The 72089-nt window shown below is 35.6% G+C and overlaps 1 protein-coding gene and 2 pseudogenes across 1 annotated transcript; 1 reads left to right on the top strand and 2 right to left on the bottom strand.

Moving 5' to 3' along the window:
• Positions 1–52711: 52711 nt before the first annotated feature.
• Positions 52712–58484, bottom strand: LOC149159312 (aspartyl protease APCB1-like; annotated as a pseudogene).
• Positions 58485–59783: 1299 nt separating this feature from the next.
• LOC149159311 (ribonuclease 1-like) lies at positions 59784–60967 on the bottom strand. The gene is made up of 5 exons (XM_089434260.1): positions 60885–60967; positions 60697–60781; positions 60455–60610; positions 60160–60355; positions 59784–60079 (listed from the first exon to the last, which is right to left on the bottom strand). The coding sequence occupies exons 1-5, from the start codon at positions 60965–60967 to the stop codon at positions 59784–59786; spliced, it is 816 nt and encodes a 271-aa protein (XP_089290386.1).
• An 832-nt stretch (positions 60968–61799) lies between these two features.
• On the top strand, positions 61800–71087 carry LOC149159310 (jasmonate-induced oxygenase 1-like; annotated as a pseudogene).
• The last annotated feature ends 1002 nt before the right edge of the window (positions 71088–72089 follow it).

Here is a 72089-nt window from a genome sequence, read left to right as displayed (position 1 = left end):
TTGGCATCGTGGATTGGTTACCACTTTGTACCTCCATTGGTAGATTAAACAATGTTTAGCATGAGTATTGAGATGTACCAAAAATATATAAGTGAAAATGGAGAATAATTTTGTTTTTTCAATTATGGAAATTAAAAATTCAATTTATATTTATAATAAAATGAAAATTTGAAATAAATTTATTATTTTGTATTTATATTAAAATACTAAGTTTTGCTACTCCACAATAATAAGATTCGTTGAGGCTCTAAAGTTGTCATGATGAGAAGATTACATAGTTAACATGGTAGGACTAAGCAATAAATTTCAATGTTAAAGTGTGAATGTCATTTGATCATCTTGACTTTCTACGTCGTATGAATTAATTGGGTTGGTGATTCATGACCTCCCACCTAAGGTACCACTTAGCAGCGTATCATTTATGTCCATATCTTCTCCAGTGTTGGACATCGCAGTTAGAGAACAGATTGCAGACCACTCACACAGTTTGAAATTCTAGCCATTTTAGAGATCGCAATTTGAGAGATCGCAGTTTGAGAACAGAGTGCAGACCACTGGCACAATTTGAGAATTGGTAGTTCTTAATTTTCTTGCCAATAGATTTCACCATAGGTAGGTGGTTTCTGTGCTTGGTTCTTTGGTGTTTTTTTTGAGTTTTTAGTATATAATGCAATATTGAAATAGTGGCTCCAATGAATATATTTACAGTGTTGATCAAGATTCAAAAGTGATTTTAATATATGAATAGAGTTTGTATTTCATATATTTGTAGTTTAGTCATGAGATCTTGCAAAATACTCTTCCTTTCACTGTTTTTTGAATTTCTTCGGCTTGTTCTTGCCAGAATTTTTCTTTGTTATTCACATGGATTTAGTAAGACTCAATTCTCCTCTCTCCTCTCGGTTCTTTATGGACTTCTGAGGTCTTGGTTCTATCAGTCTCTCTTTTCTCCCCCTTGTCTCATCATCCTAGTTTCTACTCCGAGAAAACCTAATTTGACTACCAATCCACATAACTCAAATGGCCATCTTACCAGTATATTTCCAAAGTGCGGTAAGATCACCACCCAAACCCATAAGGGAAAGGCTAAGGCAAGGTGAAAATCCATATTGGTCCCCCAAACGAATTGAGAATGCTTGATCCCCAAACCACAAATTTATAATCACTTTTCACTACCACGACGTGCTCTAGTTCCACGGCCTCACCCTCCCTTTAGATTAGGAAGGAAGGACGATTTCAATGCGAAAAGAAATGGTGATGGCTAACACATTGCATCAACACCTGTATTCTCAAATATGGCATTTCCCTTACGTTTATCTAGATCTGTTTTTGTTGTTAGTAATGCACCCAAGCCAGACTCAGAATGATCTTCAATTTATATCATTTTTAAAAATGGCGTTTTTTCATCGTTTTAAACTTCTTCTTTTAAAATAAATCTATGAAACACTATATTTTTATATATTATATATCTTAAATTCTTTGTTAATTAAAATTAAAGAAAAATGAGTAATATAAAACATAGAATAATTAGACTAAGTTATATATATATATTACGCTGGAGAGTGCTATAAAGGATTTGGGTTGGGCAATAATTAAGCATAGAACCAATGCCAATAGTCACTGTTGCTTATTTCAGTGAATACTTATATCACATAACTAATGTTTTTTTGTCTAATTTTAGTTGCAACAATATTTACATTTACTATTTTCATATGAGAGTAATTATGAATATATATTTTTTTCATTTTATAATATATATTTTTGTTATTTTTTAGAAATAAAAAAATTACAGATATGTAAATACATATTTTCCATCTATTTTCACTATTTCCATCTTAAAAAAACAAATTGAATATTTCAACAACATGGAAAAATCACAGAAAAGTTTCATCAACACGGCTCAAATGAAAGTGTAGCAATGGCATTTAAGTTGATTGGTACAACAAAGCATGGAAATTTTGTAACAATTATAAATGCAATTTACAAAAATTAGATGAAACATGTACAAATAAATATTAAAAGTCACGTAATGGGCAATTTAAAAGTAAAACTGTCATTAAAAAATTCTCGGATAAGGGAACTCGTCAAATTTAACCCCTAACGGCACCCCATTAAAGAATAGATTAAAAACTTTTAACTGAAATGCTTTTTAACTATAAATTCTTTCTATTAACTTTAACTTATTTATATATATATATATAATTTTAAAAATTATATTTTTATAAAATTGATGAGTATTAATAATTTATAAATATTTTTTTAAACATAAAAAAAATATAAAATTAAATAATAAAATACTTTTATTTATTTCCATATTCCAATAATTTAATTTAATTATTTTATATATTAGATATAGATAAGGGATGTGTATAGAATTGATGAATAATAATTTCTACGCAATCATTTTTAATAATGGAGATATGTTGATTTTTAATTTATCGTTCTTTTATGATTATGAATTTTTTTTAATAATGCACCTAAAAACAACATTTTTTTTTCGAGAATGTACCTATGGAATGATATTTAATTAATTAATTTTATTTTTATTTTAACATATATAATTAAAAAATTAAAATCTTTAAAAACTCCACTCAAATATTATATAAATGTAGTATTCTTGTTTTAAATATTACATGTTAATTGAATATAAAATGAATTACACAACATAGATTCACGTTAAAATATTTGATTCTTTCATATTTGAAAGTAAGATAGATTTATATTAATTTGAGGTAATACACTAACAAAATTATACATACATACATACATATATATCATTTATGATCATATTCTACATATTAAAATATTAGTACATGCCCCAAACATATTTGGAAGTAGAAAAATATATTCATAAGACTCTATTTCTATATAAAATTACTTTTGTTATAAATATAAAACTACACATTAAAATCTTAATACATACTTATTTCATATTTGGAAGTAGAAAACATCTCTCTATATTTATATATACATGCTTCATATGAAAAAAAGGATAAATTATAAATCTAAAAAAATAAAATAATGGAATAAGAATTCTCTATCCATATTAAACTTTTTCAACTAATAAAATGTTAGTTTTATATATATATATATATGAAAATGAAATTGAAATATATGATTTATGATTCACATTTTACATATTAAAATGTTAATAATGTTAATATATGTTCCAATTATATTTAAAAAACTCCATATTAATAAAATACAATTTTTTAATGAAATAAGAAATCTTTCTCTCTCTACAAAATTAAACTTATATAATTTTTTATATATAACACATTTTTTGGTTAAAAAGGTTTAATATGTATTTTGATAGTGAAATATTTTATTTATGAATAAAAATAAGTTTTTTTTAATAGTATAATTTCATTTTAAAAATTATATGGCATAGAATGAATTACATCTCATGTAATATTAGTTATATTATTTTTACATGGCATATGTCAACTTGATAATAAGCAGTGAAGATATCTCTTTAATATTAAGAAAAAAAATATGTAATTCAATTATTTCATCTATGTAAAATGAATATAAAAATAAGATAAAAATTGAAGTATCTTACTTATGTCGGACAATGATTTTTATTTTATTTTATTTTCAATTATTTTATCTCTATATAAAATGGATGTAAATTTAAAGTGTAAGTTGAAGTATTTTATTTATGACTAATTTTATTTTTGTTATTACTAGCTTTTAAATTTGTTATTATAAGTATTATTTTATTATTTTTAAACTTAACCTTAGCTGAGAACATTTCTTTCATACTTGGGTTGTAAATAACTTCTAAACTAAAAAAATGTTAATGCATGTCTTGATCATATTTAGAAGTAGAAAATATATATCAACATAACTCTCTCACTAAGTAATATTATTTTTGTTATTAATATATAAAATGTTACATGTGAGCTCCATATTAAAAAAAATAAAAAATTACAAATCAATGGAATAACCTATTAATGAAATATTTATTGCTTAAAAATGTTTAATATGGATTTTGTATATGTATAATTGAAATTGAAATATTTAATTTATGGCTAATACTAAATATTATTTGTTTGTTATTAGACTATTTTTATTTTAACTATTACATGTTAACTAAGCAAAGAATGATTTCATATCAGCATAGATCTATCTTAAGTATGGATCTTACATCAGCCTAGAGGTATTGAATTTCTTCACATGCAAACTTTTTTAGAGAGCAAAATAAAATTTGTTAATTTTCATTGTTTAAATTGTATTTTTAAATGCTAAATATAGTATATATAGGAATATATAAACCTTTAGCCATATCAATTATATTATTTTTACATGGCATATGTCAACCCCATATTAAGGAGTGAAGGAATTACACATCTCTTTATTATTTAATTTCTTTTTTCTTTTCAATTAATTTATCTAGGTGGAATGTAATGACCCTGGTAATTCGTAAATCTGAATATTACTGTAGTAAAAACTGTGAAGTGGTTACTCATTGTTTGAATGACATTATTAATGAAAAGTTGATTATTGAATTATGACATCTGTATGTTCTTGAAATGCTGGCAATTTCCTGAAGGAGGATTTCTATTTTTAGTGAATCAGTTTTAAAACTGATGCAACTGCTTCTCACCCAAGGAAAAAGTCCTGGGAAGGAAAAAGTCTCTGGGTTGTTGAGGAACAGGCAGAGAGAGAGGAATTCCTGGAGAAAGCAGAGAAAGAAATGAGGTTAAGTCTGGTAATGACCAGATAACCTGGATAGGAAAAGAAAAGGTTAAGTCTGGTAAGGACTAGATAACCTAGCACAGCGGTGCAAGAGTCTTGTCGAAGGCTGTAGGCCTGCAAGACGGCTCGGGGGAGAATCCAACGAAGTGGATCTCAAGGTTGGGAGGTTAAGAGCAAAATCGTTGCAGGTGAACTCTTGGAATAGGAGCGATAGTAGCAGACTACCAGGTATGTATCCTTAAATAGTTTAAATTGAGGCACAGGTAATGATGGCATACAGTTATATATACATATGCAGTGGTCTGTGTTTCTTTATTAAACTAAGGGAATACAGTTATATATATACATATGCAGTGGTCTGTGTTTCTTTATTAAACTAAGAGAATATAGATATGTATATATATTTGCAGTTGCCTGTATTTTCCTTTAATGAGATAATGAAATACAGTTGTATATACGGTTGCCTGTATGTTTCTTTAATGAGTGAATAAAACTACAGTTTTATATAAATATATTCGGCTGTGAATCTTTTATGGAGTTAATGAGAAATACAGATATAAATGAAGTCATTCATTAGGCAGAAAACGGGGAGTAACCGTAACTGTAATCAAGAATTAAACACAAAACCTCGTCTGCAGGGTAGAACTCAGTGATTAAATTCACTATGTACAGACTCAATCAATACTAACATGCAAACCAATATCCGTGTATGTGAGGAGGGTTTGACTTGCCTCCATTATGTCGAAAGCAAGTCGTAAAGCCTGAGACCGCAACAGTATAACATAAACTGTGTAATATTTGCGAATATTGAAATAATTTAACTATAGTTCCATAAAGACTGGAGAAACCATGCAATATACAGGAGTCGACAAACATGTCAAACAGATCAAAATGTATTCATTACTGTAGTAAGCCCCGTAGGGTAAAATTCCATAAAGATAACAATGTTAAACAGTAGTAACAGTCATGTTGGGTATGCTCCGTAGAATGTATCTGCATGTGAATGGAAACAGAACATTGAACTGTAATATTGATAACGGAGCTTGTTTACATAGCCGACGGGTAATAGTATAAACAAACATTAAACCCTCAATGGCCTGTAGCCGTAAACAAGAAACTATCTAACCCTCAGAGCTTCATGTATACAGGCTCGGTATGAGAAGGCCGCCCCTGAGACACATGAATAACCATACATGAGTCTCGTTCTGGCCATGGAAGACTTCCATTCCTTCCATAATAGTTATCCTACAGGGCAATGCATAACAGCATCGAGGACTCACCTGGATAAAACGCAGATTTGCAGAACCTCCTTCCTGACAGTGGAAGCCGTGGAGTCCAAACCCTCCTGCACAGAACAGTCACCATTATCAACTGTATCGGTGGTAAATCGAAGAATCAAAGAACTAATTAATACTCTGTCAAGCGCAAGACTGTAAACCTTTTAAATTGCCATGGGCGAAATGCTCTCATACCTGTGCGAATGGCGGATCTGGTATGGTGGAGGGAGATGTCGGATGAGCCGAGGTTTGCCCGTGACGCAAATGGATCGAGACCGAAGAACCCGGCAGATAATATAATGTCAACCAAACCCTCAAAACAATCTGAGCCATCCGATTTGGAGGAGCGATCAGCATCGTTCGTTTGAGCGGGAGCATGGGCACGCAAACCCTAAAGTACAACCCTCTGCGTAATCACATGGCCGCACATGGTTCTCAGCCACCTGGCCACGGAACGGGTGAGTTGGATTAACACCCGCTCACCATGTGGCACCGTGTTTAATGAACCAGTACCCAACTCAATTAAGACTGTGCATAATGTTAGCGTGGGTTGGTGGAATGTATTATCAACGCATGACTATTAACGTGCGAGGGGTAAAACATAAACCATATATTATAATGTTTGAAACATAATATCTGCACTTATATTATAGCAAAGTACCATGATGACCTGTAAGGGGTTGGTAACAAATAAAAAAAAAAAAATTGTTGGTATAAGTTAGATTTGGATCGTGACAATGTGGTATCAGAGCAGAGGTTTCAAAACTGTGGCCTCTGGAACAGCAAGATCATTTTATAATGTATATATATAAACAATGCAACTAATTGCCTTTCTTGTGTACCACCAGGAGAACCATACAGAGACAGCTACCTGCTAGCAGCTAATAGTAAGATGGAGGAAATGCCGGGAGCTGGCGGCATCCCTCAAGAAAATGCTGAACTGTGGGTACAGCTTGGTGCTGAGACACGCAGTACCAATCTGGCGATACTGCAAACTGTTCAGGAGCTGAAAGGTGAAATGGCGCGTCTACGAGAGGACAATGCGTGATTAACAATGGAACAAGAAAGAATACTGAAAAGCTTGTCAGATAAACAAAATCCACCCTTAGCCAGCCCTAGTGCAGAACAGCAAAGGGGCACTGAGGAACGGGATTACGCACCTGAGCTTTCAGAAGAACAGGAAGACCATTCTGATAATGTGCAAGAGCAGCGAACCTCCAAGCGACAGAAAGTGGAATTACAGGGAGAATTTCGAAAAATCAAACCTCCACTTTTCGATGGAGAGCAGGAAGAAGCAGCAGAAGCCTGGTTGATTAATATTAATAAATATTTTCAACTTTATGAATATGACCAAAATCTGAAGGCGCGGCTGGCTATTTTCCAGTTGCAGGGCAAAGCCACCTTGTGGTGGGAAGAGATTAAAATTGTGAAGGGGGTAAGTGAGCAAAGTATAACCTGGGAAAAATTTCAGAAATACTTCAAGGAGAGGTATTTAACTGAGCGCTTTTATGATGAGAAGGCGCGAGAATTCCATGACTTACGGCTAGGACAGCAGTCCATGGACGAATTCATAAATCGCTTCACTTCTCTGCTTCGTTATGTGCCATACATAAAAGAGGAGAAGGCCAAGGTGCAGAGGTTCGTGAGTAGCCTACCAGCTTATATAAGGGAACGGATTGAGTTTGACAATCCCCGAACTATGGATGAGGCAATTCGGAAGGCTAGAATTTGTTACCAGCAGAACAAACAAAAAGGAGAAGTTCCAAACAAGAAATGGAATGAAAGAAAAGGCAGCAGAGTTGCTGGAAACAACAAAGGCAGCCGTGGAAATGGTAGTAAAGGAGCTAGAAAGGGGCAGTTTAACAGAAGCACAAATAAGGGCACCTTCCGGGCTAAGCCAAGCGAGAGCAGGATCAGTGAACCACCTGCTAAATCGGAGGTTGAGGGAACCAGACCTTCAGTTCAGTGCTGGGTGTGTGAAGGACCGCACTACGCTAGAAATTGTCCACAGTGTAAAAGAGCTGATCAAATATCTCAAATCCATGAAGCCTCAACTGTTGGGGATGTGGCGCGCAGCGTACCAAGAATCAATGCAGCCTTAGAGGACCGGCAAGCGGAATACCAACCTTCCATGGTGGAATTCGAAGGTAAGATTTCAAACCTTTCTGTAGCTGTACTTATTGACCCAGGAGCTACTTTAAGTTATGTTAGTCCAAAAGTAGTGGAACACTGTAAGCTACCACCAGAAAAGTTCAAAAACCCATGGTTGGTCCAGTTAGCTACGGGAGCCAAAAGGCGGGTTTTAGCTAAAGTTAATAACTGTTCTTTCAGTATAGCTGGACAGCCCGTAACGGCATACCTGAATGTACTCCCATTAGGCTCTTATGACATTCTTATTGGTATGGATTGGCTGGAAAAGAACTGGTCATTGGTGAATTGCAAAACCAAGACCATATACTACAAAGATGATTTGGGGCAGCAGCAGGAATTGCAGGGAATTAAACATCCTGTTCAGATTCGACCTATCACTGCAACTCAGTTAGCTAAATGTATTAGAAAGAAATGTCAGATCTATGCCATACAAGTTGGCTATGCAAATCAGAAAGATAAGATGTCTGCATTAGACGATATTCCAGTGGTACAGGAATTTACAGATGTCTTTCCTGAAGAGGTACCGGGGCTGCCTCCAAAGAGGGACATAGACTTCACTATAGAGCTGATACCGGGGGCAGCACCCGTATCGCGGGCACCTTACCGAATGAGCGTACCAGAGTTAACAGAGTTGAAAATGCAGCTTCAAGAATTGTTGGATAAACAGTACATACGTCCCAGTGTATCACCCTGGGGAGCCCCAGTATTATTTGTGAAGAAGAAGGATGGGACCCTTCGCATGTGCATAGATTACCGGCAGCTGAATAAGCTCACGGTCAAAAACAAGTACCCCTTACCCAGGATAGATGAACTCTTTGATCAAGTGAAAGGGGCAAAAGTGTTTTCTAAGATTGATCTGCGATCTAGTTATCATCAGATCAGAATCAAAGATGAGGACATTGCCAAAACCGCTTTCCGGACACGCTATGGGCACTACGAATTTGTAGTGCTACCTTTTGGTTTGACCAATGCACCTGCCACTTTCATGTGTATGATGAACAGCGTGTTTCATCGGTTTCTAGATAAATTCGTGCTGATATTTATTGACGATATTCTGATATACTCTCGCTCCCAACAGGAACATGAAGAACACCTTAGGTTGGTGTTGCAGACCCTTCGAGAACATCAGCTATACGCTAAATTCAGCAATTGTGATTTCTACAAGGAGGAAATTCAGTATTTGGGACATGTGATTACTAAGGAAGGAATTGCTATGGACCCGGAGAAGATAAAAACCATTATGGAATGGCCCATACCCAGGGATGTTGCTGATATCAGATCCTTTATGGGATTAGCTGGATACTACCGGAGGTTTGTGGAAGGTTTCTCTAGGATAGCCTATCCTATTACCTCCTTACAGAAAAAGGGGAAGGTATTTAGGTGGACATCAGAATGTCAGCAGAGTTTTGACCGCCTGAAGCATCTACTTACCACGGCACCCATTTTGAGTATAGTTGATCCTAACAAGGATTATGTGGTATGCACCGATGCAAGCAAGGAGGGTGTGGGAGGGGTCCTAATGCAAGAAGGAAAGGTAATAGCGTATGAGTCAAGGAAACTAAAAGAACATGAACAGAAATATTCTGCTTATGATTTGGAATTAACAGCTGTTATTCATGCGTTGAAAATGTGGAGGCATTACCTCCTAGGGAGGAAATTTCTACTGTTAACAGATCACCACAGCTTGACACATTATTTCAGCCAACCTACCCTAAATGCAAGGCAAGGCCGATGGGCAGATTTCCTAAGTGGATTTGATTTCGAAATAAAACATTTAAAGGGCAAGGAAAACAGAGTGGCTGATGCATTAAGTCGAAAGGCTCACTGTTTATGTGAACTTTCAGCCAGCAAATGGCAGAATTCACTAATTGAGCAAATAAAAACAGCAGCTGGTCTTGATGCTGAATACCAGCGTTTAAAACAGCAAGTACAACAATCTGATAAGGAAAAATTACAGCTAGGATATACGCTAAATAGTGCTGGAATGTTGTGTTTTAATAAGAAAATGTATGTACCTGATGTAAAAGATCTTAGAAGGCTGGTTCTGGATGATTTCCATATCAGCCATTACTCTGGTCATCCGGGGTACCAAAAGATGATCACTGCACTTAAGAAGGAATACTATTGGCCAGGAATGAAGAAACAAGTGGTGGAATACTTGGCACGATGTTTGGAATGCCAGCAAATAAAAGCAGAACATCAGCATCCCGCTGGACTACTACAGCCGTTGCCCATTCCGGAGTGGAAATGGGAAACCATTTCCATGGATTTCATAACAGGGTTGCCCCGAAAAAAGAAAGGCAACGACTCTATCATGGTAGTGGTTGATAAGTTAAGTAAAGCAGCGCATTTTATTCCTGTGCAGTCCACCTACAAGGCGGTGCAGATTGCTCATCTTTTCATGAAAAATGTGTTCCGATTACATGGGTTACCAAAAGTAATTATATCAGATCGTGATGTGAAATTCACCTCCACCTTTTGGAGGACATTGTTTGCCGAGTTGGGTACTCAGCTGAACTTCAGCACAGCTTATCACCCGCAGACTGATGGTCAGACCGAGCGAGTGAATCAAGTGCTGGAAGATATGTTGAGAGCATATGTAATGCTGAAACCAGGTCAATGGGAAGAATATTTACATCTGGTCGAATTTGCGTATAACAATGGATATCACACTTCGACTCGGTTAAGTCCCTTTGAGGTCCTATATGGACGAAAGTGTCGTACACCCTCAAGTTGGGGTGGACCGGAAGACACGCTGAACTTGGGTCCGGAAATGCTTAAAGACATGGAAGACATGGTAAGAAAGGTGCGTGCAAACTTAAAAGCTGCACAAGATAGACAGAAAAGCTTTGCGGACAGGAAAAGAAGATTCACGGAATACAATGTTGGCGACCATGTGTTTATGAGGATACAAACCAGAAGGAGTGCCCTGCAGTGGAACGGATGCGCCAAGCTGGCTCCACGATACTTTGGACCTTTCCAGATCTTGGCTAGAGTGGGGCCAGTGGCCTACCAACTTGCCATGCCAAGTCACATTAAGATTCACAATGTATTCCATGTGTCTGTCCTAAAGAAATATGTATATGATTCTAAACATGTTATTCGATGGCAAGATGTGCGGGTAAGAATTAATCAGGGTGTTTGATTAAACAGCTATATTTTGTAAGAAACTGATTAATGGTATTGGTGGTTTGCAGGTCGAACCGGAAGGCGAGGTCCTGGTCGAACCGCAGAGCATTCTCGACCGGAGAGAAGTGCGGCTGCGGAAACGGGCTATTACCCAAGTTAGAGTGCTGTGGCAGCACTATGGGCCTGAAGAAGCCACATGGGAAGACGAGGAACTCATTAGAAAAACTTACCCACATTTATTTAATAGGAGAGGACATCGGGATGATGTCCAATGTCAGGGGGGGAAGATGTAATGACCCTGGTAATTCGTAAATCTGAATATTACTGTAGTAAAAACTGTGAAGTGGTTACTCATTGTTTGAATGACATTATTAATGAAAAGTTGATTATTGAATTATGACATGTGTATGTTCTTGAAATGCTGGCAATTTCCTGAAGGAGGATTTCTATTTTTAGTGAATCAGTTTTAAAACTGATGCAACTGCTTCTCACCCAAGGAAAAAGTCCTGGGAAGGAAAAAGTCTCTGGGTTGTTGAGGAATAGGCAGAGAGAGAGGAATTCCTGGAGAAAGTAGAGAAAGAAATGAGGTTAAGTCTGGTAATGACCAGATAACCTGGATAGGAAAAGAAAAGGTTAAGTCTGGTAAGGACCAGATAACCTAGCACAGCGGTGCAAGAGTCTTGTCGAAGGCTGTAGGCCTGCAAGACAGCTCGGGGGGAGAATCCAGCGAAGTGGATCTCAAGGTTGGGAGGTTAAGAGCAAAATCGTTGCAGGTGAACTCTTGGAATAGGAGCGACAGTAGCAGACTACCAGGTATGTATCCTTAAATAGTTTAAATTGAGGCACAGGTAATGATGGCATACAGTTATATATACATATGCAGTGGTCTGTGTTTCTTTATTAAACTAAGGGAATACAGTTATATATATACATATGCAGTGGTCTGTGTTTCTTTATTAAACTAAGAGAATATAGATATGTATATATATTTGCAGTTGCCTGTATTTTCCTTAAAGAGTTAATGAAATACAGTTGTATATACAGTTGACTGTGCTTTTCTTTAATAAGTGAATGAAACTACAGTTTTATATATACATATTCGGCTGTGAATCTTTTATTGAGTTAATGAAAGATACAGAGATATATGAAGTCATTCATTAGACAGGAAACGGAAAATAACCGTAACTGTTATCAAGAAGTAAACACGAAACCTCGTCTGCAGGGTAGAACTCAGTGATTAAATTCACTATATACAGACTCAAACAATATTAACATGCAAACCAATATCCGTGTATGCGAGGAGGGTTTGACTTGCCTTCATTATTTCGAAAGCAAGCCGTAAACCCTGAGACCGCACCAGCATAACATAAACTGTGTAATATTTGCGAATATTGAAATAATTTAACTATAGTTCCATAAAGACTGGAGAAACCACGCAATATACAGGAGTCGACAAACATGTCAAACAGATCAAAATGTATTCATTACTGTAGTAAGCCCCGTAGGGTATAATTCTTTAAGGATAACAATGTTAAACAGTAGTAACAGTCATGTTGGGTAAACCCTGTAGAATGTATCTGCATGTGAATGGAAACAGAACATTGAACTGTAATATTGATAACGGAGCTTGTTTACATAGCCGACGGGTAATAGTATAAACAAACATTAAACCCTCAATGGCCTGTAGCCGTAAACAAGAAATTATCTAACCCTCAGAGTTTCATGAATACAGACTCGGTATGAGAAGTCCGCCCCTGAGACACATGAATAACCATACATGAGTCTCGTTCTGGCCATTGAAGGCTACCATTTCTTCCATAATAGTTATCCTACAGGGCAATGCATAACCGCAACGAGGACTCACCTGGATAAAATGCAGATCTGCAGAACCTCCTTCTGGACAGTGGAAGCCGTGGAGTCCAAACCCTCCTACACAGAACAGTAACCACTATCAATTGTATCAGTGGTAAATCGAGGAATCAAAGAACTGATTAATACTCTGTCAAGCGCAAGACTGTAAACCTTTAAAATTACCATGGGCGAAATGGTCTCATACCTGTGCGAATGGCGGATCTGGTGTGGTTGAGGGAGATGTCGGATGAGCCGAGGTTTGCCCTTGACGCAAATGAAACGAGACCGAAGAACCCGGCAGATAATATAATTTCAACCAAACCCTCAAAACAATTTGAGCCATCCGATTTGGAGGAGCGATCAGCATCGTTCGTTTGAGCGGGAGCATGGGCACGCAAACCCTAATGTACAACCCTCTGCGTAATCACATGGCCTCACATGGTTCTTAGCCACCTGGCCACGGAACGGGTGAGTTGGATTAACACCCGCTCACCATGTGGCACCGTGATTAATAAACCAGTACTCAACTCAATTAAGACTGTGCATAATGTTACGTGGGTTGGTGAAATGTATTTTCAACGCATGACAATTAACGTTCGAGGGGTAAACCATAAACCATATATTACAATGTTTGAAACATAATATCTGCGCTTATATTATAACAATATACCATGATGACCTGTAAGGGGTTGGTAACAAATAAAAAAAAATAAATTGTTGGTATAAGTTAGATTCGGATCGTGACATGGAAATTGAAGTATTTTATATAACTCCAAAATTATCAAGGGTGTGGATGGATCAAATCTCTCAAGTTGCAAACATTTTTTCATTGCAAAACTTAAGGAAATATTTACACGTTGAAATATATAATTCCTTTTTTCTCTTGGTATATTAGAAGCTAAAATAGATCTTTGATGTTTTAGAGTAACACCCTAATAAAATGAGATATATATATCTATATATATATATATATATATATATATATATATATATATATATATATATATATATATATATATATATATAATATTTTATTAATAATTTACATTTAACACATTAAAATGTTAATACCTGCCCCAAACATATTTTGAAGTAGAAAACATATATCAATAGGAATCTATCTATATAAAATAATTATATATATATATATATATATATATATATATATATATATATATAATGGTAAATGTCAACTCTATATTAAAAAAATAATGAATTACAAATCTCCTTAGAAAACCAATTAATGAAATAAGAATTCTCTCTCTTTAAATATATAAAATATAAGATGCCATTAAAATATTTTGTTATGATTTGTATTCTACACTTTAAAATGTTAATACATGTCTCAATCAATTTGGAAATAGAAACATATATCAACAGAAATCTGTAGCTTTATATGTAATTAATTTTGTTATAAATAATTTTTATTATTGATATTTAAAATGTTACCAATGAATTTCAATTACAAACCTCCAAAAAAAAACACCTATTAGTAAAATAAGGATTATCTCCTTTTATATATAAAATCCACATTAAACAATTTTTATATATATAACATGGAAATATTTGATTTATTATTCATATTTTACATATTAAAATGTTAATATATGTCTCAATTATATTTAGAAGTAAAAAACATAGATCAATAAGACTCTTTTTATATATAATATTATTTATGTTATTAATATATAAAATGTTACATGTCAACCTTTATAAATCTTTGTAAAGAACTTATTAACAAAATGTGATATCTATATATATATGGATTTTGTATATATATAATTTATATTGAAATATTTTATTTATGGATAACAATAATTATTTCTTTTTGTTATGAATATATTTTTATTTTAACTATTCAATTGAATAGAGAATGAATTACATATCATGTAATTTCAATTATATTATTTTTATATAGCATATGTCAACTCCACATTGTGTATTGAAGGAATTACATATCATTTTAATATTAAAAACTAAATTAAATATTTTCGTTTATTTTCAATTACTTTAACTCTATATAAAATAGATGTAAAATTAAAATGGAAATTAAAGTCTTTTATTTATGACAAGCATTAATTTTTTATTTTGTTATTACTATTTTTTAAATTTGTTATTGTAAGTATTATTTTATTAGTATTAAATTAGAAAATTATGTGACAATCTATCCCCATAATAAATTGTAAAACACCTCTTGACACAAAAATTTTAATACATATAACAATAATAATATTTAGAAATAAAAAATATATATGAATAAAAGCCTCTCTATAGGTAACATACCTCCTCGATTTTTTTTTAACCTGCTAATAAAGGTTAATTACTTTTATCACGATTGTATTGTATTCCTATAATAACATTATATGTAATTTTTTTTATATTAATTATATTACTATACATTCTTATGGGGTATATATTGTTTATAATACTCTTGAACTCACATATTTATCATAAATTATAATTGAGATAATTCATATTTACAAACCTGTAATGTTTGTAACTTAACTCTTGCACGAATACATTAGTGGTCCTTTCCTCAATGCATATATTATGTTGGTTAATATTTTGTTTGATGTAACATTAATATTGGGTCTCAATTAACGCAAATAATGATTCAACGTCACATTTACATAGTTTGTGATGCTGCGTATGAACAGTCTAGACTTGCTAGTTGTTCGAATTAATGTCATGGGATAGATTTTAACTTAGGAATGGTAATACAAACCCAATAAACGATCCTAGTTGCTAGGTTTTGAATCCGTGGTAGGGAAGGAGCTATGCACTTAGAGAGTAACTACCTCGCTTCTCTATTTTCGCTCCTCACACATTTGCATCTTTCTACTCATAAGAATGAGCTCTACAACAAACCCTTTTTATTCACAGTGTTACTTCGGTTTTAGACACTTCCCTTCATAGATGGTTTTGCATCATTTCACTAGCCAACTCACATACTCCGGAGGTTTTATGTATCATTCTTATTTCAAGTTAGGGTTTTATGTATATAATTCACAAACATTTTGCCTCATTCTTGTCTCCTCAATTTTAATGTGTAATATGTAGATGACATTTTCCAATTGCAATTGCAGAGTGGTTATTCAGTGTCTTCCTCTTTGAGATCTTAATATTCGAAGGAGAAGACCCTACAATGACCCCAATTTATTTACAACTAGCAACAAACTAGACATAACAGGTACTAACTATGTATCAATTGTTCTAATCATCAGTTAACCTTTTTCTGGTATTATGCATGTATTCTCCAGAGAGTTATGAGTTCTTTATGTTGAACATGTCATGATGGTTATGACTTTCTTTTGTGACAAAATTTATAGATAAAGCCTAAATATCTTCCCTTGTCATCCTATAATTAGTTTTGGTATATACCCAAATATTCTAACATGATCTTTGGTTTTGAATTTTCATAAGTGGGACTCTCGTCCTAACGGGTTGCGTTCGTCTTCGAAAGGTCGTTTTTAGTTACATGTCTACAACCCACCAATTTATAATGAAACCCTCTCCATTTTAAATGTTGCTCCACGTACTTTTAGAGTTGTAAATCAACATACAAGTTAGCATTTTTAGCATTTCATATTAATATGACACTTGGTTCAATTCTTATGTTATCATTCAGTATCCAAGAAAGGACCAACCTTTTACCCCACAGCGGGAGAAGCAGTTTACCTTGTAGTTCCATAGAATGTAGAACAGGTAGCCCAGAGCATTTGACTCCAAACAAACCACGATGAATGGGACAAAGCAATCATTCTTTTGGGAGAGTATGAAAAAAATAGATTTGGAAGTTTGTGGAAAAATAAAGAAAAAGGGGTGCAAGAGAAATTAGTGAATTCATCCATCCCTTTTTTAGCTCAGGCTAGTGTTTAGGATGTGGGTGTGTAGCCATTTTTATATGACCATATATTATGATTATGTACTTTTCATATACATTTTTAAGGGGAATTTAGGTTGCTAGTCTGGTTATGGTTGCTCAACCTTGACTTTCCAATGAGGACTAACTGTTACATTTGACAAATTTGAATGTCCAATGTATTCATTTTAACTGTGGATTGTTTATAAAGGAATACATTGAGTTTCTCTTTTATTATGAACTGGGTTTTCTTTGTTTCCTTGTATAAGAAGAATTGGTCAGTTCTCTTTGTGGCCAATAGCCATTTATGCAGATAATATTTGATAAATAGACATAATTTATATGAAAATATCTCGGGTTTTCCATTCAGAAGTTTTCGTTTCGGTTAAATTTAGGATATTCAACTATGTTGTGTTGTGAGTATTTGTTCCACTTGTTAAATTCTTATTACCATAAATTACACTTTTATTAAGTCTTTTATAGGTCTCTGCATACATTTATATCTAGACTAGCACATTCTTCCTTTTGTTGATGTTGGTAAAGAAAGGGTTATTAGCCTGTCTATTTCGTTCTTTACTTTATTGAATATGTTAGAGATTCATAAGAAAACAAGTCTCAAATTCGATTGGTAGTAAAACCCTCATCTTTATTTTATATAGTAACATTAAAAAGAATTTTAACATAGTAGGAACTTATATTTAATTAAGTGCCCTATATATACTTATATATCACACACACAACTATAACATTGTTATATATATTTTTTGTAGATTGGAAGGCCAGTGTGACCTGTCTTCGGGACCTACCATCTATCTTCTAATCCTAAATAGTCACAAATTTAGGATTGTTCTGAGCAATGGATAAACCTTGTTTTGTTCAACAAGTTTGGTACTAACCTAAATTTAGTTACAACGTCTTATTTTCTTAACTTTATCAACTATCAATATTAGATTCCAACATTTTCAAAATATAACTGGAAAATAAGTACATACAAAAAAATATTCCAACACATATTTCACTTATTTATTTTTGAATGTTTATGCTTGTCATACAAATCATAGGGGAAATAATTCTCCACCAACCATTGAGAACTAGTATTCTCTACCAGAACCCCCCCCTCCCCCATCCCCAAACCAACTTCACATCCAAAACAATTTTCATGACAGAGACCATACCAGGTCCAACCAAAACATTTTATGACCCAACAATGTCTAGTCTAGGGTTTTAACTCAGCACACATGCTTTAGTTTGGAATTCCACTCGCTAGCCAACTCAATAATTCATTACTTGGAAGCATCCTCCTCCCTCAATAGTTTCTTATCTAAGGGTATCAAGCTTACAACGTTATTCTCCTCTCTTGAGCCCCCTCCAACCAGGCTCCAAGATGAGAAGATTTCCTCAAGATTTTTCCCAATCACCCTCTTGGATCCATTTTCACTAACAATGATACAGGTGGCTATTGGTGGCCACTTTCCTATTCCACCTATACCTCCAGTCGGTTTCATTAGTTTTCTTGTTTATAGCAACATTTACTATTTTTAGCAGTTTTTCAGGTCATGAACTTCCGAAGTATTTTTTGATCCCTTAAATGGATTTTTTTTGCGGCCTGCACCAGGTCCATATCCATAGGCAAGGGCCTACAAAAAATCCTGTATTACTCAGAGAGATTTTTATAACGAAGTATCGTACGCGCCAAATGGAGATAATATGACCAAGTTATGACCCTGGAAGTTGGCTACCCAACTAACCCCAATGGGGCCCACAAACTCTTGGCATTCCATATCCCGGGGTTAAGGTTTAGGTTGTTTATGGTTTTCCATTATTGTTCAATAATAAAAAGTCCCTTGAGCCTCATTGTAACATAGTTCATATGCATGTAGCCGCCACATCTCTTCTCAGAGATAAACTACCACCCCCCGAGCTAGTTTATTTCCATTTTTGTATCTAAGCATATTTTAGTTCTTTGATATTAATGAAATGAAGTTTTATTTCTGTTGCCTCTCTCCGTTTATGCATATATTTTTATTTTTTTGTGTTCCTACATAAGTCTAGATCAGTGATATCATAGTGGTCTGCTCTTTCTCTGTTTTTCTTTGCATGTCCCCAACAAGGTCTATGTATAAGGAATTAGGGCAAAAATTGGTTGAGCCTTTGTAAGACCAGCCTCGCAAACCTTGACATCCTCCCATGGTAGAATAAAATAAAGAAGAGGGGACATGAGATCCTTTCAAAATATTTCTCAAGGAATTCCTCGAGCGACAAAGGAACACAATGATGGATAATTTTTCCCAGATCCTTCAACGACTACCCACAGGAGACACATCTTCATCCAACAAGCATTCTGGAGGAAGCACTCCTTTTAAGGTACAAGTTAGTTTTGAAATTCTCACATCTAAAGGCCAGATAAATGCACACGTTGTAGATAGATGGTTAAAATTTGTTGGAAGGATATTTTTTAGTTCATGACTTTTTGTTGTGAAAATATTACTTTTTCACTCCTCAAAAATGACCCACGTGTCAAGGACTAGTGGGAAACCTACTGTGAACAAAAGGATGAGAGGAAATCCTCACTATTTTCAGCCGCAAACACTTGGAGTTTTTTCCAATATGCCATCAAGGAACAATATTATCCTATCGAGGGCTATGAAGATAAATACATAAAGTGGACCATGCTACGGCAGGGAAGGGACCAAAATGTGTCGAAGTTCACAAATTGTTTCCATACCTTTTGCACGAAGATGGGTATCAAGGAACATGAGCGGCATTTGGTACTCAAGTACTGCGACTGTCGACATAAGTACATCCAAAACAAGATGGAGTTCTTGGAAATCTCCTCGCTTGGCGTCACCTATCGATACACTATCAAGATCGAGCAGAAATTTAAATAGAAGAAGCGAGACTTTGGACTTGAAAATCCAAAGTAAGGGAAAGATGTGCCCAAACCATAGAACAAAGGAAAATTCTAAGGTGGGGCGACCCAGGACAACCCGCTGAAGCCGTAAGCAAAGAACAACACCATGAAGACAAAGGACATAGGTAAATTGTGTGAGTTCCATAAGAACCCTACTCACAACACAAGTGAGTGCTGAGCCAAGCAGTCCCATTTCTCATGTTATTTACACTAGAACTCTTCATTAACATTTTGATTATGTTATATGCCTTGCAAAGATAATAAAGAAAAAATAACATTATTATCGCTTCAGGAGATCTTGGTAAGTGTTCATATGGAATATTGGAATGACATAGCTTTACTCCATATTTTTACTTTAGGGGAACAACATTACAATGTTTTTTTATTTGATTCCAAGCATTAGTTCATATTCAAAATCAAGATTAATTGTAACTTGAAAATAGTTCTTTTGTAAGTTTACTAGTTAAATTACATTGTAAATGGGTGCATTTTTGGTTGAAGCTGACACCCTCCATTTCCAAAGGTTGTGTTGATGTAAAGTGGCTCAATTTGATGAGTTATTAGAGTTACTAAACACTTTGATACACTAATGTTCTCGATATGGTCAAAATTAGAAAAGCCACTTTCTTCAACATTCTAAACTGTTTACAATATGCATAGGACAATATCATTTTCTTCAACTTGATTCACAACTCCAGCAAGATGAATTACAATAGAAGAGTTAAAAGTTTGAACTAGTTTTTTTTCATAACAATTCCCTTTTTGTGTTTGAGAAAAACTCCTATGAACAACCAACACATTATCATACTTTAGGAGCATATTCACATGAATACATAGAGGTATTGATTGAACTTCGAAAACCTAGTATAAAACCCTCGGAAGAAATCATTAACAACAAGAAAATAACTGGTCTCAAATATGAAAAGGAAGTGTCCTTTCACATTCGAGACTGCTCCAAACCAATCTAGTTTCAAAGCATTTTCTTAATTCTAGACAAGGCATATTCACCTACTCCACTTCCACGTCCTCATTAAATGTTTAAATGCCAACATCATTATTAAATAGGCCACATGAAATATCAGTGTTTTTATATTCACACTTGTGAGCATTGTGGAAAACATAATCATTGTTTAAATAGATGTTATAGACACAACACTCCTACAAGGAAAAGTATTCACCTTAGATGGATCACTCGTTCGCAATGGTCTTCAAAAAATAAGAAGATATATCAATCACATCATAGATTTTATCTCTAGTATTGAGCATATTGTAGTAGATATATTTTCAACTTCTCACCTTAGATCTAACTAGTGGGGATTAATAATCATCTACTAGTTTTGAATCCATATCAAATGATCCTGATCCATAGCCTAAACTAGAGGTTGAAGCTAGAGATAGGTTCATGTTCCATAAGCCTCATTTGGTTGGTTTCCAACCTTAAACCACCACCGGTATGTAATATTCTTTTCAAGAACAAAAGGCTAGCTAACTAATTTAATTACTTAATGTCATCTCTAAGGTGATATTAGGTAATATAAATTAATAAAAGTGATTATTAAGTGACTTAAAATTTAATTAACAAATAAATATTATAAAAAAAATTCACTTTATTAAAAGAAGGAAAAAGACCCGAGGTTTTCGGAAGACTCATGATATTGACCCATGGTATTCTGAGAGCCATCATAATAAATGGAAGACAGGGGATCATTTTAAGGCATGACAATTTGGATTATTGTTTATTAGATATGGGAGATCTAGTAGCTCACCATATCAGTGGAAAACCCCTCTACAGTTACTTGTTTTGGTGTGCGGAGACACACCCTAGTTGATGATGATTAATTTTGATGGTGAAAGATCCCACCCTAATTAATTTAGAGGAAGGACCACTTCAAGTTCTTGAGTGGAGCTTAGTGAGATTTTGGAGTAACTATTAGAAGGCTGAGGCAACATAAATTGTAGATGAGGGCGTTCATCTAGAGAAGGATTTTGAAGAATATATGTTTTCCTCAACTTATCTATTGTCGCGTTCCTTTTAAATGAATTTGAGGTAATTGACTTCTTAGTAATAATAAATAAATAGCTAGGGTTTTTTCACTGAAATTTGTCTATAAGCCTTGTATTGGTTTTAATTCTATAAAATTCTTGGCAAAAATTATTATGAATATTTTCTGAAGAAATTTCATAGAATAATTTATGGGAAATTAAGATAAATTAAAAAAGGAATATTACAGTTATATTAGAGCTAGTTATCCTCCCAAGTGAAGGGTTTAAAGATTAATCTCATTGAAGTTAGAAAATAGGGGAAGACAAAGAAAAAGAAAAAGAAAGAAAAGTAAAACCTAACCAATTATTTTGTATAGGTAGATCAACTCAGTCAAAATTCCATTGAATATATAACGAACAAATCTTCATCATGCCTAGGGATTGAATCCATGCTTTGACGGTCTCAGTTCACAATCTTGTGGGGGTCACGTTTATTATTTTCTCAATATCCAAGTTCAAAGGACTAATATCATTGATATCTATTTGGGCCATTCATTGAGGTTGTATATTCATTCTATGTAATAGATAAAGGGGCCGAATTTGTAGCGACCGAACTGATTTCTAGGTCTAACCCTTAGCTAAATATTTCTTGTGGAAAATTCTACTAGATTCGATTTGATTTTTGACACTTATTAGAAGCCAAGTCACCCATCCACATTAGCAAGGAGATGAGCGAGCTACCATGATGGTTGAAATCCATTCATGGCAGCAAATTATGAAGCATCATTATTTGTTCAGTCATCTAAGCCATTGTTGTGGAACTAGCAGTTGAACCCATGGTTATCTACTAGTCATTTATTTTGTACCCTATATTTAGTTATGGATCAATAAATTTGTGGTTATGGTGGCATCATTGTTGTCTGAATTTTGGATCAAATTATCCCTGAGCTAAATAAAGGTAAGATCAGGGTCGTCGGATACCAAATTATCTCTATGCCAAGTTGGGGATTCATCATTCCTTGTAATAGTGAGTTCCTTCATTTAGTGCAACAAATGTATATCAAGTTTACTACAACAAAATCCTCAGATTTAAATTGGTGGAAAAAGTTTGAGTTACTGGGGAGATGGTTTTTTTATAGATTAGTCGACAAACTTTGAGTTATTAGGGAGATGGATTTTTTATAGAAGCCTTTTATTGTAGGAGACAAGTTGGGCCAGGGTTATCATCAAATGACATCCTCCTTTGCTCATTTCAAGAAGTGGAAGAATGTATACAAAATGTGAATCAAACACCTTCCCATTTAATGAATAAAGTTATGGTTCCAACAATGAATCATTTGTGCAAGCACTGACAACTAAAACATGAAGATAAAGAGGTAATACTCATTGACACACATTGTTTAAGTGAATTTCTAATGGCTACAACACCACAAGCTCCTTATAAGGATGATAAAATGAGGGACATATTGCAGTTGATCGTGGAAAGATTTTATGGGTTAAATGACATCAATAGCCCTTCATTTAGTAGAAGGACTAAGTTTCTAGAATTGATGTCTACAAAAAAATCATGTGTCATAATGGTTGATTTAGATGGCAATGACCTTATTCTAAAGATGTTTCATCACTTCCTTGATACTATCGGTAAAGACCATGGCATAGCCATCCATGATCACAAAAAATATATCATGGTTACTATTATTAATGAGAGTGACAAAAATTCCCATCCTATTATGTCCCTTTTAGTGGCTCTACTAAAACAATAACAAATTATTTCTACTACTACTGACAATTTGGTACACCATTTTGACATAAGACAATGTGAAGGGAAGATGAAACTTCACTTTCTTGACAAGGAAATGGTGAAAGCATAAGAAAAGGATGAGGAGATTCGTATGGATGTCCTCACATATGAGGTTGAAAGTGTCACCTCGCAAATATCTCCTCCACAGCCTCCAAGGGATAGCCATACTCATGAAGAAATAAAAGAAGTACTTTCAATGATAAAGGAGAAAATCAAGGAAATAAAAGGCTCAATACTATAACAAGATGATGCGCTCAACAACTTCGGAGTTATGAGTGCTAGGAAAAATATCAATATTATCTGAATTGGGGGTTAGTTAGAGTTTCTAGTGGGGCCACAATAATTTTGGAATAACCCTCTTTAGATATACATAGACCAGTCATGTAATAGTAAGGGTTCACTTGAGAAGATTTTTTTGGTCACACATAGCAGATTTAGGGATTGGTATGGATGGATGGTATCAAAATTACAAATTGATTTTATAGGAAGACAATCATATGGGAATGTAGGTAGATAATTAGGGCATCCAAATTTTAATCAAAGTAGCATAGAATTAGCATGGTGGACATTTTTAGAAGTTTCTAAGAACTAGTAATAGAAACATTTTTGGGAAATTCATGATTTCTAAAGGTCTTTTGGGTATCATTGACATTTCCTACATAAAAAATCCATGGAAGTTAGATTGGAGAGAGATTATAAGTTGGAACCCTATCCACTGGGAATTTATGTGGTAACATTCTTATCTAGGATTACAACACAACAAGAGCTTTTTAATATGGGGGACGAAAAATTCCTTAATTGGAAATGGAATCCAAGTGGGTCATCATGTTGTATGGCAGAATTTGGTTGGCCTATTTGGTAGTGGGATCCTGAAAGATCACCCCACCATATGGAAGATAGTGAGTAGGTTGTGGAGTTTAGCAGCACTAAGATTGAACAACAAATATGTGTTGAAGCCTTCCACGCACTTGCTTTGGATCCAAGAATTTTTAGGTTGGATGTATTGCTTCACCCTAAATCAATAGTAACAGTAGTTACAAATTTCCTTGTGTCTTGTTGTTGCAACAAACGTTGAGAAATGCCTACTTAATTTCAGAATCATAATCACACACACATACGAAATATGCTTTAAATTCATTTTAAGCATGGAAAGAATTGCACATCTCCTTCATTTTGAGCAACAACAACTAAATCAATAGTAGCGGTAGTTAGAAAATTACTTTTGTCCTCTTGTTGCAACAAAATTTGAGCAATGCCTACTTAGTTTGAGAATCATACTCTCTCTCTCTCTCTCTCTCTCTCTCTCTCTCTCTCTCTCTCACACACACACACACACACCAAATATGCTTTAAATTCATTTTAAGCATGGAAACAATTGCACATCTACTTCATTTTGAGCAACAACAATAAAATGTTCTTTGTAAGATTGTAATTTTTCATTTTCTAAATTTTTTTTTTAATATATAAATGTATTCACCATCTTGAAGATCTCCTTGGAACTAAGATTGTGTAGACACATATCTTAAACATTCAATTCCAAGAAATATTCATTGGATTTCAAATAAATGGGCAGAAAAGTGCCAAAACATATAATCATTAAACTGCCTAAAATATTTTACCAACAAGATTTTTCGTTTTCTCGGGTTATGTGAGTCTTAGATGAATGAAATACTTAACCTAGAGGCATCTAAGTTGTCAAAATAACCACAGGTCACACATGGCCTGGGGCCACTTAACCTAGGGGCATCTAAGTTGTCAAAATCACCAGGGGTCTCATGTGGCCTGGGCCACACAAGCCCTTAGCATGGCTGATTTTTTTCCACAGAGTGCAAGAACAAACGATGACCATATGCTCCACTCCCTATGTGAAACAACGGGAAATTGCTGCGCTGAGAGGCAATCTACAACCCAGTATGAGGGAGATGTTCTCATGTAACATTACATTTAAAAACAATAAATTAATTACTATTTTTTAATTTTTTAATGTAAGTACTAATTTATTATTTTCAAATGTAGTGTTACCTGACAACATCCCCCTCATAACAAACAATGACCGCCATAGATAAAATCTTCAATTTCAAACTCAATTGTAAATCAACTTTATACTAGCATTTGCACCAGATGTTGCAAAGGAAACGTCGTAAGTATTTCCAATGACACTTGCATATGTGTTTGGATTTTGCACAAGTTTGCACCAGAGCAGTTTTCCAAGGCTTATGATCAATTGTAGGATGCCTTTGAGGGACACATAATATCAAATTGGCAAAGGACCCTCCCAGTATCATAAAATTTCATAGTGCTGCAACCATATTGGCCTTCCACTGTATGGCTGCATTTTTTTTTTTTATTTTGAGCTGATGATGATCAGGGCTCAAACATAACACATGCTTATTAGGCACCTACCCACATTCTCATCATCATTCTCATTGAATTTTGTATTCTGGAACAACAACAGTCCACAAACATGCCTCCTTCGCTACACTTACTCATCAATATGGCACAGGTTAGCTCACTTCAAACCAGTTACAATAACATGGGATACGATGCTAGTATACTAGAGCTATGTACATAATATTTCAGTTATTTCAAAGCCTTCAAAATGTATTGAATTATGCTACACATAATGCTGGAAAAATACTGCAAAATTTTATCATGCATCATAAATCGTTTTCTAGACCTGGGTGCTCTTTTCACTATACATATTAAATTGTTTGATATCCAATTCATAACTATATGTCAAAAATTTAGACCAGGTCGAGGCTTAAACTTATTTAAAATCATCAACATGAACACAACCTTAAATTCCAAACATGCTCGTAAAAGAGAATAATAATTCTGACCTGTAGGGGAAATATAACAAACATCATGATGCCCCCTATGATATTTTAACCCAAATCTCCATCCAACAGTAAGGATATGCATTTTCGCTTTTATGAAAGCTTTTTTCTTTAGAGTCTTGTATAAATTAAGATTATAATTAAGGGTTTCTCAAGGAAAATATTCAACATCAAAGGTTTCTCCTTTTGGAGGAGACTCCCATGATTGAGATTATATGCACCCTAATTGTTCTATTGTACAAGTTTTGTTTGTGTTAGCTGTGGTTCAATATCATCATCATAATCTAGAATAAGGACATCCTAAAGTAGCCATAAATTTCATTTCTTATAAGGAACTTTTCTTCTAAATCCACCGGTAAGATATGAAAAAAGACTACGGTAGGATGTTTGACATTTTTTTTTAAGATAGCTTGATGATGGACTGCAAGAAGCTCAATTTGGGACCATATTTGCAATGCCTTAATTCCAGAGTGCTTCAAGTGGAGAAATCCCCAAATCCCTTGTGCTTTGATTACATGTGTGAAATGCTATCTTCAAAAAATTGCATCTTGTATTGACTCATGGTATTGGGTATCTACATGAAGGTCTCAATTTTAATGAAGAGAGAATCAATCATTGAGTTGTTTAGCTCAAGTGCAATGCAACAGTCCTCTACTTGATAACGTTGAAAAATTCCCTCTATAAATAAAGTATGTTGCAAGAAGAGGGCGTGTTGCGTGAAGCAACTACAGTCCTTGATGATGTAGTGAAAAACAGAGAGGTGCATGATATTTGATACAAGAAATATTTTAATTGAGGGCCTATCTAAGAAAGGCCAGATGTTGGAAGCATTAAAGCTTTTGCATGCAATGGTAAAAGAAGATTTCTTATTTGATATCAATACTTGCAGTGTCTTGATAAATGGCTTTTGTTTAAAGAAACAGGTGCATGAAGCATATATGCTCATTAGCTTATTGCTTGACAAGGATTACATTATAGGTAGTGACATTTATAGTGTATTTAAAAGTGCATTTGGTAAGTATGGTAATCTTAATGAAGCTTTAAAGGCCTTTAATCAGTCGGAATCTAAAGGATGCACTCCAGATACAGAGACATGCAAGATTCTTCTAGATACTCTTCACAGTGTAGGTTGAGAATTTGAACCTCTATTAATACTTCTCTCCTCCTATTAATCTCTTCTTTATCAACTCTCCACGTCTTCTTCACATTAATCACTTTGCCTCTTGTCATTTATTCTCTATAAATTGTGCCAGTTGCTCCACTTCCCACCATGTGAGCACTCTCCAAATGCTCTAGAACATCTTCTATTGTAAAGCTCAGTTCGTGGAAGGTAGTCATCTTCCATTGGTCCTCTTCAATATTTTCCTCGTATTTCCCATCACCAGCGTGACCAATAAACTAGTTATAACAACATGTTTTTTCCATGTACGAGAATGAACACTGCTAGACCAGGCAACCATATAATCTCCCATATATTATGAAATTTCTTCGTAGTATCTGGCATGTAATATGAGGAAGAAGTGAAGTAATGGTCATTTAAATTCATGCATGGAGACTCTGCTAGGACTCTTCCACATATACCTAGGTTTCCTGCGGAAAAATTACTATCTATGCTTATGAAAATCCCATTTGAAGGCATAAGGCCTAAGAGATGATTGAAAGAGACATTGAAACATTCTAAGGAAGCACAATTATGGAATTCTAGGGGAATCATCCCTGTGACAACATTATGGGACAAATGAAGAACACCGACACAAGGAACACTTTCCAATTCATGAGGGATCACTCCAATCAACTTATTTTGGGTCAATTCAATGTACACCAACTTTTGGAATTTGACAATGTTTCTAGGGATGCTACCCGAAATCCTATTTCCCTGCAATTCAAACTTGTATACAAAATTGCAATGTGAAAAGGAAGGAAGATTTCCTGATAAATTTTCAAAAGTTGTTGAAAATATTTGCAAGATTGGTGTAACCTAGATATTTGGAGGAAAGCTACCTTACAAATAATTATAAGAAAAATTTAGGTACTCTAGTGTAGGTGAATTAAAGAGATCAGAAGGAAAATATCCAGTGAGATTGTTCCATGACATATCTCCAAAGGATAAGTTTTCAAGCTTTCCAAATCCTAAAGGAATGTGGAAACTAAGCTTGTTTTGTTGAATCTTGACTCAGTACAGAGTGGGACAATTTGTAAGTTTATAAGGGATTTATCCTGTGAACTGGTTGGAGAAGAAGATAAGTGCAACTAACTGGTTACCTGCACATAGGTCAAATGATTTATTGAAATTATCAAAGCTTAATGTTGTAGATGAATGAATTTCAGTCTTTCTTAAATTCAACTCAGCATATCAATAGTAAACAACTAGTATCCAATATTTAGCTTGGATTTAAGATATGTATTGATTTCAGTTGTCTTTTAGTGATATGGTTGATCACAAAACAAAGAATTTATGCCACTATAAAGAATATTAGAACTTTGAAAGTCCTACATTTTCATGTGGGATTTGAGCATTTAAATTTATTGTTATCCATGACTTAAACAAAAGTGTAAATTCCACATCTATCCTTGTCATAGTCAAAAGGGAGGAACAATGCATAATAGTTGCAACATTACTAGCAAACAAAAAATTCTCTTGCGATGAGATTTTATATCTTTCAAAATGCATTACTTGCTACATCCCCAAGGGTCATTTCTCCACAATTGTATTGCAATTGAGTATCTTTCAATATTGCTTGTTGATGTGAAATGATAAAATCATATCCTGTACTGAATGCATCATGACCTACGTGAATGTCTTCTATATATACTATGTCACGCCCCCAAGCCTACGGTGGTCTTTCAACCGTGCCGGCGAGGTGTGGTACCACCGAACACTTTCTTTTTAACAATACTCGTGCACATGGACTACGCCTAATTCACTTGTCCTTACTTAGTTTATGTTTCACAACCAAGTAAAATGCATTATCCTTTATACTTAATGAAGCCCATACTCATTCATTATCCATATGCAATTAACCAAGAACATCAACAATTGCAAACAAGTATAAAGGGAGGGGAAACTCCCAAACAGTCTGCCCAACAATAATATATTATAACAGTTCTTCAATAATACATCATCAAGTATACTTGGCAAAACTCCAAGTCTATACTTAGAATAATTTACAACCAAGACATAGACAACCTTTACAATACATGTGCCAACCTCATACGGTGGGAGGGTGCTCACCCGAGACACCAAGAACTCCACCTCTAAGTTCTGCACACAACCACCTCAAAACTGCACCTTGTTCGACCTACACCTGACTCCCGGTAAAACTGCACACTTCACAAGAGGAGCGCATGAGATATGCGCACTCCTCTTTTCTGCGCCTTCCTTTACCCCTTGTCCAATGCGTAGAAAGAAATGCGAGCTGCTTGAGTGATGATCTCCAAATGAGCTCTGCATCCACTAATATATACGCAAGCTACCATAAGGTAAGGGTGTGTACAGCCTTAAGGCTGACCCCCTAAAACATGTCATAACGCCCATACAACACCAAAGTGTATGTCGGCCTTTGCCATAGTGCAAAGCCTTTCCAACCAAGGTATAAACCTTTCGCTCCATCCATTATTTCGCTAAGTGTCGTGTGTGCTCTATGTATCGTCGCATGTGTCCGGAGGTTCGTCGCACTTCGTCGCATAAGGAGCACCCGCCTGTCGCATGTCCGCCCGCTCGTCGCACCGATGTGCGCCCGCCGTGCCCGCGCGCCCGTCGCTCGTCTGCCCGAGTTGCGAAGACCTTACATCCTCCTCCACCTGAAATCATTGTCGTCCTCGACAACATACCATCTCGGTAGCTCTCCACCAAGATCATCATCAACCATGATGTAAACTCCTCCACATAAGGCAACCATCCTTGCAACATATGTAGAATCCCATCTCCATCATGTTCCATCTTAGTAACCAACTATCACCAAGATCACCATACCAATGTATGTCATATATCAGATGTCCATGATCATTGACCACCTTGTCACAATCTCTTCATGTTACTCTCCACCATGGAAGGTTGATCCCTCCAATTCATGCTACATGTCCACCGCAACAATGTGTCAAACTCCATCATGTCATCACCACCATGTGCAAAGCTGCCCATGATATGTCAACAAGTGCTAACACACCTCAACCATGTGCCAACATCTCATCTCAACAATATGTCATATATCGGAAGTCATCTCAATCCATGATTGCTGACCTCTTGTCTTCATCATGTGTCCCCATGTGAACTGCTGCCATGATACTCCAACATAATGCCAACACATCTCTGCACACTGTCGACCCCCATGTCTGAACTAGTTGGGTAGCTAATCCAACTATCACGCCCAAACAATGAGAATGCACATCCTCATGTCACCATCAGTCGTTCCTCAAAGCATCCCGTCACATCCTGAACTCGATCAAGAATCCATCCATATAAGTAAACCATGCTCAGGTCCATGAAGTAGTCCTCATCTCAACTGCAACATGTCATCCATGATGTTTGGTGTCAATGTGCTACACGAAGTCAGCCACATCTATTCCAACATCATCCATATGTGTGCCTCCTCCATATGAAGAGACCATCTCATCAAACTCCAACTCTCGGTATGCCACATCCAAGTCCATGAAGATACCTCCATCACATTTGCAATGTGTCAACTCTCAAGTCTCCATAGAAACAAGTATACACCTGCCTCATCTATCCATGAGTGAAGTCCCTAAAAGTCACAACAACCTCATGTCATCATGAGCTCCATAAGTCATCCCCAACCAACACTCTAGCAAGCATACAGGTCTCGGCCCAAGGGTCCCTGCAAGATGCCTCAGCTCTCCATGTAGTAGGAATGCTCCATAGTCTGCTCACAACTCCATCCAAATCCATGGTCTTGTTGCACAAGAGTGTACAACCTCTCCATAGGCTCATAAGTAATAAGTCTCCATGTCACATCAGCAAGTCCATATGCACAACATCCCTGCCTTGGCACTTCTCATTGGATGTCCATGACACCTCTACAAGTGCTCTCACATAATGTCCTTGCATAAGACTACCATGCTCCATGTTTCCAACCTGATGTCCATGACTAAGTTGCCCATGTAGTCCAACCAAGTAGACTCATCACAACCATCGGTCATCCTCATCCAAGCTGCAATCTTCGGTTTAGTGAACTCGGTCACCTAACCATATAAGTCCCTTCCATCATAGCTCCCCCCCACTGAAGGTTCCACCAAGACTATCTCTTGGTCTTGGCCATGAGAAGTCCACCCAAGCATCATCAAATGTGTGCCCTCTTCAACCTGTCCATGAGTCATGCCGGGCACTTAGCCAAAGTGGCTAAAGCATGACCTATCCTCCACAACGATCATCATGTTCCTCCCTTGTCACGGGCCCTTGCACCTTTCATCACAAGGTCACAAGAAACTCCAACAAGTCCTGCAACAATCAGCAATCCTTGCTTCTCCATACAAGGTCTCATCATCCATGGTAAGATCCTCCCTAGCATTGGCAAACTGGCTTTGCCCTTCCCTACATATATTCCATCCACCAAATGCCCAAATGAAACACAAGTATCAATACTTACTTCATCATCATGAGGCTCCTCCTCATTCATCCATGTCCACAAACTGCACGATCCTGGTCCAACTTGATCAATCTCAAGTTCATCCTTCATCATGGTCATGTCTGCAACATCTTCAATCATCATCACTTCTTCTTCCTTGATAGCACAATCTGCAACTTCTCCTTGCTCCATTGTCCAACCAAGTTGAAGAAGCTCTCCTTCAACATTCTTCTCCAAGACTTCAAGTTCTTTTCGGATCCGGGGCTTCTCTTCCTTCAACCTTTTCAACCTGTATAAGGTAAGCAAGAGCCTACCTTCACCTTCTCCCAAACTTGCCATGGCTTGCACTTCGTCTTCCCCGGTTCATACTTCGTTTGGTCCACAGACGCCCAAACCGTGTGTACCTGCCCACACGCAGTCCCACTTGTCTATCTGACAAGTGCCCAAATCGTATGACCAGCACGTAGTACCGCCTGCCCAACTCTATGATACTCAGTTTCAACCTTCACCAGCTTCACCAAGTTCCTTGCAACCATGAACCAGCCCTTGTTCACTTTGTGTGAAATGGCTTCCTTCACCTGCAAGTACCCTTGTCACTGTCACGAGCAACCTTGCTCAAATATCAACTGTCAAGTTTCCAAGTGTACCCACACTTGCTTCATCCAGCTTCCTGCAAGACTTCTCCAAGTCTTCAGACTAGCTCTGATACCAACTTCACTTCGGTGAAGTTGTGTAGCAGCTTCAATATCCGGATCAGCTGCTCCGATACCAACTGTCACACCCCCAAGCCTACGGTGGTCTTTCAACCGTGCCGGTGAGGTGCGGCACCACCGAACACTTTATTTTTAACAATACTCGTGCACATGGACTATGCCTAATTCACTTGTCCTTAGTTTGTGTTTCGCAACCAAGTAAAATGCATTATCCTTTATACTTAATGAAGCCCATACTCATTCATTATCCATATGTAATTAACCAAGAACATCAACAATTGCAAACAGGTATAAAGGGAGGGGCAACTCCCGAACAGTCTGCCCAACAATAATATATTATAACAGTTCTTCAATAATACATCATCAAGTATACTTGGCAAAACTCCAAGTCTATACTTAGAATAATTTACAACCAAGGCATAGACAGCCTTTACAATACATGTGCCAACCTCATACGGTAGGAGGGTGCTCACCCGAGACACCAAGAACTCCACCTCTAAGTTCTGCACACAACCACCTCAAAACCGCACCTTGTTCGACCTACACCTGACTCCCGGTAAAACTGTGCACTTCACAAGAGGAGCGCATGAGATATGCGCACTCCTCTTTTCTGTGCCTTCCTTTACCCCTTGTCCAATGCATAGAAGAATGCGAGCTGCTTGAGTGATGATGCTCCAAATGAGCTCTGCGTCCACCAATATATACGCAAGCTGCCATAAGGTAAGGGTGTGTCCAGCCTTAAGGCCGACCCCCTAAAACATGTCATAACGCCCATACAACACCAAAGTGTATGTCGGCCTTTGCCATCGTGCAAAGCCTTTCCAACCAAGGTATAAACCTTTCGCTCCATTCATTATTTCGCTAAGTGTCGTGCGCTCTCATGTGTATCGTCGCACTTTATCGTCGCATATGTTTCGGAGGTTCGTCGCACTTCGTCGCATAAGGAGCGCCCGCCCGTCGCATGTCCGCCCGCTCGTCGCACCGATGTGCGCCCGCCGTGCCCGCGCGCCCGTCGCTCGTCTGCCCGAGTTGCGAAGACCTTACTTACTAGCTCTCACTCTATACTCATGTAAGCGAGAGGGATCACATTGGATCCTTAGAGTATAATGATCCCCTGGTTAATGTACTTGAATCTCTTTCTCCCATTGAATAAGAGAAATATGGCGCAATCCAATCCAACCCCTAATGAATATGAAAACTTAACTTTCTAGTATTTTCAAAGAGGACATTGTCATTAGAAAATGTCAAGATAAATAGACTTAGCCACTGTAAATTTCAAGTAACTTTGTGGAATGAGGACTAAATTCCACAGTATGGGAAAAAGGGGTAAAAAGTGGGGGGAAATTAAAATTGCTCTTTTAAATCATTCTATTGTAGTGCCACATGCACTAAAAATGCAACAAATAGACAAAATATCTATAGGCATGGAATAATGAGTGGATCCCAACAATACCTATGGATCTCTATACCATAAGGTAGTAATATGAAAACATAGAAAATAATAACCAAAAACCCAAATCATGATAAATCAAATGAGACCTGCTTTGTAAAATGACAAAGACTTTAAGAAAAAACCTCATGGGTATAACTTTTCATAGGCATATTAAAAGCTCTCTGAAAACCTAGATCTCCAACTTTAAGTAAGCCTTTCCTATGGTCCACCAATATATTCTATGGCTTTAATTCCCTGGAAAAAATCAAGCCTAATTGAAGTCTAATACTAAAGATGCCATGTATCTATCTTTATCTTAGTAATTTTAACCCACACAACCTCATAGCTTCATATGTTTAAATTGCTAGAAAATGGTTCCAAATATGTGCTATAATGGTGTTAATAAATGCCAGAGGGATTTTGAAACTATAATTTGAATATATATCAAGCATCACCTGTGCATAACTCCATGGCTATGAAAATGAGATACTACTTTGAATAGTTGATACATGAAGCTTTGTACACCAATAAAAGGCATGCAAAAATGAGAGCCCTTTGATAGACTAATTCTAGAGATTTACTTTTAAACTTCTAGCATATTTGACTACAAATGTGCACTAGAAGAAACCAGAAAATCATTCAGTTCAATAAATCTAATAATATGATTTATTACTACAATTCAATGGCTTCTGATTGAAAGGAAAAATGTTAGAAATAAATCTAATGTAAACAAATGGGTCTTTTGTTTGTTAAAATAGGAATGCTAAAAATATAGTTAAAACTTCAAAAGTATACAGAAAAAAGAAACAAACCATGACAGTAAGCCAAAAATGACTGCCCAGAAATTGGTTGTCGGTTAATGGGATTCTAACTATTGACTCCTTCCATTGACATTGATTAAAAGATCTCCAATGACATTCCAACACAAACCATAACCTTTTCCATAAAGCCTCGATATTCGCCAATATGTCATTGAGAATAATAATTTATGCAACAATCCTCAAGAAAATTAACATTAATTTAAGTCTAATACTAAAATACCATGTATCTATCTTTATCTTAGTAATTTGAACCCACACAACCTCATAGCTTCATATGTTTAAATTGCTAGAAAATGGTTCCAAATATGTGCTATAATGGTGTAAATAAATTCGAGAATGATGTTGAAACTATAATTTGAGTATATCTCAAGTATCACCTGTGCATAACTCCATGGCTATGAAAATGAGCTACTACTTTTCACATTCAATACATGCAAGCTCTGTCTTAGCATTTAGTGGTCCAAGCTCAATTAATGCTTTGCAACATGGCTCTTGGTGCAATCCCCCACAGCTATTTGTCGAGGTCTGAATTTACAGTATTTCTTTGAGATCAATGTTAATGTCACTGTCTTCCATAAATACATTTATATGTTTATGAAAACTACAGGAAATACTTAACTCATTTGGTGATTTGCATAATGTTGTATTTCCACCAGATAATATCAAGTCTTCTATCAAGGGAGGTAATGGAAGTATAAATAGGACACCTAGTGAACAAATGGTACAAAGGAACAAGAGGCCAGTGAAACTAAGTCCTTTCGATCTTCAAACTAGAAATTTTGTTTTCGTAAAAATATTTTACATGAAACATAGGAGCTTTACTATTAAATCAACTCATGTATTTGTATTTCACCATATTGGCATGAATTTGGCCAACAGATAACCCAATAGAGTCTTGATTTGCATTGCTGAAATTGTGTCAATACAACTCACTTGCATTATGTTATAGATCAAGAGACTAGTTATGCTCTTCTACTGGCCTAAAATACAATGGCAGGGTGTCAGCACATATGATTATATTGTAGCAATGAGGGAGCAAGAGCAACAAAATATGGATGAAGGAATGTAGAGTCCTCAAATGTCACATGCAAGCTCCGTCTCATCATTTAGTGGTCCAAGCTCAATTAATGCTTTGCAACATGGCTCTTGGTGCAATCCCCCAGAAATATTTTCCGAGGTCTAAATTTACAATATTTCTTTGAGATCAATGTTAATATCACTATCTTCCATAAATACATTTATATGTTTTTGAAAACTACAAGAAATATTTAACTCATTTGGTGATTTGCATAATGCTTTATTTCCACTAGATAATATCAAGTCTTCTATCAACGGAGGTAATGGAAGTATAAATAGGGCACCTAGTGAACGAATGGTACAAAGGAACGAGGGGCCAATGACCCTAGTTCGTATGAATGCTAAAGAGGTTTCAAGGGTAGCTGCCCAAGCGAGAAAGAAGTCCAAAGTTCTGTGTCCCATATCCAAACAAGAAGGTATGATAGTGATAGAGACAGACAGTAGCCTGGAAAGCAACAATAGAGATCTAAGCATAGAAATAAAGTATCTAGATGACAATAAGAGACAAATTTACAAACGTGGTAGGACACAATATTCCATTAACAATTTCCCTTTTGCAAGATCTTTGAAGTCAACTAAAGTCTTCTGAATCTGTGAATAAGTCAAATTTCAATGGCAATGACGATCTTATGGATATCAACTAGCCAATTATGGAGGGCTCTGTTGGATTGGCTCCTCTACAGTTAGAGGCATGCAGTGCATTCAGATCTAGCCTGGTAATGTCTACTAGTGGGTTGATACCATCATCAGCTGAAAGCAGTCTTGCTTCACCTAATCTTCAACATTTCAGGGAATCAATATCAAGCAAGAAATACATATCAACACTTTCAACAACTCCTTCATGCATTATTACTAAAGGTCCTAAGCTCCAAAGGTCTACCAACGATGGGTATGAAGCATCTGGAGGGGAAAGTGTCGATGATAGTGACCGATCCTCAACAAGATTCCACAAACCACCATGGAATAAACTTCTTTTCAATTTTTCTTATATGGAAAAAAAAGAACTGCTAATCCATTACCCTACCACACAAGTTTGATGCCATACAGTGCAAGTAAACTAAAAACATCAGGTCAGACAACAGAGCGAAGAATGCAAGCAATCACTAGGAAATGTGTAATGAGAGATATTGGTAAGGGATGTTGAAACTATATTTTGAATATATCTCAAGCATCACATGTGCATAACTCCATGGCTATGAAAATGAGCTACTGCTTTGCACAGTTGATACATGAAGCTCTGTACACCAAAAAAAGGCATGCAGGAATGAGAGCCCTTTCATTGATAGACTACCAATACAATGCAATATTGAGAATGAACATTGAAAGCATAGACAGACTGAGTGAAAAAAACACCTGAATAATTTTCGGTGGTAAATGAACAACATTGACATTGTCTCGATACGAGTCTATGAATTTCTTAAGGTCTGTGTCGAAGTACTCAAATATGAGGAAAAGAAGCGGTTTTCCATTCTTGACCACATGCTCCACAGAAAGCAACCTGAAAATTCCAGTCCAAGTGTTTACAGCTAGACCCTTTCTAACTCTTGAAGTAGAAAGCAGGGCAACCACATCGATTGTGTGTTGTCTTTCAAGAGCTTCAAGCTTATATTTCCATCCTTGTCTCTCTCCTTCGCAAGGTTGAAAGCCGAAAATTGGATATTTTGGTTAACAGTACCTGAAGATTCGAAACAATGGGCAGAAATCACTGAAGCCGGATTCAAATCCTGCTAAGCCAAGATTTAGAGGTCAGGAAAAACTAACCGAACAACATATAAACAATTTGACAACAATTTCAGAAGTGAGATTTCACGAAGTGCAGAAGTAGGAATGCCCTATAATAGAGGAAATTCTTGCTTTCGGCAAGATATGTAACTGTCTCGAGCTTCGTCACTGACTAACTTGCATTAGTGCAACAACTAACATAACCCTAACCAACCAAAAGTCATCGTCAAACCCTAACTAACCAAAAGTCGCATCTGACGGTCAATAATATTTCAATCGTCTAACACACAAGATCGATGGTTGAAAATGGTACAAAGTGGCACTTAGGGGAGTTGATTTCAAAGGAGAATGCCTTACGGCATAATAAAGAGATAAATTAATTGAAAGTAGAAAAAATATAATTAACTTTTGACTACATGGAAATATGTAATTCCTTCACTACTTAATGTGGAGTTGACAAATGGCATGTTAAAATAATATTATTGATATTACTTGATGTCTAATTCAGTCTATGTTAAGTTTATATGTAATATTTAAAACAAAAATGCATTAATAGTATATAATTATTTCAATGAGTCATAAATAAAATATTTTAATATCCATATTAAATAACATAATTTTATACTAATTAAAAAATTCCTTATATATTGAGTAAAATATTTTAATATAGAGAGAGAAAATGATCAATGGAAGTGCAAACATTTCCTCAAGCTTTGCACTAAAAAAGAAGTTTTCATTTTAAAGAGATATGGTTCCTCTCTAGGGTAGGTACGAAGTTAAAATGAATATATAATGGTATAATATAAATTTTTGGATAATATTATATTTGATATATTATAGTATCAAGATATAAAAATATATGTGTTACACATCATAGTTGTAGAATGAGTCTCTTGGCTTAATCATAAAATTAATATCCATATATATTATATATTAAAATATGAGGCTAAGCATAATATTATTAAGTGTAACATAATTGTTCCAAATAAGTATGGTAGAGATGTTGTAACGTAATCTGATGTGATGTAATCATTTTTACTTGGTCAAAATAAAATAAAAATAAAAATATCCCTATGTTAAGATAAAATAAATTTAAACTAAAATAATAAGGTAAACTTGATTTAGTCAACCTACTAGTAGTTTTTGAGTTACCTATAATGTTTATGTGGAATATATTCTATTTAATTCTAGATCTACAAAGGGGCGAGAGGGATCAAGTCCCTTGAGATGCAAACATTTTTTTAAACTGGAAAAAAAAAAAAAAATAGAGTGAAAAGTGATTTGATCACTCTGAACTTTATAAAGCTAGAATTAAAATAGATCTAGACTAGTTTATTGTAAATTACTTTATATAATATAATCATAATTAACATTATAGTTAATATTAAAAAATTATTATTTAATTTTTTTAAATAACATCTATTAATTTCATATAAAAAATTGATTAAATTATATATTTCTTACTTTTACTTTTAAAAAAATATTGAAAATTTACATCAAATTCACATAAAATCATTATATTTAAAATAAATATCAGATTATTTTTATATGAAATTATATAAAAAAAAAAATTAATTAATAAAAATATTCAAATATTTTATTTAAAATTAAAATTAAAATATAAAAAAATACACAACTCAACGATGGTCTCAGCGTTATACGTATTTCAATGATGATGGCTCCAGGGAAACGTCATGTACAGAAATTCCACTCATAGATCTGGGCAGATTAAATGGATCTTGAATTCTTGTAAAGTAGATAACTTTGGCTTAATTTGAAAGCTAACTAAATATTGCAGAAATTCCGTAATTGATTCAACTGCAACTTCTTAACTTTACGTCGTTCAATCTGTAACTTCAAGTATCACCGTCCATTCAAATTCCAAAATACATCGTAACGTCAGGTGCAATACTTATCAGCTGTTCCTCATTATTTTTAAGTTTTGTGTTTTGGTTGGTGAAGTAGGTGGGACTGCCCACAGATTTTTGAATCAGTAATTTTAATATCAGCCCAATCAACTTCTATGGAAAGTCATGTAACTAATTTCAATTTATTACCTTCTTAATATACCAGGTATGAATTTTTTTTTCTTATTTTATTAATCTACAAGCCCTTCGGAACTTTGTTAATTTTTTTTTTTTTTTTTTAAGAAGGTTATGGGTCTAATTTTTTATATATACATTATTATCTTAGCATTCAAAGAGTTATATAACGGTTATTATTAATTATAAGTTAAATTTTTATTACGTAAAGGAATTGGTAGGTCGTTAAAGGAATTTGTTAATAGTGGTTAAAGAGGTAAACATTCATTTTCATAACATTATTTTGAGTTTTAGATGGTTAATATTTAAAAAGATAAACTTATATTAAGATCATATTTTAAATAAAATCATCTCGGAAACATATTACATATTGTACAATAATTTTAATTAATAATGTAAAGTGTATTATTTACCTTCTTACATATTTGGGAAGAATGGGGTTCATCAACTTCATCTTATATTTTTTATTTATTTAAAAATAACGAAATGCCAAATTTATTAGATAAAGAGGAAAGGGAGTAATTTTTAATACCTTATAAATTTATAAAACAAAGAAAAAATAAACCAAAAACCAATAGGTAAATACTAACAATATTTAAATCAATCCATTCATTTGAAATATATTAACAATATTTATATTAAACAATTTGTTATACATACATTGTTTTTTATTTGGGATTTGGGAATCAATTGTTATACATACAATGATTTGATTTTTATTTGGGATTTGAGAATTAATTTGTTATACATATATTGGTTTTTATTTGGGGTTTGGGAATAAAGAAGAATTGATTTATTAAGCTAATGTAAATACTAACAATATTTAAATCATAACGAAATTGTTTTTGGATTAATCATATTATTAAAAATCTGGTCCACGGAAACATCCAATATGGCAAATCAATCTATTCAAATGTTTAAATAGCATGAATTTATTTATTTATTAATTTTTATTTATTTAGTAATTTTTATTTTTTATTTTTTAAATATTACGTTCTTTTATTATAATAATAACCCATTGTTAAATAATATTAATCTTATTTTTAGAACTATTTGCTTAAAAATATTGAACTTACTATTAATACTACTTTATATAAACATAGATGATCATAGACTTCCTAAGCTAGCTTTAAATTTAAGCCAAAACCACCTAAGGCTCAATCCTGGGTGGCATAAAGACACAAGGGCCTGGTTAAACTATTGGGAGATCAATGAGAATGATGCATTACAAAACATAAATAACATTAAAGATATTGTTACTTCTAAGTTCAAAGAAAAAATGTCATTTGAGAAAGATTTAGCAGCTAAAAGAAAATTAAGTTATTATAAGAAGGTCATCAACCCCACCCTAGAAGATCAAAAGTATCTCTCTATTTTAACTAGCTCAAAGAAGAAAATTAATATAGCAAAGATTAGAACGAATTCTCATGTGCTCCATAGTGAAACAGGTCATTGGGCAGTTCCTAAAACGCCATGGATGGAAAGGATCTGCCATATATGTGAGAATAGGAACATCGAGGATGAAAACCACTTCCTCTTCATCCACTTCCTCTTAGAGTGCCCCGCGTACAACCACATTAGATCTCACTTTCACAATCTTTGTTACAATACTGACCTTCCTAGCCTTTTACAATGTCAAAATTATAGTGAGCTCTCGAGGCTTCTCTCCAAGCTTTTTGAGCATATGAATAAAATCTTAAATCAAAATAAATAATTTGTTTCTTTAGGTCCAATAGACAAATGTTTGGTCTCAGTGGACGTTAACTACCATCATCATCATATATTTTAATTTAAATTAATATTTTTAGAACAAAAATAAAAATAAAAAATTAATTAATTAATTATTTCAACAACTAATATTTTAATGAATAAATTCTAACAACTAACTCATAACGGCTAACTCTGGAACCATATGCATTTATGCTATTTAAACATTTGGATATATTGATTTTTTCACCTTTGTCTAGGGATGAACTACATTGGATGGGTCAACCAAATCTTAATAAGGTGATTAATCCTAAAAACAATCTCATAATCATTATATATCTATATCTATATATATATATATATGTTTTTATTTTGAATTCAAAAAGTAATTTATTATGCTATTTGGCAGTCTACTAAAATTGTTTTTTTCCTTTTTATAGCAATTTAATAATATTATTTTTAATGAGATTTTAATATTTTATTATTTAATTTATATTTTTAAAAATAAAATAAATTTAATATTTAAAAAAAAACCATTAAAATTATATAAATCCAAAACATAAAATCATAAACAAATTTTGTATTAAAAAAATAAAAAGAAAAAGAAATATGTGATCTTATGAAAGACACGCAAATGGAAGGAAATATAAATATGCCCTATCAATTCATAAATTTTGTCTAAAATAAATCTAGAAATTCTACCCAAAATGGGCCAAAGCAGCCTTGTTGTCCTGCTATCCAGAAAATTTACAAACGTGGCCCGTTGGATATAGTGAAAAGTAAATATACAAATGTGGCCTGTTGGATATACTGAAAGGAATGGAGTATGTGAAGCAAGTGTGCATGTGATGTTCCTTCTTCCCAATTATTTGAGACATGTTTATCTTGAAATGTGATTATTTACTTTGATTTGATTTGTGGGGATGGTTTGTTTCTTTCCTCCTACTCGTTCGAGACATGTTTATCTTGTAATGGAGACATGTTTATCTTGTAATGGGATTGTTTAGCTAGATTCTTCAAAATATCATATCAACGAGATGATGTTTGTGAACCTAACTAATACCAATATCATAACTAGCATTTGCAGCTTATGTTGCAAAGGAAACGCCGTAAGGCATAGAGTGTGGAAGAATAGGGACATGTGAATGGGCATTGTTGAAAGCAAGGGTGGATGATAAAGAGTTGTAATTGAAATTGTTAGTTATGTGTATGCTGAATATAGATATTTTATAAATAATAGTGTGTAGAAGAATAGTGACATGTGAATGGACATTGTTGAACGCAAGGGTGGAAGATATTGAGTTACACTTGAAACTATTAGTTATGTGTGTTTTGAATATGGATAAGTAATAGTAGTGTGTGGAAGAATAGCAACATGTGAATGGACATTCTTGAAAGCAAGGGTGGATGATAATGAGTTATAGTTAATGTCATATAGAGGTTATCCATTATTCATGTAGTAGTTGTTGTTTATGTGAACATTTTTGTACATTATTTTAAGTTTTTTTTTTTTTTTTTTATTTGGAGATTTTGTTTTTCCATATCTTACATATTTAAGAATGAATTGTTACTTTTAAAGAGGGCACACAAGGTTGCTAGCTGTCACAAACCATCATGAGAGTAAAAATTAAATGTTCTTTTCCTACTACATGGTTCTGTCAACTAGGTGTTTCGAAAAATACAAGTGAAAGCCATCAAACTCCTTGCTGAAATCAAACTCTTGGTGAAATTTTCGTAAATATAGGGATGCACAAATTCCTTAACCTGCCAGAACTCTATTAAAATGACATTTTTCACTACTAACTTCATATGAGATGTCATGAACTTTGGTATTCTTCTTCTACAATGCCAAGATTTCAAATCATGATTCGTACGCAGATAATCTACCATAAATTTAAAAATGAATGCATATTTAAAACATGGTAAATGCTTAGAATTTTCATTATATAGTGAATATTAGTACATTATGAAATAAGGTAACATTTTTCATCCATGTGGTGGAAAATAAGCTCGAGGGAAACAGGTAAGAGCCATGGACTGTTTTATGATTGAGAATGTTGTTGTAATGAATGCTTGACTGGCTACAATAGCTGCTAAAGTGGCAACAATGAACATTGACCAATACACAAGCTGTGGTATTGCTTTGTAAAATGTAGAGCCTATGTCCCCTGGGTTTTTTAATCAAATAAGCTGCTTGTCTCGTATACGTGATAAGCAGAGATGGGTAAACCAACACACAGAAAGCAAGCTGCAACAAGCAACCCAAATTTCTCATTATGGTACTAAAACTTGAGGATGAAGCACGCAGGTATGATGAAATACTAATAATTTTGTCCTTGACATATAGCTTGGACCTGGATTGAGTTCCTGTTGAAATGGCCCAAGTCTGCAAACATGGCCTCGACTCCTGGATCCAATTAGAACAAAGCACTGATATTAGTGTTTCTATTTGTATAGCTTTAACATAAATAATTGGGATGAAGTTATGAATTTTGTTTGAGAAAATCATTGGTATGGATTTATCAATTGAGTTAGAAAACAGTTCCAAGTATACTATATGATAAAATGAGACGCATATCATCATGCGAATAATCAATACCTGTTATACATAAGACTACACCTCCAAGCATCGCCCATCCTTATTAGTGATATTCATGAAAGTAATAGTATATATAATATGAGTTGAATGCCTTGAATTCTCCAGGATATTATTTCACAATATTATACTGTCCTATCATGATGTACTTTTTTGAAACCAAAGAGACCTCAAAAGGCTCAGTTGCATGGAAACAACTTGGAAGGGGGGAAAGAGACTCACAAGTCAACCATAGGTGCAGTTCAAACTAAAGGGTCAAAGTTTGCAGCTGCACATAGCAATGCAAGAGTCGACATGCCAACACATTCCAAGTCAATCTTTCTCAAAAATCTACCGAAGTATAACACGATCTTTCAACTCCTTCATAGGAAGAGGATCAACAGATGAAAGATGTAAGCACCCCAAAGAAACCATGTTTCTTTTTGGGTCTTACACCCAAAATGGGGGACAGATTTCAAGCTGAGAGTAGAAAATTAGCAATGTATATCAAAGAAGTCCATGACCACTTGCCATTCATCTATACTTTTATGCTCTTGGGAGAGAAGTTTCCATTGTGTGTTATTTCAAAAACATATCATCTAATTATTTTTTACCAGGAAAAGTGCTTGAAGGAATTGGTTACCATATTAATTCATTCCATCCTCCTTCACCACAAGAAATAAGAATGGAATGATAGTTCTTAGTTTGCCCATCAGATTGAGGATGATAAGATGAGCTATGAGCTAATTTAGTACCGATACAAGAAATTAATTCTGTCCAAAATTTCCAGTGAAAATGGGATCTATGTCACTTACAATAATCATTGGGTTTCCATGTAACTTTTGAATTGTTTCCATAAATGCAGTAGAAACTATACTGGCTTTAAATGGATGTGATAATGCACAAAAGTGTGCATACTTGGTAAGTTTGTCAACTACCACCATGATGACACTCTTTCCCTCAGACTTGGGTAAACCTGTGATAAAATCCATTGAAACCTCCTCCCAATGTTGGTTTGGAATGGATAAAGGTTGTAATAGACTCGGGGTCTTAATTGTTTCAACTTTATTTTGTTGGCAAACCAAAAATTCCGCCACAAACTTTTGAATATCCGATTTAAGGCCATCCCAAAAAAATTCCTTCTTAACCCTGTGGTAAGTTTTTAAAAATCCTGAGTGCCCTCCTAAGGGAGAAGTGTGCAATTCCATAAGAATCTTTTGTTTGAGTTGGGAATTATTACAGAGGTATAAGCGATCTTTGTACCATAACGAATCATTTTTCCAGCTAAATGTATCAGATGTACTAGAATCTTGTTGTAAATTTCGAATAAGTGCCCACACTTCTTCATCATTCTTCCATTCCTCCCTTGCTTCGTTTATCCAATATGGTTGGATAATAGAAATGGCGCACAACAATGCTTCCAAATCCTCATCCTTTCTTGAGAGTGCATCTGCCACCACATTTTGCTTCCCTTTTTTACAAATGATTTCAAGGTCATAACCCAACATTTTTGTGACCCACTTTTGTTGCTCTTCAGATAATAATCTTTGTTCTAAAAAGTATTTAAGGCTATCATGATCCGGTTTTACCTTGAAGTGTCTTCCCATTAGGTAGGGTCGCCATTTCTTAAGTGCATGTAGTATTGCCAACATTTCCTTCTCATAAATAGCTTTGTGTAAAAACTTTCCCTTCATTAAACGACTTTCAAAAGCAATGGGTCTTTCATCTTGCATTAAAACAACACCAATTCCATTTCCTGAAGCATCACATTCCACAATAAAGGTTTTTGTGAAGTCCGATGTAGCTAAGACCAGTGCTTGGCATATTGCCTCTTTAAGATGTTTGAAGGCCTTTGTTGCTTCTAGAGTCCATGAAAATGCATCTTTCTTCAATAATGTTGTTAGAGGTGCTGCTATTCTCCCATAATTCTTAACAAACTTGCGATAACACCCTATCAACCCGTGAAATCCTCGTAGATTCTTTATGGATGTGGGGATTTTCCATTCCTTAATAGCTTTAATTTTGCTAGGGTCTACCTTAACTCCTTCATGAGATACAATATGACCCAGATATTCCACCTCTTGTACTCCAAAGAAACATTTGGATCTTTTTGCATATAATTGTGTCTCCTCCAATAGCTGTAGCACCCTGTCAACATGGTCAACATGATCCTTCCAAGACTTGTTGTAGATTAGTATATCATCAAAAAATACTAACACAAATTTTCTAAGGAAGGGTTTGAAAATGGAATTCATCAAACCTTGAAATGTAGAAGGTGCATTGGTAAGGCCAAAGTTCATGACCAAAAATTCATAATGGCCCTCATGAGTTCTAAATGTTGTTTTTGGAATGTCTTCAGTCTTCATTCTAATTTGATGATATCCTGAACGAAGATCCAACTTGGTGAAGTAAATTGATCCATGAAATTCATCCAGTAATTCATCAATGAGAGGAATGGGAAACTTATGCTATAATCCGGACACATGCACCATGATCCATCCTTCTTGTGCACCAATACTACTGGAGCGAAGAAAGAACTTTGACTAGGTTGAATTATACCATCCTCTAGCATTTCTGCAACCATATGTTCAATTTCACTCTTTTGGGAATAGGGATATCTGTACGGTATGATATTTGGAGGAACACTTCCTGGAATCAGATGAATAGCATGATCATGATCACGAATAGATGGGAGACCTTTAGGAGTCTCAAATACATTGGAATGATTGTCCAAGACTTTTTGGATATCTGGAGAAATATATGATTTTGATGTGGAAACATCTAGTGAACATAATTGTGCAATTACACCTCTTTGTTCCTTTTTTAGAAGCTTTGTCATACTGTTAGAGTTGATTATCTTTCCCGGTTTCCCTGCAATACCCCTTAATTCAACTTCCTTTCCTTCCGCAGAAAATTTCATGAAAACTTCTTGCAAATTAAAAGCTATTGTACCCAAGGATTGTAGCCATTGGACTCCTAATACAAAATCAGCACCTCCCATTGGAATGGAAATCATTGGGCTAGTCAATACATATTCTCCCATAGATAGCTTGATATTATGGCACTTTCCAGAGCAATTTATCGTTCCTCCATTTACAATCATCACTTGAAACTTTGATGCTGGATATAGGAAGTAATTCAATTCTTTTTCTGTCTTACAATGAATAAAATTATGGGTACTTCCTGAATCAATCAACATTATTACCTTTTTCTTCTTTATTTGTCCTTCTATATTGATGGTTTGAGGAGTGGTAATTCTAGCCAATGCATTAGAAGATATGGTTGGATTCATTTCTTCTTTATCTAGGCTTTGTTCCTAGAGTATATCATCTTCTTTTGACCTTTTTTTCTCCTTTTCTTCTTCCTCTTCACAATCTATGTAGAATAATTTCTTCTCAGCACACTTATGACCTTTAGTGTATTTGCTATCACAACTATAACAAAGCCCTTTTTCTCTTTTTTCCTCCAATTATTGTGGTGTCAACCTTATAGGTTGTGGAAGACTAGGGGCAACAACACTTCCATCTTTACAGTTGTGAGTGGTATGCTTCCTGGTTGCCATAATTTTGCTTTCCATTTTTCTTGCTAACCTAAATGCCTTCTCTAATGAATCAGGTTCCCAAAGGAAAACATCATGTTGGATATTATCCTTTAAAGTCCCTATGAACACATCAATCCTATGCTCCTCTAGAATATTTTTTACCCTTATGTTCAATTTTTGGAACTCCTCAATGTGCTCTATTATTGAACCCTTTTGTTTGAGACTTATCAATTAGGTAAAAAAAGAGTTTCTTTTTGTATCCTCATAATGTGTTGTCAATTCTTCCATAAAAATTGCCCAAGTGATAATTTGTTTACGAGAGAAAAGCCATTAATACCATACAAACTGATTTGGTTCCAAATATAAAGTTGCAATACGTACCTTTTGTGTGTTTTGCACATTATTGAGATCGAAAAATTGTTCCATCTATAATATCCATGTTGCAGGATCCTTGCCATCAAACTTCCTCATATTGATTTTTGGAATATGGTGGGTATTCGATCCAATATTAGAGTCTATGAAATCATGATTAACATTTCTTTTGTTCGCATCATGAGTTTCCTTTACTACCTTTTCACCATTAGTAAATATTTCTTGTAGAAAATTTGTCAAATCTATCTTCAAATCTGCCATGCCTGTCTTCAAATCTATCTTCAAATCATTCATCTTAGCTTCCACGCCATTCATATTAGCTTCCACACCCTTTATCTTAGATTCCACGGAGTATGCTCCATCAATTATATGATTTAGTCTTACAAAATACACAAAATCAACAAGAGCTTGAACAATCGTTCAATAAGAGCTTGAACAATTGTTCAACAAGAAAGAATTATAAATTAGCAAAGAAAAAGATTGGTAGAAATATGAAGACAAAGAAAGTTGTGTTAAACATAGAAGCCTTACAAAGATATTAGATGATTGATAATAAGAAGTAGAAAAATACTTCTCAAGTTAACTTAAAAGGATTAATAAAAAAAGACCCATTGTTTTCTAAGGCCTTGACAAAAAAATAAAGTACTATGGCCAATTGGGAAGAACGAGAAAATGAAGCACGTCAGAATGACGGAGGAACAAATAGAGAAAATGACAAAAAAAACGACCAAGGAAGAAAAAAGTCTAGCAACTTCATCCTTTCACTGTTCTCCCCACTTAGATTCTCCCTGTTTTTAGTGGTGTAATGTACCCAAAGAAACATCTGGATTAGTTTCATAGTATATGCAACATTCACCTATTTGAACACATTGATGTCATGATCAGAGTCTTTCTACATACATTTATGGACCAACATATGATTGGTATCTTTCACTTCCCACCTATATAATCTCTTATTTTGATGATATGGAGGAAGTATTCATGTCAATATTTGCATGACCAATTGCTTATCATACACTTCTTACAAAGTTTACTTAAATCCATCTTGAGAAAAATGAAAGGCTCATAATTTCAATCTCCACTTCTTTTAGACCCTGCAAGAAATCCCTATGGAGCAATGAGTGGATGACTCAATGATATTTGGATGTTACCTTAATGCTATACCATCAAATGCAAAATATGCTCTAAATCTTTCCATATTGTACAATAGAAAAATGCAACAAGGAAAACCACTATAATGGAGAAAGACATGATCGAAAGCAATGTTAAGCTAGAAAGCATCCTTGGGCTTCTCCAGAAACAAACATCCAAATTGGCATTGCCTTCACATCAATTAGTACATATACATATGCAAGATCAATACATATACAAGATCAAGTAGTAGGAAGAGGAATTTTACAAAATAGGATTTCCAAGCAGTATTTTTCAAGATCAAGGAGTTGGAATTGGAATCTTTCAAGGATAATCTCTGAATATAAGGAATGTTTTAGATGAAGTTTTGAGAACGCAACAAGAGGTAGAAATTGTGCAACTCGATTGGACTCTAAGACAAATGAAAATGATATTACTCATGTCAAGAGAAATGATCAGCTTATCTCATGACAAATAGGAAAAACGGTGATGTTGAATTCTAAAGAACAAATTGATTAAAATTAGAAGCCCAAAGGACATGAACCAAGAGCATTTTGTGCGCCAAATCCAAATGTAGTCATTTTGAAAGAAAATGGCACGTTTGAAGAACTTCATGAGTACTCAGATCCTTCAACCAATGAAAGAATTCAAGAATCAAATGTCCTAGAATGCATGAAATGTGAAGAGAGCATACAAACTTTTACCCCGTAAAACTATGATGAACATGAAAATGATGAAAAAGATCAAGAGAATTTCATTCAAACAAGAGCTCAACTAAGTAGGTTCAAGCCTAGAAATCAAGTAGGTAAAGGAAAATCATTCAATAATACTCCTCATTCAACCCTTCATCAAGCTAATGAATAGCATACAAGGAACAAGCTAATGCAATGATGAAGATGACTTATAACATAATGAATGAATTCATAGAGCTACAAATCACTCATTCTTTTGTTAAAGTGATTAAAATACCTCAACAAGAGGAGAACTTGTTGAAAGCCTAGGAGAATACAAATCCATCAAGTTCAAGAATAGAAACAACTTTTATCAGTAGTTAACAAAGACCCAAGTACCTCCACCTAGAGTAAGAAGGAAGATACTCCTTTCTATCTCTCTCAAAAATCATGATTTTTTTCTTACATAATTGCATGGTCCATAGTTGTCTACAAATAATATAATGCCACTTTCAATTATGAAGTTTTTAGGATTGGAACACCAAATATTATGAAGCCCCAAAAAAATATACACGCTATTGGTTCAAAACAGATTCCTTCCTATGATAAAATTAAAGATTTTTGTGCATGGATAAGCTCTGCTCCACATATAAATACAATATTCTCTCTGATTGTAGTTGACTTTCCAATGGCTTATGGAGTTGTTGTTGGTTGTGATTAATCAAATAGCTGATCGTACCTACAGTTGTATAACTTTGTTTTACTTTTGTATGATATATGAAATGGATTTTGAAGGGCTGTAAAGCTTTCAAATGAAATATTTTCTCTGGATCTATCCTATACAAATTTGTGACAGAGATAGCGACTAAGATGACCATAAAGCGATCTCTTACTTCTAGATTAAAGGTTATTTGGGCACAAGTACCATGCGAAATTAGATACAGAGGTTCATTAAATAAAAAAAACAGTTATATTCACTTGGAGCCGGTGCCAAAGAGGATTTGTTGTCTCATGCATAAGCTTTCACATTCAAGCTTTGGCCTGATGATGTGGATTGCATGATGTGCTTTTTATTGTTCACTGATGAAATATTTGATGCATTTTAAAAAGAATTCTGAGAAATAGTTTGACAAAACATCTAATAGTTCTAACAGATCACTTGGTGAAAGCATTGCTTAAAGAATATTCAGAATAATATTTGTAATGTTGTGCAGGTAATGAAGCATGGTACAAATGAAACACTACCAGACCAAGCCTTAAATGGCCATTCAGCACAGGTGTTATTTTAGCCAATTTGGAACCCACGAGTGCTTTATCTTGATTGTGGTCTTTTATCAAAAGGTGGCAAATCACTTTTAGACAATACTTTTATTTCAAACTGGCGATCAAATGCAAAAACAAATTTGTTTCTCCACCGCTCTCTCCTCTTTTTTATGAAACTCTGCTTAAATGTAGTCAACTATTTATCATGCTGGAATCGCAGCTCTCTCCTCTTTTTTATGAAACTCTACTTAAATGTAGTCAACTATTTATCATGCTGGAATCATACAATTGTTTCCTTGATATATACCAAACGCTAGAAGAGAATATGAAGAGGAAGAGCAAGCTGCTTTGCCAAGTTCTTCATCACATGATATTGCTTCTTCTAATGTATTTCTGTGAGACACTGAGGGATCTTCTAACACCACAAATTGTTCAACAAGAGATTCAGAGGATTGCAACACCCACCTCTGTGTGGAAGATCTGTCAAAAAAAACCAACTTCAAGAGTTATATTCGTAGATCTATTACTTGATTAAAAGAGAAAATGAAGATTAAGTGGTTACTCTAGAGTCTAAATGACAAAATAAATCTTTAATTAATGTCTAGTTTCTATCCTTGCCATCAGGAATCATGCAGGGGAACCATATTTCCCGTAGTGGAGTGTCTAAATCTTGAAACATTTCCCGGTATCTTTCTTAAACTTTTTTAGTTTTTCTTGGATAAGTTTTCTAAACATTTTTAGGTCAAGTTTAGGATGCATTTTGAAAAGAAAGGCCCAATCCTCAAATCGAACTTATACTTATTTCAATTAGATATTTGTTTGCCGAAACTTGGTAGTGAAGAGTGCTGCCCTTGAAGCAAATTTTAAGAGTTGTCTGTTCTTTTCAGCTTTTAGGTTGCTTGGGTAGCCTTCCAGGTTTTTAATGCTATATATTTCTTGTGGAGGAGATTATTTGCTCTTCATAGGCTGTTAAATGTGATTCGAGTCTTCTTTTTGTGTGATTCAATTTTGTTTTTTGTTTCTATATCCTTTTACTGGAGAAGACTATTTACTATTAATGGGTTGTTCAATTCAATTTGCCTTTCTTAAGTGTACTTTTCAGCGCTTTAACAAGTAATTAATTGTACAAAGATAGTTTATTTACCTTCTTTTCACATAGATTACAAAATATATTTTGATTGCAACTCAAAATTTTTAGGTTTTACATTTCTGATTACTTGTTTTGTGGTTGATGAGGTTTACAATCTGTCAATCTGACAAGGAAAGAAAAGATTCAAGTTAGGAAATATAATCGATATCGCTATTATCTAAATGATTCGTGGTGTCATGACTATTCGTGTGAACCAAAGATTATATTAAACATCATCAAATATGAGTACAATGATATCATCTAAGAAAACTCACCAATCTCTTCCATTTTAGTTTATTTAGGAAGTAAAGACAAGAAAGGGAATAAGTTTCTCTGTATTCAACTCCAAAACATGGGCATTACTGGCAGTGTTTTGATCAGAGGGAATAGTAGGGCACCAAAAAGAGGAAGTGTTGATGTAGTACTAAGGATAAATTATGAAAGATTCCCTAAATGCAAGTTCATAAAAAATGTAGATGCAACTACTCCCTTATTTGACAAATAAAAAAATGCAATCAATGGTGTACTTGGGAAGAGTCAGTTACTAGCTCTCATCTTGCCATATCTCTTACATGTACAAATTCATAAGAAAAATAATAAAAACTGCAGTAAATCCTATAGAATAAGAATCAAAGGTAAAAGAAGAAGGTTTAGAACTTGGGAGGATTTTGGCAGTCTGAGCGAGCCCATACAATATGGTTTTTCTCATTGTCATAAACAACAAGGTGCTCTTGCAAAGAGATATCTGCAAAATGCAACACACTTTTGTTACTTTATCTTAATACGATCACCAACATGTAGATTAAGAACATGCCTTAACCGCTCTAGATACAAACCCACCCAAGGACATTCATGACATGCTTGTAGAAAAATCAGACTGACAAACACACAAACAAAAAGTAGCAAAACAATATGTTGTTTCATTACCTCCAAGAATATTCGTGTCCACATTACTGATTGCAGTACCATTCAAGATTCCCGAGCAGACGTAACCTTTTTCCTGTGCATTGAAACTCATTCAGCAGTAATCTTTTTTTATCATAGCAATCATTAATCTTAATGAATAAATAGCTTCTTCAATAATATCTTCTTTGGCAAACTCATAATGTTGATCCTTGAATGCTATCTCATGTTACAATCTCATCTAGTGGTAAAATACAATTCTTATAGAGTATGTCAAAGCTTATGCATGCTTACAATGATGACCAAATAACCTTCTAGGAAAATTTCCATCTGTTTTGCTCTGGCACTTCTAAATTTGAGTGTTAACAACTGAAAGTATGGTGCCCCCTTTGCAACAGAGCTGATACATTTCACAAAACTCAGGAAGCATTCAGGATACTAATATCTTTCCAATGGCCATAGCTTTTGTAATTTTTACTCTAAATAATGCTAAGATGAAAAGGTTGACTTTCTGGCCATAGTTTTTATAATGTGTACTCTAAATAGGCCGGAGATTGAATTGTTGAAATTGAACTCACACTTGATTTTCAAAACTTAATCAAAACCATTTACCTGAACCTATTTTTCCCTCGCCAACAGAGTGGTAGGAATGAGTCTGATGAATCTTGTTCCAACTGATTTCTAGCTAGGTTTTCTTTAACCTGTCAACATTGCATTATTAGAAACAGAAAAATTCCTTATAGTACAAGGGAAGGGTAATTTGTGATACTTACAGCTGAAAGGAAAGCACTATAAGCTTGATTTGTGAAGTATGTGTAGGAGCTACCACTATCAAATATTATTCTTCCTAGTCTTTTTCCATCTCCATCTTTGTCAAGGGGTTTGTTCCCAAACATCATCTGTGCAACCCCCACATCATAGTGTTTTTTGTAAAACAAGAGAACAGTATGATAATAGAAGTTCACATATTATTTTAAATAACAAATTAAATCAAGAAAGTTTATTTTAAAGGGATTCCAAGTTCATTCTTAAAGCAGAAGACATGGGAGTTGTTTCTAACTAGAGGCCTATGATGCAACTCAGTGTCCCTAATACCTATGAATAATGGGCCAAGTCTAAAATGCAAGATCCTACTGTAAGTAAATAGCAAACTGGCTTTAGGACAGGAAGATACTTGTCAGAGAATATAGTTAACTCATAGGAAATTCTGGACTGAGCTTCAAGAACAGATCAAAATATATTTTTAGTGATGTACTTCTCCAAGGCTTAGATAGAATGGAGTTGCATGTTTTCATGTTGATGTTTTTGAAGGAAGGAATACTGTTGCATTGACGTCTCTTTACTTCATCTTTTTCTTAATAAATATGCCATAGGGTATATGATAATAATAATTTCAGGTCTTAAACAAATACATCTCCTACAAAGTGGTTCTTATCTAATTAACAATTATCTTGCAACGGACATAGTTTTACACCTACAAATAGATCATAAAATGTGGAATGGACTAGAAAGCCTGTTGACAACATTTGTTTAGTAATTTGAGCTTAAATTAGACGTTAAGGAAGAAGTTGTAGCCACCCATTCTATGAATCTATTCAAATGGAGTAATGGCTTCTTCAGCAAGGAGGGAGATAGTTACAGAAAGAAGAAAGAAGTAGCCTCTATTGGAAACCATTTTTCCTACAAGTTTCCTCTTGCTAAACATGGGAGTGAGCTACAAATAAAATAAACATAACAAGTAAATATGAATGGATAACAATTATATATTCATAGTTGGGGAATCTATCATCTTTTGAAAGGGTCTTTGCACAATGTCTATTGATTATTCCACTCCAAAAAGTAAGCATCTTGGTCACATGATTGTATTATAGTTTATAGCAAATGATAAATGGTCAGATAGAAACTAAGCAAGTAAAATGCATGCATTAATTCTAAAGTGTACAACATGGAGCTAAAACAATTATTTATTCAACACTATACATTTGGTACCAACTTCCAAGTATAAGGCGGTAGGCTAAACATATTAAAAACATGAGCCATGGAAATGGTTGATAATATGAAAGGATAAAAAAACAACTTGCTTGAAAGCAGAAAGAGTTTTTCATATATTTAACATTATGTATATTATAGAAGTAAAAGATGAATCTTTTATCATATTGTTCAAGTTCCTTTGGAGACGATGGTGAAAATGTTCTCAGATTGTTATTCACATTTGTAATAACCTAAGATGGTCCTCGTCTTATCTGGTAATCTAACTCAAAATAGTTGGTATCCCTCTCTAAGATAGCTGAGGCAAATGACATTTAAAAGGCCGCAAAGAAGAAGAAACCTTGATGAAGATCAAGCCTGCTAAGTTGCATGTGAAAAAACAACTGTTTAAGATCTTAAGCTGGAACTAATGTACAGACACTTGAGTGACAACTAGAAACATGGAATCTAGCTCAATATCCTTCTCTAGGATAGCATGAGGCAAAGGAATGTTTCAAGACATCTGGAAGTTGGAACCTTAGATTTTTATATCAGAAAGGTCACAAAGAAAAGGAAGAACCTTGATGAATATTAAACCTGCTAAGTTGTATATGAGAAAAACATCTGATTAAGATCTTAAAATGGAACTATTGCACTTGGGTGACAACTAAAAACATGGAATCTAGCCTTTGACAATTTTAAATTAGTCGTTATCAAAACAAGATGAAAGAATGTAGTAAATGATATTTATAGACAGTATCCACACTAAAGAATAGTTAGACAGAAAATGAGATGCTAATATATATGTCACATAAAATGTGTAACAAAAATGAAGGTGGCATTGTCTATTTTGGGAAATGCTAATCTATTTACAAGCATTTTAGGTACTTTTGTTCCAGAGCATGGAAGTAACCTTTAAGGAAAATCAAAGAGAAAGATGTAAAGATGGGATTATACAATGTGATACAAACCAAGTCATTTGTAGATAAATTGTAGAAGAGGAAGATCTATGGTTTATATGTTAAGCTAAATGTGCAACTCTGAGTAGAAGCTATGGGTTCATACTATCACCTCAATGTACTATTATGGGTATTATTCTTCTCTTGAAATTGATGTAACTATTTTATCTCTATTTAATAATCCTCGTTGTTGTTCAGCTATGGAAATCTCTTTCGAAAAAGGGTTCAATAAGATGCTAGTGTTTTTCATGGGGCAACTCAGACTGTCAAAACTTAGACCTATGAAAGCATCGAGAGGAAGAAATACTCAGAGAAAATGCAGGGTTAGATAGACTAAAAAATCTCTTCCTATACAAAATCCAGAATGTTGTGGAGACTTGAGGAAGGGATGGAATAACATCAACAGAAAACTATCAAGATTCAAAACTAGTTTAGCTAGACGAAGAAGGACAATAGTTTTGGTGTTGTATCTCAGGGTACAGAAACCACAATTATAGGAATTAACAGCAGATGTGTCTGAGCAAGTTGAAAACTCTAGGAGACCGTTTGTCTGTAAAACAGAACACAAAATGAAGATGAAGAACAACATTGTGAATATTCTGAATCCTAAAATGACCATGGGGTGGATCTAGAGGAATTTCGTCCCATCCATGTAATCAAGACTGTATATGAATAACCTTATCCAAACTCTCCATCGTTCTTGTACTGAAGCATGTTAAAGGACAGAAAACGGGAGCTCATACAATTTACACAAATTTTGGGTCAATTAAATAATCAGTACAAATGAATTCAAAACAAGTGGGCTCTGCTGATTCAGAGAATTCAAGATTAGCAGTTCAGTGAGGCTAAGAAGTGAATTTATACTATGTTCCTTGAGGTTGAAATTAAACGTGAATTCTTCTATGTGATGAACTAGGATTTGGTGCCTATTATATTGATGAAATTTTTGTGTTGAGGGTTACTTTTATGAAATATGTCAAGAAAGATTATACTTGATTATTCTTAACTTTAAAATGAAAAGACAGCAGAGAGTGCATTTAATTTGATCTTACATGGATAGCTTGCCAAGCATGGGAACCCAAGTCATGGCTGAGGTGGATACAAGATCATCACCAAAGAACATGTATCCCCCTCCTTGTCCTCTTCCAGAAATACAGTGACCTATCACATTCTTGACGTGGCCTTGCTTTGCCCATTGAGATGGAAGACTTTCCATACCACTTCCAAGACACAAAACACCATCCATGTGTGTCACTGCCAAAGATCCCTGCTAGTTATATCCACACCTGTCACAAAAAACATCTATGAACATGGGTGATCACCTCGATTTATTTTTATGCCCATCACAACCACTACGATGTTCACCTAAAACACTTTTTCCATTTTCTTTTTCTACATCCTCCACACTAGGACGGTCTATCAAGCCTTATTAAAATATGTAGTGACATTTTCTAGATAATCAAGATTATCAGATTCCAAAATTCAGTAACTTTTCTACATCCTCCACACCAGGACGGTCTATTAGGCCTTATTAAAATATGTAGTGACATTTTCTAGATAATCAAGATTATCATATTCCATAATTAAGTAATTTTCATAGTTTTAGAAGCTGTTTGAAAGAAATGAATTCCACTTGACACAAACAAACTAACTAAAAGAAGCAACACATACCCAAAAACAAAATTTGCTGGCACCCAACCTCCATTGGTGAGATTGGTGAGAAAGGCCCAAACAGTGTCTCTAACAAGGAATCCCAGAGAATAGCTATGATCGACATAATCAATATCATAATCACACTGTTGAGACATTCGTTTGTGGTTGTGATTATGACCACTTCCTGCCTGCACAGTGGCACAGAGAGGATCGGTGCTTGGCACCAGGGAGCCTTTCTTTAGCTTGTACAACAGATGTGATCCCTGCACAGAAGACATAACCCTCTCATGTTGTCTCAAACTACCGAAACCAAGATAGAATGAATTCAAGAAATAATAAGTGTCCACTGATGACCCAAAAGCTGAGAGTGTAGTCAAATGCATCCATTATAGTAAATCAAGGAAGTGCAAAAGACATATCCAATAGAGGAATGCAGAAATACAACTAACAGAACATACGACAAATGCAACCCATGATGCAGATGCTAACAAGTAGAAAATAATTTTCACATGCATCAATTGGGTCCTGCCAAGCACCATGAATATCTAGAAATCCAACATGCTCAATGCCAGATTGGAATGCATGCTTAAAAAAAAAGAAAGCAATGCATGGGCTACTGACCCATAATGCAGAGACTAATAACTTGGCTTCTAAACCCATGATAACAACATAAATCCCACTGCCCAAAACAGTATTCACATGCAAATAAAGCCACTCCATTCATAGAAAGAACCTCGAAAGCGATGAACCCCAGGACCCTGAAATTACCCCAAAAAGCCCATAAGATCGGTTAAAAAACTATATAACCATCCAGAATTCACTGTCCAACACTGCTAAAACCCTTTAGTATCACAGATCATTAAACCACATTAATGGAACCACTTAGTCATCAAAAAGCTGCGAGGATTTACTCTCGTACCTTAATGCCTCTTGAAGAATGAAGAAAAGGGTTTCAAAAACATTTCTTATGAATCACATCAAAATTTTTGAAATTCAACCCTACGTAATATTTAATTTCAGCATGTTAAAAAACATTTCTTATGAATCTCCAGGGATTTCTATTCTGCAATCTTGAAGTGTCTCAACTGTCACAAAACCTTAAAGAAAATTTTGAAATCTAATGTCCACGAAACCTAAAACACAGACCACTTTATGCTCAACAGGTAGAAAGCTTGGAACATTTAATCTGCCCCTTCATCTTGAGCTTTGACAAAGGCTTCTTCCTCAACTTTGTGACCAGCAACACTTTCTGTCTCACCATAGACTGGTAAATGGGCTTCAGAATCATCTTTTCTTTTTCCAAGAACATTGTCTTTTCCAGTGTATGTTGTCTCCTGCTCCTTTGTCTTTGCCATTCCTAACATGCATATTGAATTTATATTTTTCTTAAATGCTCAAGACAAGAAAGGCCTGAGCAGAAGGTTGGAAAAAATAAAAAAATCAGAAAAATCAAAAACCACTTTAGCCTTGAGTGATTTAAAAAGTATCGGAAGGAAAAATTTGAAAAAATAAAAAACTTCTTTAAACAAGATCAAAATAATCTGGTTTCTCTGCGAAATCCTTTCAGAATTCAAGTCTGGAATTTAACTATACATAAACTATGACTAGTATAGTAAACTATGACCAATACAAACACGATTTTCTGCAATTCCTTGAAGCAAGCTCTGAAGGAGTGCATTATCGTCTAAATGTATAAATTATTGCCCTGTTTTGTAAATTTTCGAGCAGAGAGAAAACACACAGAATAAAACCCTAACCTTACTCGGCCTGTCTCCGATCACTTCAGAAAATAGTTCAAATTGGAAGGCTGAAACAACAAATAGGCTGTCAAAATAGCCATGTCATACCCTGCCATGGCCTAGACACCTCCTGGACTCTGTTTCCATAATCAGTGCGACGGACCGCTTCTTTGTTCAATTCTTCTCAATGACAGCTTTGAGGAATCAAGGGGCCGGCCTGACTGAACAAACCCTTGGCCCTAAAAATTTTACAGATGAAAGAAATGCTCACTGTGGAGAGCTAATGATCCTCTGTTCCATTAGTATTGTTTTCGCTTGTGAAAGCTTCTTGTATCTTGTGATCGTTGTCCCAAAAAGGAAGAAATACAAGCATGGAAGGGCAATTGCTGTGTGGGTAAAAGGGGAATTCGATAACAGTGAAAGCGTCCCATTTATCAACACATACATACAACTGATATAGTTGATTCTCTCTCTCCTCACTAATGTTGCATTCGATTCTTGGCAGTTGTCCAATGCTTTCTCTAATGGCTTCTTTGATATTCCTCAAACTGTATTCTCTTCCGTCAGGTTTAATACCTACAAAAAAACTACCAATTACTATTACAAATCTAAATACTGATTTTGTATGAAAGAATTAATTTGGCAACGGTCTTCACCTGCTTCTTTAAGTGCCCCGAGAATGTCCATATTTTCTCTCAAGGAAAGAGCCGACTCAAAGTATGAATGCTCATCAAGATTGAGAGAGCAAGTGTCGTGCTTCTCCAATTCATGCCCCCAGAATTTGTGTCCATCACTGCTAGGACAACTTAAAGAATCCCAATATTTGTTCAGTTCTTCCTTCAGATCTGAAATCTCTAAATTCTCTCACAATACATAAAATTCGGCCATGATCATATAAGTCAAACATTATATTTTATTACCACTCATGGAAAAGTATAGAGTGAGCAGAACCTTTGAGTAATCGAATTCTCTGGAAGAATCACAGAACTGTGGACATTTCCCGTCGCTATAATTGGGCCAAAGACCATGAATGGAAAAGTCGGAAGCAGGCTTTCCTGTGCGAGGGTAACAGCATCCTCTACGCGTATCACAGTATGAATCAGGCCACTGCATTTACAAGCAATTGATTTCCATTAACACGAGAAAGAATACTGAAGCAGAAAAGGAATTTGATGTTCAGAATGAATATATACCTGTTGCATGAAATAATAGAAATCCAAGGATCTCGCAATAACACCAGTGAAATAGCACTCAAATATGATGAGCACCAAAATTATACTTCAGAGGAAAGTCGGCCATTTGAAATCCCCCTTCAGATCTTCTAATACATCACTATCAAATTTGCATCTGGAAAGGCAGGTAGCCGGCAAGGAGCACGAACTCTGCAAGGCCAGATGTTGGCCTTGGCTGCATCGTATCTAGAGGGTAATCACCTGCGGTGAAACGTATGATAGCGCGCCGCATGCTGTGTGGAGAAGGTCCTCGGGTATGAACTATTCTAACAGCGCACTAAGGCATATCGCCATTTTCGTCCACTAGTTCTCCGACTTCTGGTGACATGAACCCTGGTTCTCCGACTTCCGGTGACATGTGATCCAACGGTTCAACCTTTCTCAATCGTTTAACATATCGTCTAACGATATTTAAGGGTGACAGATAGACAACAAAGGGAGTTCATTTCAGAGGGAATGCCTTACGGCGTAACTAATACCATATTCATAATACCAATGCTCGTTATACCAATATCATAACTAATACCATATTGATACGATGAACCACATGTTTAAAGAAAAAAGAAAAGGAAAACGAGAATGGAATGTCCCTCCTGAACTCAAAAACCTTGCAAAAAAATGCCATTTGACCTGCGTTTTGTACAATGCAATCATACATATATGCATTAAATTTTACAACCTTGGAAACTCTTGAGGTTATCTCGATGGCTGATCCTCAAATATTCAAATATTCGACTATATTCAACAATCTGACGTACTGGCTAGGTCAAAAATTTAACCGAGCGAGTGCATTTTGTACCATGCGATTCTGCATATATGTATTAACTTGTATAACCCTTGAAACTCTTGAGCCTATCTCGATTTCCGATCCCCAAATATTCGACGGACACTGGCTGGGTCAAAAATTTAACCGAGCCAGTGTCCATCCCATTGCCGAATATTTGGGGACTCGGCAATCAAGATGAGGATGCCCGCCCCTTGAAATGCATATCTGGCTCTAAATCAAAGAATAGAAGGCCCCTTCGCAAAGGTTACGACATTGTTCTAGGCTAGGCTAAGAGGCGATGGCTGCTAAGGGGAGCTAGGCAGTTACCCGAGCGCAGAACTTGGCAGAAAGTAATCCAAACTGTTCCACTGGAGTACATGAGACAAGTGGAGAAGGCACTAGTTGTGGAGCAGGCCGATGATCCATGTTTCCTTGTTCCCATTATTGACTTACAAGGGTTCGGCAAGGATCAATATGATAGTATCGTTGCACAAATTTCAAGGGCTGCAGAGAATTGGGGCTTCTTCCAAATTATAAATCATGGCATCCTTGACTCCGTTATAGCTCGTGTGCAAGCAACAAGCAACGCCTTCTTTCAGCTTCCCGCTGAAGAGAAGGAAGCATATGCTAACGAAGCACAGAACCCAATTGGCTATGGCAGCAAACTCGGATATTCTGCAGATGGAGAGGTTATGTTGGAATGGGGAGACTATTACTATAATGTTATGCAGCCTCTAGATAGGAGAGACATGTCCAAATGGCCTATACAACTCTCTAATTTCAGGTATATATATATATATATATGATCTTTTACTCCGAGTTTTCTGATACTGTATTTGTCTTTTGAAGAGGTTTGGGGTTACACCAACGCTGGTAAACTGTATTTGTATTTGTGTCACTAAATTTTTCAAATGGGTGGCAAGGATTCCCATGATTAAAATTATGGATTCTATAAAGGTACCCTGATTCCACCCATATTTCCTGAAAAAGAAAAAGCCTAACCTGTCTGATGAACTTTATGGTTGTAGGGAAACTATGGATGAATACAGCACAGAGTTGTCCAAGTTATTTGAATATTTGATGAAGGTATTGTCTCGTGATCTGGGCTTAGAGACCGAAAACTCTCTGAGCGAGAGCGTGGGAGGGGAGAGGAAGGAACTGCAAATAAGGATAAATTACTATCCACCGTGTCGTCAACCGGATCTGGTGGTGGAAGTGGCACCCCATTCTGATCCTGTCACTATCACAATTCTCCTTCACGACCAAATCTTAGGGCCGTAGTTTGATTAGTCAGAGGAATTGTCTTGAAAGTTATGGAAATTCTTGTCATATTTATAGAAAATCCAGCCAGGATTTTTGTAAATCCAAGTTATAGTTGTTAAACTTCAAAATTTTAGGTGTCCTAGACATTTTTGATGGTGCTGAATCCATTTCCACCATCAAAAACACGATTCAAACACTCTCTCTACAAGATTTTTTGAAATTTTTTTGCACGGATTCTAGCCACTTTTGACCGTCAAGACAATTCCTCAGCTTTATTAGAAGACTCCAATCTAGGGTTGCAGATTCGCAAATATGGAGCCTGGATTGATGTGCAATTCCTTACCATCGCTCTGGTTGTCAATATCGGCGATCAACTCGAGGTACCTCAATATTCATAACAATTCGTTATAAAACTTTGTCAATATCAGCAATCAACTCGAGGTACCTCAATATTCATAACAATTCGTTATAAAACTTGTAACATGTTAATTGTTGGATGTAATTACTATGAGTCGTTGGCATGTAGTTTCGGTTTCTTTACGCATAATCTGAATTTGGGGAGTGTTTAGTTATCCTATAGTTTTATTTAGATAGTTGGCTAAGATTAATATATTTATTCCTATTTAATTATGTAGTTTTAAGAAATTAAATCAATTTAATTTAGTAATTAATACTCGATTATGTTATTATGTATATTAACAACAATCGCAACCTTTATGTTAACAATGTTATTGTATTATTAATTATAAATTAAATTTTATGGAAATTTTGACCTATAATTTTTTTTTTTAATTTATATATATTCTAAAACATGTTCATTTATATATGTTAATTCTAAAATATTTTTATATATTTATTTATTTATTTATTTTTATTTTATTTTATTTTTATTTTTCCGAAGAAAAAGCGAATTTTTTATTGAAGTGATAAAAAGTTACATTGCATATGCTTAAGCATTTCTGTTGCTGCTATAAGACTGCTTTTGCAATAAAAAACGTCCTACCTTCAGGAAGGACCATCTGTTCTCAAGAAGAGGCTGCTGAAAACAGTTCTAACCTGCTGCTTAAGACTGTCCAGCCATAAACCATAACATCCCTTTCAAAAAAGGGTAGCAAAAACATCAAAATAAACGGGTCTCCTCAGGAGAGGAAAACAACCCTTACAAAAAGGATATTAAGTTCTGAGTTTATCCATTTTGCAGTTTTCATTCCAAAAGTTCATAATAAGAGTCTAGGAAATATGTATGACAAAAATATATATGAAGTAAAGCTGTGACTGCAACCAAGTATCTAGGAATGAGGCGGCTGATCCGATAAGGATCTGTCCATGGTTTTCTTCTATAATTTTCCAGCTGCTCAGATTCTGCTGCAAACCTTCCTTAGAAAGTTTGTCTGCTGAATCGTTACGATCCCTGTAAATATGACACAAAGAAATAACTATTAAAGGAATTTTTTAATACCTGTATTTCTTCCAGCAAAGGTTTCAGAATTTGATTTTTGCATGTACTTTGCCCATTAACCCGTTTGATAACGTTAAGTGAATCTCCAAAGATCTGAATTGTGAAGATGTTCCTTTGGATGAGCCAACAGAGAAGTAGTTTCAAAGCTGACATCTCTATGTAGTTATTTGATCCTATCCCTAGTCCAACTGAAGTTTTGAGGAACGGATTTGCATTTACATGAATGACTATTCTTGCTCCTTCCCTATTGTTCTGCGAGACACCATCAAAAAGAGCCCAGGGATGCCCTCTTTTATTTGGACGGCTTTGTCTTGTCTTAGTGATTTTTTCTACTCTAGTTCAGGGATATTTGAGTAGATAGAGGAACTTTGGATTGCTGTGACAGTCGTCAGAGTTTCCTTATCCTGAAAAATACTCATGTTCCTGGCAATCCAAACCCCCCAACAGATAATGAGAGGTAGATTTTGCTTATTCCCTTCAGGATATTGTTGCCACCATTTTGCCCAAATCTCAGACAGATTTTCACCTACCCATTCGACCCTTTTATTCATCAATTTTTCTACCTCCCCCCATATCTTTTTGGTTTCTGAGCAAGATAGGAACAGATGGTTGATGGATTCAACTTCAGATTTGCATAAGGTACATCTCCCTGGACCATGCATATATCTTGACTGAAGAGTGTCCCAAGTTTGGATTTTCCTTTTTAAAATGCACCAAAAGAAAAGTCTAGCCTTTGCCGGACATTTGAGCTTCCATAAGTGCTTCGGCCACCATTCCAGAGTTCCCCATCCTTTCCTAGACACGATGAATTTATATCCACCTTTTGGAGAATACACTCCAGTGTTTGCATGGGCCCAGATCAACTGATCCAGGCTGTCTTTCAACCTGACATTTGATCTGGAGAGTTCTTGAATATAAATATTCCATTCATTCCACCATCTATGCTCTAGGTCTAGGTCTTCTCCATTTTTCCAAGCTTGTCCCCATATGGTTGAGTGACCAACTTTTTCCACCTGATTTAAGAAGAGTATGCCTTTGTTTTCTAAGTGACTGATTAACCCAGGGGATAATGCAAAATTTTCATTGCAGCCAACCCAGGGATCCTTCCCTATCTTCAAATTCCTTCCATTCCCAATCTTCCATGCCAATCCTTGTTCGATCACTTTGAATGACTCCACAGTTGCTTTCCATACCACCGAGACATTCTTCTTGTTCTTTGCTGGGTTTCTGATCCATTCTTCTAAAGGAACCGGGTCTATATATTTCCTTTTTACCACTCTTGTCCATAAATTTTACAACTTTATAAGTCTCCAGCCTGATTTGGCTGCCAACGTGAGGCTGAAGTCAAGAAGGATTTTTATTCCCCATCCTCCCTGATCTTTTGGCCTTGCCACTTTCTCCCAGGCAACCCATGGAAGAATAGAGTTCTCCTTTGAGCCAGCCCACAGAAATCTGCTACAAATTCTCCTTATTTTCTCCAGGATTCCTTTAGGAACCCATGTTAAAGTTGTCGAGTAGACTGGAATGGCCAGTAGCACTAATTTGATTAGAGTCAGTCTCCCAGCTCTGGACAGCCATTTGTAGATCCAATGTGAGATTCTGGCTTCAATTTTGGCGATCAACCAGTTCCAATCCTCTTTCTTATAGGCGTTGGGCTTTAGCCAGAAGCCTAAATACTTGAAGGCGGATTCCATATTACTCGTTTCATAAGGAAAGAATGAATAGATCTGTGCTTTTTCTTGTCTGTTTAATCCTTCCACTATTAACTGAGATTTCCTGGAGTTTATCTGCATTCCAGTTGCTTTCAAGAAAATATCAAGTATGTTTTTTAATTCCTTTATTTCATTAGAATCTCCATTTGTGAAAACCAATATATCATCTACAAAAAGAAGATGAGATATGAACATGTTGACTGCTACTTCTATACCTCTTACCTTGCCTTCCCTTTTGGCCTTTTGAATCAGCTGGCTTAAACCTTCTGCAACTAAAAGAAAAAGCAAAGGGGACAAGGGACAGCCTTGCCTCAATCCCCTCTGTCCTTTGAAAAATGGAGTGGCTGCACCGTTGATGAGAACTGCATAGCTGACGTTTGTGATACACCCCATGATCCAGCTGATGAAATCCGTTTTGAAACCTAAATGAGTTAGAAGCAAACGAATATATATCCAATTTATCCTGTCATAAGCTTTTGATAAGTCGATTTTTATAACTGCACCCTTCTTATTCTTCTACTTTACACTGTGCAGTACCTTCTGCGCCACACCGATAGCTTCATGGATTTGTCGACCATTCAAGAACCCAAATTGTTCATTTGAAATATGCCTTGACAAAATTGGTTTAATTTTGATCGCAATCACTTTTGCAATAATCTTGTATATACTGTTGCATAATGAAATTGGTCTGAAGTCTTCAAAGGTTTCGGGAACTTCCTTCTTTGGGATGAGGGCTATAAAAGTTGCGTTGAAAGGACTATAAACCTCTCCTTTCTTTCTGGACTCTTCTACTACTTCAGTTATTTATGCTCCTATCAGATCAAAAAAATGGTGAAAGAGTTCTATGGTCCATCCGTCTGGCCCAGGGCTTTTTTTTTTGCCATAGATTTGATGACACTTTCAACTTCCTCCTTTTTTACTGGGCTCATTAACTCCTCCGCTTCTTCCTCCTCCACATACCTAGGGAAGCATTTCGTTGTTTTGATAACCTCAGCGATGATGACCTCACCTTGATCTGCAAATAAGTTCAGGAAATGGCTTTTCCCTAGCGCTGACAGTGATTCAAATGTCTTTGCCTCCCTTCCTTCATCAATTTTTAGGTTCCAGATAGTGTTTGCGCTCTTCCTCCCTTTTGCATAGTTGTGAAAAAAATTCGGGTTTTCGTCCCCTGCTTTAAGCCAAATCACTCTGCTCTTAAGCCTCCATTCCTCCTCTTTTGCCAGAAGAAATTTATTTTTGAGTTTCTCAAGGTATAGGATCCTCTCTTTTGATTCCTGAGTCGCGTATCCATCCTCCTCTATACTTTCCAGCTTTTGAAGTTCCTCACTTATCCGGATTATTTCCTCATTCTGTTTTGATTTTCTGTCCTTTGCCCATATAATTGTTGCTTTCTTCAGTCTTTTGAGGTTTTCCATGAACAGGAACCCTTTATCCTCTGAGGTGCTTCTGTCAGGATGTCTCCATGTTTCTTTAAATAGTTTGTTGAAAGAAACTTCTTGCAACCAAGATGCATTAAACTTGAAGGGTGCTGGCGGCTTTGGAGGAGGCTTAGAGAGTTCTAAATAAACTAGAAAGTGATCTGAAGGCCCCCCCCTTCAACCCATTGCCTAAACATTGGGATCATGGAAGATAATTCTTCATTTATGAGAAATCTGTCCAGTCTTTTTGCTATTCTTGTTTCTCCTACTCTTCTATTCCTCCAAGTCATCCTTAACTTAATAAGATTAACATCTTTCAGATTGTTGGCAATTAAGAGATTTTGGAAGAAATCTGTAAGCGAATCCTCCCTTGCCGAGGGTCCCCAGGCCTCCGCTCTTCCTATTGAGAAGTTTAAATCTCCGCCCAACACCATGTATTTACTCTTCACTGTTGAATTGGACATCAGGTCGTTCCAGAAAGGCACCCTCCCCTGACATGGCCCATAAATGTTTAGGATTTTTAAGGGGAAGTCAAATTCTGGGGATTGGAGTTCCATGCCCATCACCTGTTTCATGCCCCATTAGTTCCTTATCTTGATTTTCCCTTCCCTGTAGCCTACATCTAGTCCTCCAGAATGTCCTACTAAGTCCATAGCCGAAAATTTCCAACCTGGAAGGAGGGCATTTAGCACCGATTCTACTTCTGCTCCATTCCCCAAAGTCTCCTGAAGTAGAAGGATATCCGATTTTGAATTCATGACCATCTCCCTAAGAGCCAGTTTTTTGGGTTTACTGGCTAAACCCCTGCAGTTCCATGATGTAAGAATCATTTTAAAGCATTTTCAGGGGCCTGCACAGCTCTAAGTGCCCCAGTGATTGACAATTGCTTTCCATCTGCCACATCATGCTTTGCTTTAACCTGGGCCATGGAAAGATTTGATTTCCTTCCCCTTTTTTTTCTTTTCAGGATTAGAGGAGGGGACAGACCTATGCCACCCACAGTATCTAAGGGATCAGGTTTATTGTCCTCAGATCTGAAGTTATAGGGGCATATGGGATGAGGGACCATGGGAATTGGTTCAGAAGAAACAACTTCACAATTTAGATCTAAGGAGGGGATGGCGGCCGAAATGATTTCAATACAGGTTTCCACATTGTTCCCATCATGACTTTCTTTATTATCATTGATATCAGGAATGAAATTTTTTGAAAGAGATTCAGGAACCAGACAATCTTCTTTTTTTTTCTGAATTAAGAAAAGGGGTATTTATTGGATCTAAGCACATACCCTTTGAGTCCTCGCTATTGATGGGATTTTGAGTTGTTGCCGCTTCCTCGATGGGCTCCATGGTTGCTTCTTCGCTCCCAAGCTCAAGATCTTCGTCTTCCGTTCTGATCAGTGAATCTTTATTTGCTACATTCGGGGTCTGCCCCCAGCTGAAAATCCATCTCCATTTCTCCTTCTATCTGTTGAACTGAAGTCTCTTTTCTCTGAAGAGTCTGATTATGACAAGTTGCCTTCTCCAACTGTGCTGATGTCCTCTAGAATCTTCTCCGTCGCCTACCCAAGGGGCATTCCTTGGCCAAATGTCCATAGACGTGGCATCTATGGCACCTGAAGGGCAAGTATTCGTAGTCCAGGATCTGTTCAAAGACGTAATCTTTGTACTGGAGATTAATCTTCTCTGCTAGTCCTCCACTTGGGTTTAGGCTGACTAGGATCCATGCCATAGCCTTATTCTGGGTTTGCAGGAAGGACATATCTGCTTCCAGAAATGTGCCCAACCTATTCCCTATTGCCTTGAAAACCGACTCAACCCAAAGGAATGAAGGCAACCCCGGAGCCCTTACCCATACCAGAAAGACATCCGTTTTCTCATGAATTGCATCAAACAGAGGACTCCATTTTTTTAGAAGAACAGGGATGTTCCCGAAAGCCCAATTCCTTTCAACAACCCAATCTGCCGCCTCTTTGTGCTCAAAACGCACCATAAACCAGCCTTTTGCTAGAGTCGAAACCCTGAATCCTCTAATGAGATCAGACTGCCAATTTTGTTCCCCCCACGATTTGATGAAATTGGAAGTGTATTTTTTCCCTCTCGCCCTACCGACCAAGGTGCATTCAGCCACCTCCAGAGCCTCTTCTATCTGCACGTCCATTCCCAAAACCAAATTCCCTTCTAAATCCTGTGAATTTATCGGCCTCTGCTTTTTCCTTTTCTCCCCTTTTTTCCTTGTCCCGACATCCTCCTCCCTTATTTTCTCGCTTGCCTCATTCCTTTCTTGCTCATTCAGGCTGGAATTCAATGGGGAAATCCTTGGCTCGTATGAGGCTAGAAACGAATTGCTTATGGTGTAATTAAAAGGCTCTGCTAGAGATTGATTTGTTACCTAAGTCCGCAATTCTGATCCTGTAGGGTTCTTTCGTGGGTCTGGAAGTCCTTCAGAGTCGACTTCCTTCCATCCTTCTATCCTTTTGGGGCTGCCCTGACCTTTGGTAATGGATGCTCTGGTAACGGTCGAAACCCTTCCAAAACCCCCTTCAGACCTTTGCCCTATGCTCGATCCGAAATTTACGATATCCTCTAAACCTCCAGAGAGAACCGGACCAATGGAAGAGGGTTTCCCTTTGTTGCCTTGGGTGTATTGTCGAAGGCCTGCATGCAACTCATCTCCGCTCGACCTTCTTGTCTGCTGCAAACCCTTGGTGTCCTGATGAAAAGGGACGTTCCCCTCCAACTTCTTTGTCGACTGTAGGATGGGATGGTTAATCCTTAGCGTTTTCGGTGAAAGAGGGTCGGAGCTAAAGTTTTCTGTCGCTCTGAAATATCATTCAATGTTTTGGGCAGTTCGGCCCTTCCCAAGACCGATAGGATATCCTCCATTGCAGGGTCTAGGTCAACAAGTTCGCTAGGGTTAACCATGTTTACTGAAGAGGGTCACAGATAACTCGTCGATCGGTTTCTTCGATGAAGGGTCGTTGTCAGCACAGTTGTCTTGTCTCCTTGCTTTCCTCAATAAAAACCCTTGTTATTGTGCTTCAAACTGTTGACCCCCAACTGTCTACCCCGTGATATTTCCAACCTCCACCTGCCCTTCTTATTTGTCGCTGTCCACCGGAGTATTGTTCCTCCCTTCGTCGCGATCCGGTATCGATTTCTGATGGGCACTAGGCCCTCAGCCCAGCTGGCCCTGGTTCCGGCCTATGCACCTGCGCCCAAACCCTCGCCCTCCTCCCATATAATTTTTATTTATTTTGTATAAATATTTATTTTTGAATTTAATTTTATTGTGGATTTCAAAAATATTTTACTTAATTATAGATTATTGAAATATTTCTAAATGTAATAGATCAATTATTTGACTCCACCAATATCCATTAAATCTCAAAATATTCTTAAAAATCCGTAATCAACACAAAATGACCAATACCCAATTTGCATGGCTCTGATATCGTTATTTTTGTGTTGGTGAAATTCGATAACCTTTATCCTGAGCAGATATTGAGTAACAGGAAATACAGCAGCATTGAGCACAGGATGTCATGGGCCATGTTTTGCACTCCGCCATGTGATGCATTGATTTCACCCCGGAGAGAATTGATAGATGACCGTCATCCTCCATTATATCAGCGGATTTCTTATCAGAAGTATCTCAAGAACTTTTTCAAGAAAGGATTGGATGGAAAGGGCCATCTTCATGGAGTCAAACAACAAAATCCATTGCCTTTTTGAACGTCACATCGAGCAATATTGCCTATAACTTGTTATCTATAAATCTCAATTTGTCCTCTCCATGAGGACTTATGCATCCACACATCTGTACTTCAGTAATAATTCAATATGCATTATGTTGCATATAATTTTTCAGTATTTTTATTTTAGAATTATAAACAAATAAATTAAAAAATATGAAATAGAAATCACTTTTTTATACATTTAATGGTTCATTAATAGAAATTACAAGTGATAAAGGTGTTACTTAAATATTTGATGTTTTGGAGTGTTTTTCTAACTTTATTTATATTTTTTAATTTTGTTGTTTAAATTGGTTTTCGATTGTATGTTTAAATTGGTTTTTAATTACATATACTAATTCAATAATATTTTTATTTTTATTATTTAAATTGAATTTTAATTATATATACCAATTCAACACCTCGAGAAATTACACGACACTCAAATCATAAAAAAATCACTCAAATTTATGATCTAACTAATTTTAAGATATTTTATTTTGACAAAAAAAATAGAAAATATGCTTTCAAAACATCTAACAAATATACTAGCGGGAAAAACATCCTTTCCCATCTGCCTATCATTTATGACAATTTTCTATCATCTATGCCCGTTAGTCTATCACTTATCTTCCATCCTCCTCTTCCACTTGCCTTGGCTAACCTCGGCTGTTTCTCTGAACTATCACTCAGACCTGTCTATGGCAATCTACTCCTTCCTCTTGGTGCTTTCTCATTTCTGGGATCCTGTCAACCACGTTGCAGAGGAAAAATTCTCCATTCCAATATAAAACTTCATTTTGAGTCATGTGTTGGGTTTAGTGCATTTCCCAGTTGAACATACCTCGTGTCAGAATAATCACGCAGGTATGTTCACATTTAGGCGAAGACTAAATATGATTTCTAAACGAAGAATTATTTTTCGACATTGTAGATAAGATAGAAATTAATAGTTGGCAAGGTAATCAATGGAGTCACTATTGAATTTACTGCTCATTCA

The sequence above is a fragment of the Pinus tabuliformis genome, chromosome 5_2 (genome assembly GCF_031772625.1).
Source record: "Pinus tabuliformis cultivar Carrire ecotype Pingquan chromosome 5_2, CPIR1, whole genome shotgun sequence".
NCBI lineage: Eukaryota > Viridiplantae > Streptophyta > Pinopsida > Pinales > Pinaceae > Pinus > Pinus tabuliformis.
Note: the sequence above shows the minus strand (reverse complement) of the source record. Positions and strands in the feature narration are given on the sequence as shown.

Coding starts and splice junctions, on each gene's coding strand:
- LOC149159311 (XM_089434260.1), bottom strand. CDS start 60,967: ATGCGGCGCGCTATCATACGTTTCACCGCAGGTGATTACCCTCTAGAT. Junction 60,782..60,884: donor CCAACATCTGGCCTTGCAGA/GTTCGTGCTCCT, acceptor TTTCCTCTGAAG/TATAATTTTGGTGCTCATCA. Junction 60,356..60,454: donor GAGAATTCGATTACTCAAAG/GTTCTGCTCACT, acceptor GAGAATTTAGAG/ATTTCAGATCTGAAGGAAGA.